Source organism: Primulina eburnea, chromosome 9, assembly GCF_022965805.1.
Source record: "Primulina eburnea isolate SZY01 chromosome 9, ASM2296580v1, whole genome shotgun sequence".
Classification (NCBI taxonomy): domain Eukaryota; kingdom Viridiplantae; phylum Streptophyta; class Magnoliopsida; order Lamiales; family Gesneriaceae; genus Primulina; species Primulina eburnea.
Window position 1 is genome coordinate 2235953 of NC_133109.1, and position 72089 is coordinate 2308041.

Here is a 72089-nt window from a genome sequence, read left to right on the forward strand (position 1 = left end):
TGTCTTCAGGTGCTTTGGGATCATCAAGAAGTTTTCCCTTGAAAGCAATTAATTTGGACGAAGTTGCTTTGGCAGAAGATGGCGAGGGGTCAATAGCAATGGGGTCATCTCCGATACTTTCAATAAATTTATCAATGTCGTCATTTGATACAAAAGATGCTGACCTAATGAGCTTGGATTCTTCTGGTTTGTCAATTTGGTCATCAGCAGAAGAAGGTTTTGAGGAGATGGTTATCTCGTCTTTCTGAATGTCTGTCGAAGAAGCTGAGGGCTGCTTTTGAAATTCCATGGGAGCAACAACCGGGAGAGGATCTAGTGAAGATACAATAGAGTCCTGATATGTTTGAGCAGCATCAAAGTCAGAAAGAAATCGTTCTGCTTCATCGACTGAAAGAACTGAAGCTTTGACTGACTCAACGACGGGCTGAAAGGCAATGATGCCAGCATTGGAATGTGGTGACGAAACAACCGGGACAATTGAAATATCTGGACCGCATTGTTGTACGGGAAAGGAAGAGTCTTTGTTCAGAACTGTGTCAGATGGTGTAGGAACCGTGTCTTCATGAATTGATTGATTTGGTTCAACGATAACCTTAGGTCCTGCAGATTTATCATGTGGAGCAGATAAAACATCTTGACAAGTGGGAGAGGCTATCTGTTGATCTGACGGTTGAGTGTCCGGAATAAGTTTTAGCTCCAGCTGAGCTGTGGTCGAAATGCCTGGTGTAGTGAGTTTGGAATAAGTTTTAGCTCCAGCTGAGCTGAGCTGTGGTCGAAATGCAAGGTTGTGACGAGGAAGCCTTCTGAGAAGCATTTGTTGGAACTGGTGCTGTGCTAAAGTCATCATGAATGTCCATCAAAGAATCAAATTTATTCTGTTCGGCACTGTCTGGAAGATTGAGCGAATTTCGCATGAAAGCGACAGATGTAGCAAGAGACAGAGCATCCATTTCAAGTTGAGAGATGACTGCAGAGTCATCTTGAGCTGTAGGACTGGATGGATCAAAATTTTTCCTCTTTAACTGGATGATAAGTCGAAGAGTGCTCTCTTTCATTTGAATTTCTATGAAATCACGTCTTTGAAGAGCGGTTGGAATGTCTCTTGTTTCTGCACATTCCAAAATGGACCGTTCAAGCTTTGCAGCAGTCTTTATCTTCCCCGTTTCGATGAGTGACTCAAAAGAGACAGCAGTGCGATATTTTACCCATTTATCAAACTTCTTGATTTTGGACTCAACAGCTTCACAAACACGCTGACTTGTGAGAACGATCGCCGTATGAACTGCATGATTTTGCGGAGGATTGGTACTCATAACCTGTTTGCCTTTGTCTGATGACAGAATGATCGGAACTCCGGAATAAGATGATTGGATATCTTTTTCTGTAATCTGAATACCTTTTAACTTTGAAATCGAAGTGGATGGGATAGGTGCAGGAATGAGTGGTGCAGAGATATGCTTGATCAGCTTAATCTTCGTTACTTTGGCAGGAGCGGTTCGTTTCTTTTTGAACACCTGTGAAGCCGGAATGTCATCCTTAGTTTCTTCATCAGAACTGGATTTCAGAACCAGCTTTCTTTTAGTTTCCTTGGGAGTGGAGGCAATTGCTTTCTTTTGTTTCACAAACTCAACCCCAGTTTCCGTTTTGATTTGGACGAATTCTTCATCAGTCGGTTTGTTTTTCGAGATAAATTTGTCGACCGATACCCATGAAAACAGCTTGGTTTTACCAACTTCAATCATCTCAACTGGTTGAGCACCGGCAGAAATTAACATGTGGCAAATTTGAACTGCATGTCCTTGAGATTGGTTGTCTTTCTTTACCATGGCCACCAGAATGTTGAAGAGGATGTCAGACCAGTTGACTCCTAATTGAGAGGAGATGGTTGCCATAACAAGAAATTTTTCCAGAGTAATCTTATCATAAGCACCAGCTTTAGCAAGAATTCCTTTAGTCACAATATCAGCTAACAGTCGATATTCAATCTTTAGATCTCTCTTTTGGCAAGTCGGATGAGAGATAGGAGAGGCAGTGAGTGAGAAAGTTTGACGCCAGATATCAATATTTCCATCTGGTAGTGTGGAGAAGTCAGTGACACCCGTCGTAGGTAATTTAAACAATTCAGCAAACACCTTCTGGGTGAAAGTAAAATGTTTGCCCTGAACAGAGCAGAGAATTTCTCCATTCTTCATGTGAGCAGTTTCGAAGAATTCTTTCAGCAATATTTCAGAGTATGAGTGCCGACATCCCAGAAAAGTTCGAAGCCCCGATTCTTCAAGTGTACGAAACATGGTCTTCATTGATTTGTTGGGCATAGAGAAAATAGATGAAAAGTTGATAGCCACTGTATTTTGTGAGATGGAAGCAGCCATTTTGATAATTCTTGAGAGGATTCTGTAACTTTGTTCCTGTATTGTAAGCTGCGATGAAGTGGCAAGAAGAGCAATGAAATTGAGTAAGTGTATGTATGTCTGGTTCAAGGGTGTACTAACATGTCCACGTGGAGGACTGTGAGTAGAAATTTTTTTGTTAAAAATATTTGAAAATTTTGGACGGCGGCAAAATGAGTGTTTTTCAAATTTCAAGGGGATAACCATCACTTCAGATAGGGGCAGTCGAAAAAGGTCTAGAGTGTGGTTTACGAAAATGACGTGGATTAATTATGTCCACATAATATGAACCGGATCATTAATGTTATTAGGTGGAACCGGTTACAGATAATGACAATCATTCTTAACCATGTTCCTCCTAAACACGTGCATGAATGGGAGTAAAACCGACGGTTGCGTATGGTAGAACTCTTCACATTACCCATCAGAGTCATGATGACATAAGCCCTTAACGCTTGATCTTCATCTATAAGTATCAGCAAAGATGTGAGTATTATACTTTAAGTAAAAAAAAAAAATGAATAGAGATAGCAGTCCAGATTTGGCGGAGGAGTTTGAAAGGGATGTCTTGGCTTCAAGAAAGAAGACTATTATGGACAGAGTGCATGAAAAGTCTCTGGCCATTTGGGAAAAAGTTCAAGTACTACAGTCCATCCTTGAGAGCGGAGAGGTTCTCTCTTCCAGAAATAAGGCGGCATTGAGAAGATATCGGCGACGGCTTCGCGTTGCTGATAATGCTGGAGTCTTTTCTGATGACGGCATTTATCTTCTCATGCTGCTTAAGGAGAGGAAAGCTCTGAAGAAGGTAGCCATCTCAGAGGAGTTCTCACGTATTGCCGTAGGAGGGTTGACTGGATGGTTAGCCCTTTGGAGGTTGTACGTAAATTAAGAGATTAGGAGTGTTCTCCTCCGCCTCTGTTGATGTACTGAACTTTCCTTTCTAATGAAATACTATTTCATTTTACTTCCAGATGCTTGTCTTGTTCTTTTTATTTTCTGCAACCTTAACCTGAACATTCACAATAAATAAACATGTCATGATAAATCAGTCAAACCAAGCATATTGCGAAAATGGGAGAACTTAGCCTCGGGTAATGGTTTTGTAAAAATATCAGCCGTCTGTTGATCAGTATGAACATACTCAAGCCGTATATCCTTCTTCATTACATGCTCTCGAATGAAATGGTGTCGAATATCGATATGTTTTGTTCAAGAATGCATGACAGGATTGTATGTTATAGCTATTGCACTGGTGTTGTCGCAAAATATAGGAGATTCAGCCGCTTGAATTCCATAATCCTTTAACTGTTGCTGAATCCATAACATTTGAGCGCAACAACTCCCAACTGCTAAATATTCTGCTTCAGCGGTTGATGTAGCGATAGACGTTTGCTTCTTGCTTGCCCAAGAAATAAGTCTTTCCCCTAAAAATTGGCATGAACCGCTTGTGCTTTTTCGATCAATTTTGCATCCTGCATAATCTGCATCTGAGTAACCTACAAGGTTAAAGCTTGAATCTTTGGGATACCAAAGACCCACATTTGCGGTTCCTTTCAAATATTTGAGTATACGTTTAGAGGCAATAAAATGAGATTGCATAGGATTGGCTTGAAACCGTGCACATAGGCATACAACAAACATAATGTCCGGTCGACTTGCGGTTAGATATAGTAGAGACCCAATTAGTCCTCTATACATTTTTGTATCCACCGAAATTCCCCCTTCGTCTTTATCCAATTTAATTGATGAACTCATTGGAGTGCTGGCCGGAGAACAATTTTCCATCCCGAATTTCTTTAACATATCTCGAGTATATTTGGCTTGATTAATGAAGATACCATTTTCAGACTGCTTGACTTGCAGTCCTAAAAAATAGTTTAATTCGCCCATCATACTCATTTCAAATTGTTCCTGCATCATCTTTGAAAATCTTTCACACAGCTTAGTATTAGTTGATCCGAAAATAATATCATCTACATATATTTGAACAAACAGTAAATGATCATTTTTGGAGAATGTGAATAAGGTTTTATCGATTGTACCAATAGAAAATCCATGATCGAGCAGAAATTTGGTTAGTGTATCATACCATGCTCTTGGAGCTTGTTTCAGTCCATATAAAGCTTTATCTAATTTGTAAACATAATCAGGAAATATGTGATTAACAAAACCGGGTGGTTGTTCTACATAAACTTCCTCATTTAACATACCATTCAGAAAGGCAGATTTAACATCCATTTGATATGCTTTGAAGTTTTTAAAAGCTGCAAACGCTAGAAATATTCTAATGGCTTCTAATCTGGCAACAGGGGCAAAAGATTCATCAAAGTCTATTCCTTCCTCCTGTCTATATCCTTGAGCTACAAGACGAGCCTTATTTCTTATGATTAAACCACTTTCATTCATTTTGTTTCGATAAACCCATCTAGTTCCAATTATATTGACATCATTAGGTCGAGATACTAAGTGCCATACTTTGTTTCTTTCAAACTGATTAAGTTCTTCTTGCATGGCCTCTATCCAGTTTGTATCTAGAAGAGCATCATCAATTTTCTTGGGTTCAATTTGAGAAACGAAAGCAGCCTGCAAACATTCACTTATCATTTGATTTCTATTTCTAAGAGGAGCAGTAGGGTTACCAATAACCAGTTCGAGTGGGTGATCCTTTTTCCACCGGAGACATGGTCCATATTGATCTTCCTCGGTTGGTTGAATGATGTCATTTTCTTGATCTTTTCCCTCTTCTGCCAGTGGTGTATTCTGTGGTTGATAGTTGTTCTCTGGATCATTCGTTTGTTGACAGTTTTCTTGACCAGTTGAATTCTCTTTAGAAATTGTTTCACCTGTTCTTCGTATGTCTATTTCATCATCATCATTGCTAGCTTCAAGGTTAGCAGCTTCAAAATTATTTGACAGATCATGCTTGTTGCTATTGCTATTGTCATGACATATAGATGATTCATCAAAAACAATATGTATGGATTCTTCGACAGTGAGAGATTTTTGATTATATACTCTATATGCTTTACTTACTGCTGAGTATCCCAGAAAGATGCCGTTTTCAGCCTTTACATCAAATGCAGTGAGATGTATTTTGCCATTAATGTGAATAAAACACTTACAGCCAAAGATGCGAAAATACCCCACTTCTGGCACATTGCCGGTCCATATTTCATATGGAGTCTTTTCATGATTTTTATTAATCATAGATCGATTCTGAGTAAAACAAGCTGTGTTAATGGCTTCAGCCCAAAATCTTTGCGAGATACCGGATTCAGCCAGCATGGTCTAGCTGCTTCTTTCAGTGTGCAGTTTCTTCTTTCTGCTACTCCATTTTGTTGAGGCGATCTTGCAGCTGATAGCTCGTGTTTAATCCCATTATCTTCAAGATAGGATGCTAGATATTTGTTCAGAAATTCAGTTCCTCTATCACTTCTGATTCTGTTGATGTTTTCCCTTTTCTCATTGTGAAGTCTCTTGAGCAGCTTGATTAAATGATCAGCAGTTTGATCTTTGGAGCAAAGAAATAGTACCCAGGTAAATCTAGAATAGTCATCAATGACGACCAGAGTGTATTTCTTTCCGCCTAAGCTCATTACCGGGATTGGTCCAAATAGATCCATGTGAAGAAGGTCTAGACATCTAGTTGAAGATTTTCTTCCTTTACTTTTGAAAGTTGATCGAACCTGTTTTCCAAGCTGACAAGCATTGCATACTTTATCTTTGGCAAAATCAACATTAGGTAATCCGGATACTAGCTTAAGCTTACTAATGGTTGCAATGGATTTGAAATTTAGATGATTTATCCTTTTATGCCATAGCCAATTTTTATTTCCATTTAAAGCGACGAAACAGGTAGATGCATTTAAATTTTGATCATTCCATTCTACTCTATAGGTATTTTGACTACGATAACCAGTCAACACTGTAAAACCTGCATTAGTTTTAACCATGCATTTTTCTTTATGAAATTCAACCGTGTACCCATTGTCACAAAGTTGACTTATACTGATCAGATTGTAGCATAAGTTTTCTACTAAAAGAACATCTTTGATGATGATTTTGCCATGAGTAATCTTACCATTACCCATAGCTTTACCTTTGGAGTTGTCACCGAAAGTGATTGTTGGTCCTTTGAGATCTACAATTTCTGACAAAAGATCTTTATTTCCTGTCATATGTCTTGAGCATCCACTGCCTAGGAACCATGATGACTTTTCTATGTTTTTCTTCTTTAGTTCCTGACAATGAAAGATTGGTACCCCTTTTATTTGGGTCCAGGGTTAATTAGACCCTTAGGAACCCACACTTGAATTATCCTTGCGGATTTTTCGTGATGTGTTCCAGGGTAATCATGATCGAAAGCATACTCTGGTGAATGCAGTATATGTTGTTTGGGCCTTTGATTATCATCATTCAATCTATACCTCTTTTGAACTGGTCGGCAATTGTAGTAATTGTTAGGTCTGATTCTTGAGTGATATCTGGTTGACCCTTCGTAACGGGTTGGATTTGGCCTGGGTTTGCGCCAATATTGTTTGGATTTATCACTCTGAACATAACCCAAACTACATCGCCTCCCATTATTCTCAAGATTTATATTTTGAATGCCTTGAACTTTAGGCTCATCATGTTCATATACCGAGCTAGATCTGACAAATTTAATTGATCTTAAACTGTCTTTTTCTAGCAACGGTTGAGTTGAAGCTTCTGAAGTATTACAATCATTTATGCCGTAACCTAGCCCAGTTCTGTCTCCGGCTGGTTTTTGCATTTCATGATCTTATCAAGAGAAGCAGAGGACTTGTTCCACATGTTGATAGTACTTAATAACCGTTTGTTTTCTTTTAATGTAGCATGGAACAATCTTCGTAAATCATCATTCTCAGCTGCTATCAGACTTAGCTTGACTTTCAAACTTTCAACCTCTTTGTGCTGCGAACAGTTGGAGAGGGTTAATTTGTTTTTCAAGTCTTTCTTTTCTGCATCAGCTTCATTGAATTTCATATATAGTCCTTTGAACTCATTTACCATGTCGTTAAGTGCTGTAACAAGATCTTCTCGTGTAAATTCTTCAGAATTAAAATCAAATACCATTTCATCAGTAGCTTCTTGATCTTCCTTGGCCATAAGACATTCAACTCTTTCGTCTTCACTTTCACTCGAAGATTTTTCAGAGGAAGACTTTTCTGACTCTGTGTCAGCCCATTTGCCTTTGTCTTCTTCTGCAACCAAAACTTTCTGATTCTTTTTCTTGATGAATTTCTTGTCGTTTTTGAACCGTCTTCTATTCTCCTGTTTCTTTTCATCCTTCTTTGGCTTATTGCATTCTGCAATAAAATGTCCCTTCTTTCCACAGTTAAAACAACCTTGACCATCCTCAGTATGGTCCTTTTTAAAATAAGGTTTATTCATTTGAGACTGATTTTTGCGCATAAATTTACCAAATTTTTTAACAAATAGAGACATGGCTTCATTGCTTAGTTGCTCAGCCGATTTCTTACTTGTGGACTCTTCGACCGGAAGAGTCACTGTAGCCGCTGCCAGGGCCTTTGTTTGTTGGGTTGTAGACGGCTCTTCTTCGGTTCGTATCCCTAGCTCAAATTCATATGCTTTGAGATCAGCAAATAGATCATGTAGTTCCAGTTTGTTTAGATCTTTGGATTCTCGCATGGCTATAGTTTTCACATCCCATTCTCTGGGAAGAGCTCTCATGACTTTTAAAGCAATTTCTCTGTTGGAGTACTCTTTTCCAAGTGAGGTGAGTTCGATGATAATGCTGCTGAATCGCTCATCAAATTCTGCAAGAGTTTCTCCTGGCTTCATCTTTGCATTGTCGAATTTTTGAATAGCCACTGTCAGTTTGTTCTCTTTGGTCTGATCATTTCCTTCGCACAGTTGAGTGAGTTTTTCCCATATTTCTTTTGCAGTGGTGCAAGTCTTGATTTTGGCGAACATGTTCTTATCCAGAGTTTTATAGAGAATATCTTTTGCAACGTTGTCTAAGTTTGCTTTCTTCTTATCTTCAGCAGTCTATTCAGATCTGTGCTTTTCTATCATTTGAGGAGCACCTTCAGTTATACCAACATCTGTGTTTGCTTTCATTATCTTCATTGGTCCATCAGTAATTACAAACCACATATCGTCATCCTGAGCTGCCAGATGTGCCTGCATACGAATTTTCCAATCATCATAATCTTCTTTGGAAAACATAGGGATTTTGTTGAAAGATGCCATATTATTCAAGAGATATCAATGTTTGAGAAGAACCCGCTCTGATATCAATTGTTAGGATCGAGAAAGAGTTAAGAGGGGGGGGGGGGGGGTGAATGAACTCTTTCGCAATTTCTTCTTTAAAATGTATTTTGAACCGTTTTTAGGCAGTCTGAAAAATTCCTTTCTCAAACGGTCGAAAGAGGTGAACCACTAAGGTGTGCGGAAGACGGTTCACTTTTTTTTGACAGATATTCCTTAAAGATTTGACAGTCTAAACAACAAGGATATGAATAACAGATAGCATTTTGCACAAGACAAGAGACACAGTATTTTTATGGATGTTCGGAGATTGAATACTCCTACGTCACCCCTTCTTCCTTTGGTAGGAAGGATTCCACTAAAAGACTTTGACTTTACAATTCGTTTGTAACAGCCCAATCCAATCAGGACTTATCCCATTGCCTGAATTGGAACTCCTAGTGATCACTTTACAATTCTGGATTTAAGAACTCTCAGTTCACCAAATTTCCAAACTTTTAATCAAATAACCGTAGGTTATTGATAGAACAGTAGTTTGTTTTGGTAGCACGAAAGATCCTTAATGATCAAATATGTGACTGTGGAGCTGCGTGCAGAAGAGCGATAAAGAAAATGTAAACTGTGAAGGCGCTCAAAAATCTCTGTGAAGGCAAGCTGAAAGACTTCTTTCAATCAGTGTTAGAGTTGTGTGGCTTGCTTGTCGATAGCTTGCATTCCTCCTAGATGATATATCCGAACGATGTAACGGTCAAAAAGTACAGTTATCGTAAACCTGAGCTTCTGAATCAGATGAGTCACTTTCTCATTTATGAGCAATAAATGCTCGCATTTAAACTTCCTTTTGCTTATCATAATTTTGAAGCTCTTTACTTGAGGTTTACTCCTTTGGGCGACTGTGCATACATCAATAGGTTATGAAGACTGTCTCTGAACGTCCTTTCTGGGAAAGAGATATAAATGCACATCCTCCTTGGAATTGATGTGAGATCGTTGACTTCGAGAATTTTGAATGCATTCAACCGGTCAGAGAATGTCGTTTAGCAATAAGTAAGTCTCTTAAATGAAGCGGCTGAAATCTAAAGAATAAGCGGTTGAAAATTAGCGGTTGAGAATTTCCAGCCGCGGTTGATTTCTAATTTGTCATACACCAAAATTCCTGAAATATCATTCTTTAACAGTCGAATACATGTAATACATGCAAAGATAGCTTGATCTAGTCCATTTGTTATCATCAAAACTAAGAGATGTAAAAATTTCTTCTTTTTTGGTGATGAACACATCTAAGCCCCATAAATATCATATAATTTAAAGAAAAATGAATTTAATCGAGATAATGAATTTCATTGTTACAATGTAAAAAGAAGGCAGAAAAGCCTAATACACCACGTGCATGAAAGTAAAACCTATATTGCCTCCTAGACTAGGAGCTTCTACCACCTCCTGATCTACTATATCTCTCATGTTGATATTTCTTTTTCTTTTCCTCTTCAACCACACTTCTTATAGCTTTATATTGTCTATGTCTGACTTCTTCACGCCTTCGCCGTTCTTCCTTTTTTTTGCACATCTCTTTTGAAAATGATCAAACATTTCTTGTAGTTGGGTGCCAAGAGTATCCTAAAGACCGTCAATACAAACGTCAAGTCTTTGTTCAGTTTGTGTTAACTATTTAGACAATGCGACTATTGTATCGTTGGTGTGCTTCTTTGAAGATTTGAATTCATCCATGCATATTTGATGTCTATTTGAATTCAGACATATTCCTCATCACAGCTTAGCGAAGATAAGAAACACCAACGCCGGAGGCTATCAGACGAGCATCATAGTCAATCATGAGGCTGTTGACCTTCTCAAGATCGGTATTTTCCTATGCAAAGCGTGCATCAACCTCAATTTGAGCATTGGTACGCGAGGTCCAGCTTCATTATCATTTGGTTCCAACCGACCGTCTTCAATATCAATATCCATCTCCACATTTCCCATAAGAAGAGTCTTTTTGTTCAGCGGTTGACCGAGGAGGTGAGGACTTTGGACCTGCTTCTTCAAAAATTGTTTTAGGAGATGCACTTTTGGGACTGATGTCTTGATTAGTATCCATATGAGTGGACATGTCACCAAAGAGGTTGAAGTCCATGATAGACTGTGCCATATCATCCATTGAGGTCAGAGGAACCTCAGATAGTGGTGTATCCAGATCAACAACAGAAAAAGACATGTTTCGGGGCTATTTGGGATAGGAAAAGAAAAAAATACATCTGGCTAGGGCTGCACACCGGTTGGATTGATGTCGGCGATTTGCTCGAGTTCAGCGGTAGAAAAAGGCTCTTTGACTGTCGGTTGCTCAGTATCAGTTGACGATCCACCATCGTCATACGACATGTTAAAGCCAGTAATATTTTGGGCAACTGTTTCAACCCCTTTTGCTATCTCTTCTTCTCCTTCATCCTCTTCATCCACATCCATCTCGAACTCCCTTCTCTTGGCCTAAATCTTGGATGTGATTGTGAGAGCCTCAAGATCCAATTGAGAGATGACCACATAATCATTGGGAGCGGTGCAACTGTGTTCATCAAAGTTCTCCTTTCTCTGAGCGATGATAGTTGTAGAAGGCTTTCCCTAATTTGGAATTCAATAAAGGACTATTGGCCCTAAGCTACCTCGATGTCATTAATTTCAGCCCAGGATAGCATGTGACCTTCAAGAGTGGCCACTTTTCAAGGGAATACTCTTCAAGAATGGTACTGAAGTAGACAGAAGTGCGATATACATACCATCTATTGTACCGCTTCATTCTTCGGGCCACATCCTTCATCACCAGGGACAGTGTCAGAATGACATTCGTCTGGCCGGCTACTGCTGCCAACCCCTACCCCACTAATGCATACCCACGAAGGCACAAACAGACGAGTTGAGCTGTGGGTGGCAATCATCCACCCCACCCATGCCATGTCCTTGTGTTTTCATATTATTGAACAATATAATTTCAGTTGGAGTTCGATTACAAAAATTGATACTGTTTGAGTTCGATTCAAATTCATTCAAAAATAAATTAATTATTTTTCGTGTCAGTTCGATTAGTATAAACCTCTAACATGCTAGAAAGTTACATAACAAATGTTTAAAATTCTTGTTTTTCGATAGTTTGATAATTTCTTTTTTAAATTTATCTATATTACATTTAATTATAAAACTCACACTTTTCAAATAAAATTTCATTTTCACCTGAAGTACGACGTCGCATGGGATGGAGCAGGCCATTAAATCTTCAGATCTTCTCACAGCATCCGAGCTTCCTTTCTCCACCAGAATCTCTCAAGTGATATTTTTAATCCCTAATCCCATTTACCTTCTCATTGATGGAAATCCATTCCCAAACTATTTTACCATGGCGCTTATCTTTCCCTCTCGTGCCATTTCCGTTCCAGGTTCCCAAAATCACGCATTTTCCTGCCCAAGAAGTGGGTTGCGATTCTGTACCTCAGCCGCGAGAATGAGAGTGGAATCCGGGGCGGTGGAGAGGAATGGTGCAGCCATTGTGTGGTATAAGCACGACCTTAGAGTTGAAGATCACATCGGCCTGGTGGCTGCCGCCAAGCATCACTGTGTCGTACCTCTTTACATCTTTGATCGCCGCATTCTCTCCCGTAATATTCTTCTTGGTCTTGTTTTCCCCTCTTCTCTGGATAGTGATAAGCTCCTTGCAAAATGAATGCACTTGATATTTTGGCAGGGTTGATGCCAAACAAAAATTGTCTTTTGTTTACTTCATGTTAACCTTGATTAATAGAAGCTGAACATATTGTAGCGGCATATTCTAAGTGGAATGATACAAACCCCTAATTATGATTATGTGATACGCTTGGTTGTGATATGAAAATAGTGATGTTTGGCAAAAGTAAGAAATTGTTGAAAGTAATGCGCGTCAACCAAGATGAATAATATGGTCAACTGCATGAAAATTGAAAATGGAAATTTAAACAACAAATTGGTCCAAGGAAACTGCATAAATTGTCATAGACTTCTAATGGAGAGTTTTATCTTTCTTGACCGGGTGAAACATGCTTGTCATCATTTCTAATAAAAGCATATTATAGATCATGAAGCTGCATTTTCTATCTGAGTGTGTACACGGTTTATCAGAAAGTGCTAATAATTGCATTTACAAGTAGTCTTGGTTCTTGAAGCAGATACAATTGGCTGGTTGTTTACCTTACTCTAAACTTCAGGGTTACTTTTAATTCTGTCACAGTAAGATGTAGCACAACAGCAGCAATTTACAAAACTTTACTTGCTGTTTCTCTGAAAGCTGTTTTTTGTCTATATGATTATTCAGTATTTCAGTTACACATTTGATTAGATACGATGAAGCTGTGAGGTGTCAGTGACTCAGTAGTGTTTCTTCAATTAAATTCCGGACTTTTCAAAATGCAGGATTTTCAGATGAAATGCTAGAAATTCTACTCTTTGCTTTGGAGGATTTGAGGAAATTGCTGAAGGAGCAGGGGTCCAATCTGATGATTAGGACTGGAAATGCAGAGAATGTCATAAGACATCTTGTTGAAGAGGTGGTTAATGCATTTAGTTCACTCATTATGATATCTAGCTCTCCACTCTCCAGCAGCAAGCAATTATTTCAGGGGTTCATGTACTTATTTTTTGGCATTTATTGCAAAGAATATAACAGGTCAAGGCTTCAACCATTTTTGTGGAAGAGGAGTTGGAGTATGGATTGTGCACAATGGTGGATAATGTTAAAGAAACATTGTCTTCTGTATCTTTTGCTGAATGGAACCCTGAAATTATGACGTGGAACACTCCATTTTATGATATAAAGGTTTTTGGATCGTCTAGCTTGATCATGTGAAACTTTTCTGCATGTATAAGATAAGTTTGTAGTCATAATTATGTTGATTAATTTGTTAATCCCAGAGCTTGAAAGATTTTCCGGCTTCATATGATGACTTCAGAAGGTTAAAATTAATTGTTGCTTCTGCGCTTTTGCCCCCAAAATTGTCTTTGCCTGAGATGAATTTGTCCTGGGGTAGGTTGCATCACATCTTGCCTTGTCGAATTTTCCACTTCTAGGATTTAAATTATTTTTTGGCGTATGTATGAGATCTATAAATATCCAAATTTTTCTTCTCCTTCAGGTGCTCTGCCAACACTAGATGAGGTGAAAAAGTTTGGGGATGATGACACTGGTGGTGGGAGGTTGAGAAAAGAATGGACTGCAGTTAAGAAGTTATCGGCTGAAGACATGTTACAAAGAGGAAAATTTTTTGGGCTAGAGCAAGCAGAGCTGCTAGAAAACAAACAGCAGGTGTTGAGTGACCAGAGTATCCAAAGAAGACCAGAAAAATCGGCATTCGTAACACAGCAAGGCAACTTAGTGGGAGGTGGGGTGAGTCTTGTGTTGAATGCTTTGGCTGCATATTTGCGATATCTGGAGGGAACTTCCCGGGATGACTTTCAGGAGTACGTCTTTTTCTTGATGGACTTGGTTTGTTTTATCCCTATCTTGAACAGATAGTGGGTACATATTACCACAAAATTGAGAAATTACCTATCTCATGCCAAAATCCTATGTTGTAGAGTACATGTAAAGCTACGCCAAGCTGAAAAACGCGAAGGAGCTTCATTTCAAGTGCTATTTGGTTCCGCCCTTCTTCTTGGTATAATTTCCAGAAGGAGAGTGTACCATGAAGCTGTCAAATATGAGAATGAACGAAACGGTGGATTCTCATCTCCGTTTGGATATTCAGCAGCTGTTACTGCTGCAATTGCTACTGTTTCCTCAATGGAGGTATCTATCATTGTAGATATTGATGGAGAAGATTGATATACTTCTGCATTGACCAATGAGCTCTAGTACATTAGTGATTGTTTGGCAAATCACTAATCAACATATTCTGACTTGACCCTGGTTCTTTTGATAGTGGTATTGGCTTTTGAATTTGCATGGCCAAAGATGTGGAGCAGGCAATTATGGCATTAGGATATGGCGGTGGAATAATCATCTAATCCAAGTTTGTATTTACAATTTTATTGCGCGTGTTCATCCATTTTAGCCAACAAGCTTACTTCTCGGGCTGTTAGAGAAAGTTTAACTAGTCACTATTGATTTTATGTTCTCAGTATACTGTTGCTGGTTGCGAAGGTCCAGCTATTCTTCTTGTCCATGGGTTTGGTGCATTTTTGGAGCATTATAGAGATAATATAAATCCCATTGCTGAAGCTGGAAATAGAGTATGGGCAATCACGCTCATTGGCTTTGGGAAATCCGAAAAACCTAATATTGTGTACACTGAGCTTGCATGGGCTGAACTTCTTCGAGATTTCATAATTGACGTTGTTGGGGAGCCTGTGCATCTCATTGGGAACTCAATCGGTGGTAGGTGACATGGACCGTTTACCAACACATACTTAGGCTGGAGAGGGGGGGAGAAAGAAAGGATGAAGAATTAATTGTTAAACAATCAACCGACTTTCCCTCAAGGATGGGCTCCATGATATGTCAGGTTAACTTGCTGGCGGTATTTTACTTGCAGGATATTTTGCTGCGATTGTTGCTGGTCTTTGGTCTCCTTTAGCCAAGTCTGTTGGACTTATGAACAGTGCTGGCAACATTGTTCCTCAATATACCACTCCGTATTACTCAGTAGTAAGAACTATTGAAAAACTTATCTCAATTGTATATCCGTGGATTACATGTTGTTTTGGCTTGTTTTGCTTTACGGTTCCATGATTGTTCAGGCTGCTAGAATGTGTATTGAGACTGCATGGTTGATTCACTAGATGTTTATTGTGACTCATGTTTATCTTACTGATATTTGGGCTCTTAAATTCATGCTAAATCACATTTCAGTTTTATGTTTTAGGGTGCTTTTCCACCCTACCTTATCTTGCTGCAAGAATTTAATTTCACCCTTGAATCATTCAGGATAGGCGAACTTCTGGAGCCGGGCGATTGGGTGCTAAACTCCTTTTACCGTACTTGAGGTTCAATATTAGGAATATCCTGAAAAGGTTTTATCCAAAAGTAAGACACGCTCCACTTTTATGACTTCCTTTCGTCATATTTTACTAATAAATCATGTTATGCAGAAAACAGATAGAGCTGATGCTTGGCTCATCAATGAGATGGTTAGAGCTGTATCCTGTGTGTTTTTTTACCTGGAAAAAGATTACTCCCGAAGTTGTTTTCATTTTGCTAATTATGGTTATAAACAAGGCTGAACATACGCTATGGAAAGATAGACCTTAACCGATTTTGCAGTCATATGACCCCGGAGTGACTTACGTTTTGCAAAGCATCTTCAGTTTCGATCTTTCACTACCCTTGAATTTTCTTTTGGAGGGATTTGACAACAGGATACTTGTAATACAGGTGATATCTTGCATTCAAACACTTTTGCCGCCTTTGCCGGCACTGCTTCCTTTTTTCTTAACACAAATGATTGATTGTTCTATCAGGGAATGAATGATCCACTGAACGACTCTAAGTCAAAGTTAGCTATGTTTAAAAAGCATTGCAGAGGGGTGGTAACAAAAGAAATATGTGCTGGTAATTTTTCTACTTGCTATCCTCGAATACAACTTACAGTAAATCGATCTTCAGTTCCTAAGTAATGTCTTCGCTATGTTCTATGCATATAGTGGATGATTAAATTGGTTTATATCTGTTCATTGTTTCACGTCATTCATTTCAGTTGCATGTGTTCAATACAAAGCGAAATAAGAACAGAAAACGGGGTACGCAAATACGTTACCTTTAGTTGACATATATCTCTGTTTGGTGATATTGTATTAGGGCATTGTCCGCATGATGAGGAGCCAAATGAAGTCAATCGTATCATTAAAGAATGGGTGGCGACTCTTGAAAGTAAAGTACCCTCCGTGCCTTGAAACAATTTTTCTTTTGTGGTTTCAGGCTTTAACTACATATATTCTTTATTCATCTTTATTCGTGTTCTTTGCACTTGCCGCATACTAATATTTAAAGTAGTAATTTTATTTTCTCAAGCAAAAACCAAAAATGCCACAACATTTAACCAAAACTCTTGCAACAAAAGAATAGTTTTTATAATAAACATTGGAATTTATATTAAATCAGATTAGACGAAATCACATCAGAAATTAGATTTTGGGAGGGAGGAGTTGTGACTTGTGATCCATCCCATAGACGAAACTACAACCCCATACAAATGAGACTTTATAATCCAAATTTTTTTAGGGTCTCATCGTTACCATTAGAACATGAAACATTTCATTTATTTGTATGCCATCGATTTTAAGACTTGATGGAAGCTCGGGGAGGGTTTAAATGTGATCGAGCTCAAACATATAATTTTTTATTTATTTTTTACTTATAACCATTTATTATTTTTAGTTTACACATAGTTTAAAAGAAGTAATATAATTTAAGTTATTTTCAGGCCTTATTTTTCTGTTTATTACCTCAATAATCAAACTCATCATGCTCGAAGAAGAAAGCGATTGAATTATCCATGCTTGCAAATCTTGCAACTTGACTTGTATAGATTCCGATTAAGAGCAACCCCAAGATAAAAAGGATATTGTCTTATTCCGATGAAAATATTTCAAATTCGATCCATGATTTCTTTAAAAAAAAATCGAAACTTTTTTCACAAAACTTGGATCGATGGTTCCTCAAATCCAAATCTTGGATGCTAGATTATATTTCAATCTAGTAAGAAGATATTTATTTTTTTCAAAAAGGAAAGAAAACATACTCCCAAAAAAAAAGATTCAGTATTTTTATAATATAAAATATAAAGTTTAATACGCGTGTAATATGGGGGGTGTTGATTATATTGTAATAAAATTGCCTAATGCTAACGTAAGCTGGAGCTTTGAAATCTGAAAGAGTAAGCAACTCTTCTTGCTGCGGACACATGGCCACCTACATGTGAGTCTTCTCCCTTTGGAACTTGAAAACCCATTTCTTGCTCGCTGCAAATTTGTGCATTGCCGAAGAATCCGGTGGATATGTGGAGGCGCGTGATTTCTCTGTCGCCGCTGTTTTCTTCATCAAGATCACGCCTACTCAATCAGGCACCTATCGTTTACCGTTTTGCGTGATATTGCTGTTACCGATTTGAAAATCTTGTTTTGATGGTTTTTTTTTCTCCATCGTTTAGAGTCAGGTGGCCCGTGGATTTAATGTCTGGCAGGCGTTCGGTAGGCAAATTCTGTATACGGTATCTTGACTCTTTCTTTCTTCTTGTTGTTGCTTCAATTAACCGGAGTGTTTATGATTTCGACTGCTCTCGCTTTTGGGATGGTTTAGGTGAAATTGAGATTCTGTGATTTCAAATGGCTTTTGGAATTTTATTTTGTCGAGTTACATACAGCTTTTAAAAAATTTCGAATTTTTAGCGAAATGGGGACAATAAAATGTTCACTTTATGTTCTTATTCGTTGTGCTTGTATGATTTTTTTTTTTGTTGTTCCATTCTTTTGTAAAGTCAGAGAGTTTGACTCCGAGCTGTGCACCAATGTTTGTTGGGTGATAATTTTGATTTACCTTAAAGTTGTTACCTGCAAGGATTATTTTGTTGGCTTTTATGGCTCATCTCTTGAAGTAGTGTTTGCCATGCCTCAATGGGAGTAGTTGACAATCCCTTTTGTATGTAGCAAAACAATGGACCTCATGAAACATGAATTGTTTGGGTTCATCTAGGTTTTGTATTATCTCACAAGGTTTTTAATGTCGAACATATTAACATGCCAGCACCTGTTACATTTATGTTTCCATATGGAGGGTTAAGTCTGCTGGCAGTTTTTCTTTTCAGCAAGATGCTGATTGAGATATTGTTGTGCGTTTTCTTTGATGGACACAGGCAGAAGGTGGAACTTCTGATAGAGGAGGAAACCCATTTATAACATTTGTCTTGGGTAATTAATTTTAAATTAAGCTGTTTGTTTTAGTATTTATTTGCTGGCTGAGGACTCGTTTTACTGCTCCTAATAGTTGTCATTTTGTCTAGATTTAATTTCTGGACTTTTTGTTGCAAGATATGAATTATGTTGACCTTTTTTTTTTTAATGAAAACTTATACTGTGTGTGATTGACTTTTTTAGCCGATGATGTCAATGCAAAATAAGTTAATGTTCAGGGATGTTATATACTTCATTAAGCTAGACACTGTCACGCGGTTTATAATTGTTCAAGGTTGGTAGTTGACTTTGCAAAATTCTTGCTGGGCATAGTTGTTGCTCTTCCCTTCGTTCTTGCATGAGCGACACATTTAAGTTTGAAATGCTTTACCAATGGAATTCGCAGCTAACACAACTGCACAACTTTTAATGTTACGTTTATTTAGGTTTTTAGGTAATAATAATATCTATAGAATGGGTTATTCAGGATAGTGAACACATTCGAGAGAAGTATCCAACACCAATAGATTTTACAAAGAAATGAGTCTGATTGGGTAGTTGGGCTTTCAGGAGGTCCTGGGAGCGGAAAAGGGACTCAATGTATGAAAATCGTCGAAACGTTTGGGTTTACCCACTTGAGTGCTGGAGATCTATTAAGAAAGGAAATTTCATCCAACAGTGAAAACGGGTAAGGCCGTCAGATATCTTCCGACTGGGATATATCCTTTATAAGATTGTTACTTTGAAAATCTTGATATTCTACTGCAGTTCCATGATTCTTAATACGATCAAGGAGGGAAAAATTGTTCCCTCGGAAATGACTGTAAAGCTGCTACAAAAAGCCATTGAAGAAAGCAAAAATGATAGATTTCTTATCGATGGATTTCCCAGAAGTGAAGAGAACCGCATCTCGTATGAACGTGTTGTGAGTTTATTTTCTTCTAATAGCATTGTTTCCCTGCTAGCTGGAGTTCTGTTAGCGATATACCCTATCTCGTACTTACGCTGGTTTTCAAGGATTTACATGTGACAACTGGTGTATGTATCTGATCGAAAATGTTAGTCATGTAGTCATCTTTCTCACGCATGAGCAGTTATTGATGCATTATATTCTTGAAATTATATTAAATTCAGTTTATATAAATTTTGTAACATTCATGATATTTTTTATAATCGTCTGTTATGAATGAAAGGATGATCTTTGCGTGAAATAATGAGTGTCCAACAATGAATGCAGATTGGCACGGAGCCAGATATTGTGCTTTTCTTTCATTGTCCGGAAGAAGAAATGATAAAACGAGTGCTGAACCGTAACCAAGTACCATCCGTGTACTCACATTTTTTTCTCCTCCAGTAATTGCTTTTTGTGCCACAAAATGGAAGCTAAATGTTCTGTTTTTCTGTAGGGACGCATTGATGATAACATAGATACCGTCAAGGAACGGCTGAAGGTCTTTACTGCTCTAAGCCTTCCTGTTATAAACTACTACTCTGATAAAGGAAAACTTTACAAGGTATCAAATATTACATTTGTAGCTAGTTAATATATTATAAAGTCATTATGAAAGATCATTTTGCTTGTTACGGAAACTGACCACTTACCTGAAGTGATTTTCTCGTTATAATAAAGTGAAGAAATTCTACATAGCTTATAAAGTAGAAATGATCGACATATTTCTTTTTTACTGTCATATGACATGCATTATTTTTTCTTGCTATGTATTTGATATCTGTTCTACTTACTCTACAAATTTTGAATCAAATTATACAACGTAACAATTAACATATTCTTGCAGATTGATGCCATTGAATCAGAAGATGAAATATTTGGAAGAGTTCGCCCCATTTTTGATGCCTTGAGGTTTTTGTTTCATGATACACTGTTTTATCATCGTAGTTCAATAGATTGTACCTGTGCTTTTGATAATAAGTAAATTTGTGGTATATCGGTCAGTACTTTTCTTAGACATGGATAAACCATTTTGAGGATTTTTCGTTCTCTGGTCTGATCTAAAATGTTAAGGGACCAACTACATAGGCAGAAGAAATCCAGTTGATTTAAAGGCATCAATCTACCTGCCTTTAAGTCCATGGCAAATATGTCAATTCAAACATCTATTTTCATGCTTGATTCACGTTTATCTTAAAATTTTGCTGACCCGAGAACCGTGCTTGCAGGTGACCCTGATGGTGCACAATGTTCCCAAACATTCTATGGTTCTGCTGATCGAGTGGACCGGAAATGGACTTTCGTCGGAACTCGAAATAAGCATTCGTGGGTATGTTGTTCAACCTTGATGTTTTACTTTTTTTCCTCATTTCCTGATATGGGTTTTGAGTGGTACTTGTACATAATACACGGCAAATCTTGCACCATTTTGGCGCTGCTGGAAACGGTGTATGAGCATATCTAAACGTTCTCTGAAGTTATGTAAACTGTTCGATTGCATTACCACACAATAAGAAAGGTGTCTACTTTAGACTCCCATCTCTCAGACCCTGCAACTTGATGCTTATCCTGGAATACTTGCATTTTTTTGAGTTAATTTTTTTTCCCTTTAATTGAACTCCTAGAAATGAGACAAATACAAATGTATGCGATTTTGAAAAACATGGGGATTGTTGAAAATAAAGAGTTGTGTTTAAAATAAAGAGTTGAAATTATTAAATGTTGAAAATAATAGTTGTAAATGTTGAAAATTAGTGTGATGGTTATTGTAATGATGTATTTATTTTTGGATTATTTCCAAAAGAAATTCTATAAATAGGTCTCTCAATTTGTGAAGAATAACTCAATTCGGTGGAGAAAATTTTGTAAAAGTGTGTGGTTTAATATATTTTGTGAGTTTGAAATTTTTATTTTTTACCATAAATTTTTCCTTTAACACGTTATCAGTACGATATTCGAAGGTTCGGTTCTCCATATTTTTTCAAGCTTCAAATCACAAGAAAAAAATAACAATATTCAAAAGTTAGAATATTTATTTTATTATTTATTTATTTTTATTGTGTATATATTTAATATATAATATCATGTTATTATATAAAAAGAGTCTATGACACCTCATTATAATAACGTGATGTGATTATATTATTACACTGCATATATAATTTTATTGTCTTACTGTTTATATATATATATATATATATATATATATATATATATATATATATATATATATATTTGAATAATATCATGTTATTATATAAAAGGAGTCTATGACACCTCATTATAATAACATGATGTGATTATATTATTACACTGCTTATATAATTTTATTGTGTCACTGTTTATTTATTATAATATATATTTGAATAATATCATGTTATTATATAAAAGGAGTCTATGACACCTCATTATAATAACGTGATGTGATTATATTATTACACTGCTTATATAATTTTATTGTGTTACTGTTTATTTATTATAATATATATATATATATATATATGTAATATTTGAATAATATCATGTTATTCTATAAAAAAAAGTCTATGACACCTCATTATAATAACATGATGTGATTATTTCACTGTTTATATATTTTTATTGTGTAAATTTATTGGTAAGATTTAGCTCATATCCAACAAAATACACTGGAACGTAATTAAACATATATTCCGTTATCTACGAGGATTAACAGACTTGAGATTTTTGTATTCAAAAGTACTAATAAAAGTATAATTGGTTATGCTGATGCTGAGTATTTATCTGATCCATACAAGGCACGTTCCCAAACCGGATATGTATTTACTCTTGGAGGCACTGCAATTTCTTGACGTTTACATAAACAAACACTTGTAACTACTTTATCAAATCATGACGAGATCATTGCACTACATGAAACAAGTCGTGAATATGTGTGACTAAAATCAATGACCTAACATATCTAAATCTCATGTGGATTATCATTCGACAAGAAGCATTTGACACTATATCAAGATAATGTTGCATGTGTTATTCAAATGAAAGAGTGATACATAAAAAGCGATCGAACTAAACATACTCCCCCTAAGTTTTTCGCATTCACCCAAGAGATTGAGATGAATAAAGATTTTAATATTTGTTACATTCAATCAAGTAAAAAATCATTAGCTTTTCACAAAGTCGCTTCCTACGACAATATTCAGAAAGTATATACATAACTTTGGGATGCGCAATCTACGAAATTTGTGAAGAATCCGTGTTAACATGAGTGAGAGTTTACGTGACTGCACTCTTTTTTCCTTACTATGATTTTTATCCCAAAAGGTTTTTTCTAGTAATGTTTTTAACGAGGCATTATAAAAATACTAATGAAGACAACCATTATATCATGATCATCATCACAAGGGGGAGTGTTGAAAATAAAGAGTTAGAACTTATTGAATGTAGAAAATAAGAGTTGTAAATATTGAAAACTAGTATGTGATGATGTATGTAATGATGTATTTATTTTTGGATTATTTCAATGAAATTCTATAAATAAGTTTCTCAATTTGTGAAGAAGAACACAATTGACCGAAGAAAATGTTATAAAAATATATAGTTTAATATATTTTGTGAGTTTGAAATTTTAATTTTTACCGTAAATTTTTACTTTTTAACATATATACTAATTTATTTGATAATTGTTCGATTGGGATGTGTCACTTTCAAATACTATTCCAAATTAGGATCCATTCCTCAGTGGGCCCTAATCACATGGGCTTCATACGTGTGTGGTCCATTTCTGTACGATCCAGCTGTGATAGGCCAGTATGGTGGGCCTGGGCCGACTCGCTAACATGTTGTTGTCCGATATCAATTTGCTCAACTAGTATCCGCATTTTGAAATTATTCGTTCCTTACATCATCATAATCAATTATAGACACCGCGTCGACAAACAATAAATTAGTTTATTAGGTGTTTTGGAACTCAGCAAACCCGTAACGAGACGCTATCATTAGGGTAGTTAAGGGTGTTCATCGGGCCGGTTCGATTAATTTTGTCATTGTTCAGTTTGGTTTTTCGGTTTCTGATTCATGAAATTTGTAATCCGAAATCCAAACCATTTTAGTTCGGTATAATGAAACGATTTATAATATAAATACAATTAGAAAATATTAAATTTCATCAAAACGGGCCACTTATGCTACTAACTAAGTTGAAAAATATTTCTATTTAACAATACATTAAATGTGGCAATTCAATGAATTGAATTTCAACTATATAATGATATAATTCAAGAAAATAAATGACAAAATGACATGTAAGAATAAATGGAAAACGTTCAATAAGTAAAACGAATTTTTTTTTTATGTTGTTTAAACTTCAAAGGATTCTGCTATTCAAACTTGGGCAAAAACTTGTGTGAGACGGTCTCACGAGTCGTATTTTGTGAGACAGATCTTTTATTTGGGTCATCCATGAAAAAATATTATTTTTTGTGTTAAGAGTATTACTTTTTGTTGTGAATATCAGTAAGGTTGACTCGTTTCACAGATAAAGATTCGTGAGACCATCTCATAAAAGACTTACTCTCAAACTTGAAGGCGTCGAAGGCTACTGGTTTAAATCAAAATCTAACTAAATCGAGAATTTACGCAACAAACCGATGGTTGTGCTGCAGATTTATTGGTAAAATCTATTACAACTGTAAACCTATGGACTAAACTATAATTTAACTTAAATTTCGAACGGTTCGGTTTTTTGTCACAAAAACCAAATCGAACCGAAAAAAACTTAAAATTCGAAAAAAATATATCCAAAAAAAAAACCGAAAAACCGATCAAAAAAAAATGAAACTTTTATTTAAGGTGGTTTTTCAGTCATATCCGAATAATGAACACCCATTCAAAAGCTAATAATTGGTCGTCAACGTTTTAAGACATTTCAAGTTATATACTATAATTGTAAAATTAATTACGGATCATACTGTAATTTAAAATAATTATATTCAAATACAAGTCAGGCCAAAATTATAAAAATAACGAGGAATAATATTCAAATTATAAAATAAAAGGAAAAAAATATCCATGAAATAATTTTTTGTCTCGTTATAATATATGATAAAAACTTGTGTGAGACGATCTCGACGTATATCTTATTTAGGTCATATATGAAAAAAAATCACTTTTATGCTAAGAGTATTACTTTTTATTGTGAATATCGACAGGGTTGACTCGTCTCACAGATAAAAATTCGTGAGACCGTATCACAAGAGACCTACTTATATTATAGAGAGAAGAAAGAAGCATCCTTTGAACAACATACAATTAGTGGAACTCCAACACTGAAAAAATGTGCTTGGATTATTTGATATTAATATCTCAGTTCAGATCTAATTGTAACAAATATCTCTCAATCGCGGAAAAACCGCGCTTCCGCTGCCATACACTTCGTTTCCGTTTCAAAAGGCAACTTTGGAAAAAAGCAAAAATGGGCAATTTAAGCATCGTTGCTTTCACATTGTGTTCACATGTGTGAGTCACTAAGAGAAATCAAAACCTATGTGAACTCAAATTCATGAAATGTGTGCGTGAGAAATTAATGAAAGGTACTAAATAATTGAGTACATAAATCGAAATTAAAATCGAAATCGAGTTTGAAATTGAAATTGAAATTGAGATTTTTTAATAATTGAGATTCCAAAATTATTAATAAATATAATAATAAAAATAAAACACTTTACTGTTTTATATTTTTTCGAAAAAGATAACTATAAGACCTTATATTACTGAAAAGAAATATTTTATTCTTTAATTAATTTTTTCTTTGTTGATAATATTTATATATTTAAATATAGAGTTTTAATTTTCTAGACTAATTAAATTTTCTATTGATATTTTCTTTATTCAATAATATTGTGATATTATAGATATTCATGGTAAGATATCTATATATCATAATATTATTCAAAAGAGTTTATTTTTTAATAAAAATTTTGTTTTTCTTTTCGGTAAAACTCTATATAAAGGATAAATTTTAGGGAAAAAAAAGAATATAAATAAGAGAGATAATGACACTAACAATGTGGTTTTTTCGTGGGTTGGTGATTGTCGAGAATTGCATGAAGAGAAAAGAATTGCATAGGTGAAAATTTCGCGTGATCAACTCACTCTATTTGTTGTGTTGCCGTGAGGTGTTGAAGATACTTGAAAACAAAACTCGTGTCAAATGCTGGTCGAAGAGTTATTTGTGACTCCGGAATCTTGGCGATGTAATCGTTGCATCCATGATTTTCCTTGCACACAATATTTGAAATCTAATACAACAATCTAAATATCTTTTGTAATTTTATGTAAAACAAATCAAATTTCACCTAAGTGATGTGCTACCCGACATACACATTTGTGCGTGGATGGCCAATTTATCAATTATTACGTCTCACATTGTTAAAGGAATCTAAAATGGCTGTATAAGTCAACGTCGGTGTCAGAAAACGCCATATATTGTCGCATTGAATAGAACAAAAATCTTTTAAATATTAAATAATTGTACCATATTTTTATATATATATAAATATACGTCCCTATCCTAAATATATGATATTTGATCCTATCTAAATATTAAAATAAAAATATCTTTAGGTTGATCTTTTTATGGAGTGGTCTATGTTCCACACTGCACTGTAAATGTTAGGAAAATTAATTTTCTAACTATGTTTGAGATGTAAATATCAACTTTTTTATTGTACTAAGTTTGTTATATAAGATTTGTCTAATATATTTTACTTGATTAACATGATTTGTAAACTATATATATAAACACAAATATATAAATTATTAAAAAAATTAAAAGTTTATGATATGATCAATTGGTGATTATCATTGAGCTGTAATAATTCGGTTGTTAAAACATTGAACACATGAAATATAATAGAGTTCGGTTTTATAACCAAACAGAAAAAATTCAAAATAATACATCTAAAAAACATTAAACATTTTGAAAAATATTCAAAAGATATGTAAGTTGAATGTGTAAAAACGTTTTGGTTGAAATATTTTATCAAAGACTTGATATGCAAGATTATTTTATTTGAAGAACACATAAAAACATCTTGAAAACAGTATCAATAAGTAAATGTAATAAAATAAAGAAGAAAAAAAAATTTGTTTATGGATATTCGGATGATAACAACTCATATGTCACCATTTGTCCACCTAGGAAGGTATGATTAGAATACTATGATTTATACAACTCTTATACAAACTCATTTCAAATTAGGAGTTATCTCTTGTTTAATTGAAAATTCTAGCACTTTCTATTGTAGGCCGTAACCTCACACTTTACATAATGTTTAAAGTTTTTTATGCCTCGACTACAGACAAAATCTTTAATATCTTTGTGTGAAGACTCACTCATCTAAACTTTGATGCTCAACTCTCATATATATATGTGTGAATGATTGTGTGTTATGATTTTTTTTTTTAAAGTTTTGTATATCTAAAATATATCTTCACACTTGGACTTGCTCTCATTCTAGCTAATTTGTTCATGCGAGATGTCCATGATTCGTATCTCATTCCAAAGCTTGTATTTTATCATCAAGTTATTGTATTTATAGCCTCCAACAATAGTATGGTCGTTTGAAACAATAATATGACTATTGGAAAATTTTGTATTATTTCTGATATTGAAACGTTCATATTCGTGTTGCTGGCTATTTGTTGAATTTAACCACTACTGAATTTTACGGTTTTGAATTCATTCTGTTGATTTTGAGCTCTACTGGATACAACAACTACTAGTTTTTAGTAGCCATATCTACTAGTTTGAGCTAAACTACATTTTGAAGTAAAACTTTTGTTGCATTCTCAATAGTTTATGTATTAAAATTACTCCATCCGGAACAAATATACATATTTGTTTACCTTTTTATATAGATTAAAAATAGCATTGTAAAAATAAAATTAACAAAAAAAAATTCCTTTTTCGATATATGTTCATCAAAACTTACAAAAAGAAAATACAACTCATATATTTGAGGCAAATTAAGTTGATTTTTGGTATTATGAGTAATTAATAACAGTAAAACATATAAATTCATGCGTTAATTAAAGAGAGAAAAATAAAAATAATGAAACTTATTTGTTTAAACAAGACAAAAGTTGATAATTTTGAGTGTGAATATTCAAATTAAATTGGCCGACTTTTTTTTTTTTTTTTTTGTGAAACTAAATTGGCCGACTTATTACACGCCATTCACGGAAACAGCGACATATCCAAAATGGCCAAAGAAAAAGAGGCCATGAATTATTTATGGGCCCTTTTCCACGTGATTGATTATCAATTCAAATTCCTATAAATATGACAACCTTAAAATTTATTCACAAAATATCACATTACAAGAAATCAAGCAAAAGAAAACATGGCCGCAGCTAAACTGATAATCCCACTCGCAATTCTCTCCCTCCTCTACGTTTCTACCCAACACAAGGCGGCCGCCGCCGCCGTCCGCCCGGTCATCGGCAACAGTTTCATCAGAACTTCATGCGGTACCACAACATACCCTAATCTTTGCATCACATCTCTCTCTGCGTACGCATCGACTATTCGAAGAAGCCCGCGACAATTAGTCACCACCGCATTGTCCGTGAGCATCGACCAGGCCAAATATTCGAAGCAGCACATCCAAAAGCTCATTAAGTTTCACGGGCTCAAGCGTGGAGAGTACGCAGCCCTGAAAGATTGCCTGGAAGTCATCACCGAAGGCGTGGATCGTCTCACTAAGTCTGCTCAAGAGCTCAAAAATATGGGCCCGGCTGGAGGTCCCCAATACTTCTGGCACATGAGCAACCTCCAGACGTGGGTCAGCGCGGCCCTCACCGACGAAACCACGTGCCTGGATGGGTTTTCCGGCAAGGCTATGGATGGGCGGATCAAGACCTCGATCAAGGCCCGATTGACAAATGTGGCACAAGTAACTAGTAATGCTTTGGCTTTGTGCACTCAATTTGCTGGGAAATTTTAAAGTAATCAGTGTGGCTTTTCCATATTAAATGTGTAATATATATGAAATATAGAATTATGAGTTTTGTGCACTTTACTTTTAAAAATGATGACCTCTTCTTGTCTCTCTTCACTTCCTATAGTATTATTTCTATTTAGTTTTTTAAACATTTAAATTATCTAAATAAATAAAAAAAACTTTATTTTTCCCTTAATGACTTTCAATCTCTTTAATTGAAGTGTAAATTAGTTCTACTAATTAAGTTAAAAGTTGTAAAGTTAAATCAACAAGTTCGATATAATTAATGGAAAGACATATCGAATCGATGTTTTTTTGGTCGCAGAAGAAGATTATTACAATTGAATTTAAACCCGATTCTTTTCTATTATCATACATCGTATAGAGAAGAAATGTGAGATTCAATAAAAAAAAATTAATTTTTTTAAAAAGTAGATATAAATTTATGATTTCTCGAGAGAGTAGTCGGTGGAAAAGGACCTAGTGTGGAGTTGGCAATAATTAATGGAAGCAGTTGGTAAAGTTAGGCAGTAAGAAAGAAGAGGGAGTCTCAAGTGAGATCGTCTCACGGATCTTAATCTGTGAGACGGGTCAATCCTACCCATATTCACAATAAAATGTAACTCTTAGCATAAAAAGTAATACTTATTCATGGATGGACAAAATAAAAGATCCGTCTCACAAATACGACTCGTGAGACCGTTTCACACAAAATTTTGAATGTGAATCGGTGACATTGTAGGAAGACATGAAATGACCAGTAACAAAGACTTTTGATGCATAACCATGTGGAATGCTAGCTAACATATTTTCAATACATCACACTCATCTATATTTTATATATATCTCGTACTATACATATACATACATATATATATATATATATATGTATTATTTATTCAGTTTGAATAGAGAGAAAAGACCAAGTGTCATGATTTTTTTTAATTAATTATTCGACTAGTTTTTTAATTAATATTTCAAATTTCAATATGATATATTATTTTTAATTGAATATAAATTAAATTAATTAGTAAAAAAAAATATACCTATGTATGATTGCACACACGGTAAAAATCTTACTGTTTTGTGTTTTAAGTTTGATTAAATACAGTTTGATCTTTGTTGTTTTGTGTTTTAAGTAATACAATTTGATTTACTGAGAACAAAATATATCTATGCGTGATTGATTGCACACACGGAAAAAATCTTATTTTCCTATGAGAACAAAATATACAATTTTTGTGTTCTGTGCATTGCTCAAGTTCATGTGATTTGAAGATTTAGTCATTGTTTGCTGTAAATGACGAGATTCAATATCTTTGTATTGTTGAGTGTTTGACTCAAGTTTTATAATAATTGAAGTTAAAAATAGTTATATTTATCTTTCAATATTTTGTCTTATCCCGTATCATCTCATCTTACAAATCAAGCGGTGATTTAAGTTGAATACACAAGTTTTATTGGGGTTATTTTGATTTTGTAGGAATAAAAAATATAGTGAAAGAAAAAGTTCTCGGCATGCAAGACATAATTAATTCCTTGATATATATTTTTATAATATTGTCCATAAAATATAGAGTTTTAATTTGTCTTTCTAGACTAAAAATATTTATGATTAGATTTATATTATCTCTAGATTTAAAAGAGTTTATTTACTATTGAAATCTTAGTTTCTATGTTTTGTATCTATCTATTCAAGAAATAATCTCTATATTAAAGAGGATATATATATTGAAGAATAGAGGCTGCAAAAGAAAACTTTTGACGACGAGAGAAAGAGAGAGCAAAGAAGAACGGAGAACTTGTGTATTAGTTGTCACTGTCTGTGTTGTGTTGTAATTAATGGAATGTTAAGAAGCTTAACCACATCAGCTAGTTGTTGTGTAAACTGAAATTATTTCCTAGCGAATCTTTTGCCCTGAGGTATCGCACAAAATTATTCACTCGTGCATAATTCTTTGTGTCTTGATTATTTACGTAAATTATTGCGTGTTAAATTATTTCGTTGTGTGTTGTATCAGGTGTTACAATACCGCAAACAACACTTACTCTGAAACACGCGGTCCCTCTTTTACACTGTACTTTTATGTTAAACAACAACCCTTTAATTGGTACCAAGAGCGACACTTGACGTTTACTAAGTGAGATTCTGGTTATTTTTGTTTGAATATGAAAAAGTACTATGGACGTGTCAACTGTCAACACCGTACTACGACCATCAGTTCTGGATAGATCCAACTATGTTATTTGGAAAATTAAGATAAGGCTTTACATCAAATCTATTGAAGAAAGAGCATGACAACATGTTATAAATGGTTGGATTCCACCAAATAATGTTAATAAAGACAGTGACAATTTGATTAAAACATAAAGTGTGTGGAAGATTGATTAAGTATAGATTTCGAACTTCAACTCAAAGACATTAAATTTCATTTTCACTTCTGTTGACATAAACATGTTCGGTTTAATCACCAACTGTGTTTCTGTCAAAGGCACGAGAATTCCTTCAAAGACTCTGTGAATGATCTGAAAACGTGCAAAAAGACCTAAGGATGCTAAGCAAATCCCAAGAGATTGTTTGTGGCAAACTTGACCTCCCTTTATTCCGGATTCACAAAACTATCATTCGGAATTGAACTCCCTCAACAAACAAAACAGTGGTTATTAGAACACATAAATTTGTTCTGTTTGCAATCGGTCTTCCAATTTTGGAAAGTTGGTATTCAAGAAAGTTCTGTAATTTGTATATGGTTGATTGAAATCCACGAAGTTGTTCATTTCATGTCACGCCCCGAGCCCGAGCCCGCGCCTGCGTGACTGCACAATGGGCCCCTATAGCAACTACTTCGTATTCGTCCTCGCTTTACGAAAAAGATTAACCCAAGTTGCTATAGAAGTCCATTGTAGCCCTTTATAAACTCATTTTAAATCTTGATTTTTTTCGATGTGGGACAAGGGTATCACAATCACCCCTCCTTCAGAACGCGACGTCCCCGTCGCGGCCTGACCACTCGATCCACCAGCACCGAGAATCTAGAGGTGGCTCCTACAGGTTCAAGAGGTGGCTCCCGTCATGTAGCACTTTGCCCCGCAGGTTCAAGAGGTGGCTCCCATGCACGTAGCACTTTGCCCCGCATAGCACTTATTTCTCGGTGTTCCATGCCGGTGACCGGCTCTGATACCATTCTGTCACGCCCCAAAACTCGTGATTATGAACCTGACGGCTCTGATACCCCTTAAATGTCACGCCCCGAAACTCGGGATTGACACCGGCGTCGTTTAACAATCACGAAATTGAAAACAACAAGCCTTTGTAGCACAGTTTAAACCGAAACCAGTCTGTAACTCATAACTCAAACAAAAAAATATTGTCTTTACAATAATGAAATCACTAAAACGACAAAGTTGATAATGCGGAAGCGTAAAAATAACTTGAACTAAATTCCTTTAGCGTTCACCATCCCCAAAACTGTTCGGACTCCTCATCCTCAATTTCTTCTTCTGACTTATCTGGGAAGGTTGTAAGGGGTGAGTATTTGGGGAATACTCAGCAAGTGGGGGAATATCGAGCACAATAACAACATGCATAATTTTCAGAAAAACACATACTTGCATAATAATGTTCACATGCATAACCTTTACCAAGCACTGTGATTTATCTACCTTCTATGGTTTACTGACGTCAGTCCCTAATTTTTACTCCTCGAGGCCGTATAGCGGTTATGTCCCCCACCGCGTAAGGGTACGTCATAGTCGGGATTCCCACCCATATACGGTTGACTCCTCACAGTGCTAAAAACGTATGACAATACAAGAACGGAGTAGAAGAAAGATTGTACTCGACTATATTTTCTTTCAAAAGTTTTCGAAAATTAGTACCACATGCATACCCAAAGTTTTAAACATTAAAAATAGCCCACTTACCTTGAACTTCTTGAAGAAAAACGCGAAAAACTGCGGTGGCTGGACTGCGGCAGCGCTTCGCTGTGCTCGAAAAATCCTAAGAACTAGAGGGGAGGGGATTCTCGAAAACTTGAGGAAGAAGTGTTGTGATTTTTCGAGACCTATGCTCTCCTATTTATAGGAGTTGGTTGATATCCTGATCGTGTACCAAATCGCGTTTGATTCTGAATCAAATCTTTATCTAAAATCGTGATCAAATCTACCTTTATTCTTTATCCTAATTTCGAAATATATATGTATATCCCAAGGTAATTTTCGAAATTATGCCTTGCTCAGTTTGTAAAATTTCGACTTTTGTGTCTAATTCCCAATATTCGGTAGATTTTTGACTTCCTAAAATAATAAAAATTATATTTCTTAAATCCCACAAATTTGCTTACTTAAATCCGAAATTTAGTGGTATTTTTCCACAAATAATATTTGGATTATTTTTCCTAAAATCTTGGTAGTTGAACTTTTAAATTTTTCCCAGTCTGTACTTTATATCGCGTAGACTGCTCTATATCTGATGATTTTCGAAAAATCCCCTAATAATCCTTCAAAATTTTGAAAATCACAAGATAAAATCCTCAAGATTTGATTGGGTTATCTTCTTGCTTGCATCTTTATCCAGGTGTATCAAATCTTATGTCTATATCTGGAAAAATTCTGCATATCTCAAATTTCTGAAAAATAATATACACGATATTATTTAAATTTTTGAGTAAAGTTATTGTACACGGTAGAATTATCCAATCTAAAAATTACAACTACTATCACGATAAAATCGAGATTTCGGATTTTACATTTCATCTTTGACTTATGGGCTCCTTGAATCCAAGAATTTATATGCAATATAGATGAAGAACTCTCGAATATGAGTGAATTCTTGAAGATCACACCAGTATACTCTAAGGGAAACATGAAATTGGATATCCCTTGATCTGAATTTGGTGTTTCCACTTTGGTTAGAAACACAACCTCAACATCTACTGTGCACACTTCTAGGTATTTCATGTTGTTTCACTCGTTTCAACGACGCATATTGACATTGGCCTAAAGCAAATTGCCAAAGCTTAAGAGCTTATGGTACACTATGAAGCTCAGATAGCTAAATATCGCTTACTTCTGGATGTGGCGATGCATTCTGAACAAAAAAAAAAGATGAATAAGCTGCAGGAGTAGAAGAGGAAAATGCAACACGAGAAAATAAGAGAAAATGAAGATGGTGTAGAAGTAGGAGTTACGTAAGAGATCAGTGATGGCGATGCAACTGCTTAGTTTATTTTGTTTCTCTATGTGGTTTCTTTGTTTTTTTGTTGTTTATCTATCTGGTTGTCAGCTTCTGTGTCAGTGTTCTGTTCAGATGTTAGTGTTTTGCTCTTATTGAATATATTGATAAGTCTTCCAGTCCCGTGTTCCAACACCGCTAACAACATCTAGTATAACTTGGCTGAATTCAGGGGGATATATGTCTCTAACTAATGGGGAGTTGTGTGGATTAACATTTTTGTGTGTTTTTTTCCAAAAAGTTAAAAATGGGGATATTGAAAGGAAAAATGTTTTATATGCAACACATAAATTATAGTTTCCTTTTTAATAATATTGTGCATAAAATATATAGTTTTGTTTTTCTAGACTAATGTTATTTATGATAAGATTTATATAATCTCTATATATGATCTTTTTATTTAAAAGAGTTTATTCACTAACAAAACTCTAGTTTCCATTATTCACTTGTATTGTTTTTATGTAAATTGAAAGTATTTTCTAGTGAATCTTTTGCCTTGAGGCACTAGACATGTGTGTTCACTTATACATAATTCTTTGTCTTGATTTATTTACTTAGACTATATTTGGTTTGAATGATAGGATTACAGAATGATTAACGCATAAATGATAAAAAAAATGATTGAAGTAGATAATGATAAAATAATATTATGTTTAACATGGTTATTAAGAATGAGATAAATAATAATCTTTTGAAGAATTGACGAAATTACCCTTCCACTTTTGCGGCGGTGGTGGTCGGTCAGCTGTCTAATTTCCGATCGGCGAAGGCGAAGGCGGCAGCGGCAGGAGGAGGCCGTCGGAGGCGGCGGTCGGCCGGAAGGTGGAGGGGGTGGTCAGCAGCGGCGGCGTCGGGGGACGGCCGACAGTGGTTGGCGACGGTCAGAGTGGGTGATCGGCGTCGGTCGGCGACGGCCGGGGGTGGTCGGCGGCGGGTGGCCGGTTGGCGGTCGGTGGATGGAAGTGGTGATGAGTTTGGATTTAGGAGAAGGGTAAAATTGGTAAAATTTGATGGATTAAGAGTATGATAAATAATACTAGGGGGTGAGGAGTGATTATTTTTTCTCAATTAATATAACCTAATCATTCATAGGAGGAATTGACTTGGTTAAATAATCATTCGTACCAAACAAAGGGTGTGTTAAAAAAAAATAAACTCACCTTATCACCCATACCAAACACTCCCTTAAAGTTTTGTGTGTTGAATTATTCCACTGTATGTTGTGTAGATGTCACAACACCGCACATAAAAATTGCTCTAAAACACATAGTCCCTCTATTACATTGTATTTTTATGTTAAACAACAACCCTTTCATATAAAAATTTGTACGAACTGATATTGAGTTCGGTTTGATCTAAACTGATATCATTTCAATTTTTTCGGTTCAAACCATAAAAATATGTATGATCCTGTCCCTAACTAACATCTTCTATTTTTTTTTTCAAGAACTCTATGAGAAGTATCCCAGTTTTTAGCCAAATACAAATTTAAATATAATAATTAAATTAGTGGCCCAATGCTCAAGCCCCCATACTAAAATATATAATCAACATTTTCAGAATTCAAATTTTATAAAAACTAAATCATTAAGTGTAAATATAAGATTCGATTTTTTTTTTAACGATTCGACTAATATATGCATAAGCAACGTTTGGTCGATGGGATAATAAGTTAATAACCATATATATATTGTCGTGTACCCTTCTGTATGATAATATTGAAACAAATTAAAATTAAAAAACATATTAACTATTTAATTTCTGTGAAAAATCAAATCATTAGTTCGAGTCATACTGAAAATGTAGCTTGAGAAAATAACTTTGTCATAAGACTAAAAACAACTCTAATTACTAATCTACCTACATGTAAGGACATGCTTGATTTAAAACTTCAACACGAATTGGATATATTTAAGCTCAAACTTAATTCAAATTAAGCTCGAACATTTAATGTTTTTGGCTCTGATTCGATTTTAATTAGAGCTCGAGTTCGAGTTTAACTAAAAACATTCAAAGATGTTTATGAGTTTTTTGAACTATCGTTTGGAAATAAATAATCGAAAAGTTGGAAAGATATTTATATAATATATATATAATTGTATTATATTGATAAACTATTAAAATCCATGTACTGTCAAACAAAGTAATTTGGTCCCGGTTTCGCCTCAAGATCCACTACAACGGTGTGATTCTTCTTGGTGGCTCTGAGTTGATTCGTTTGCACTCAAAATGAAAATGATTACACCCGAAGTTGAATTAAACCCAAGTTCATCCTAAAACAGAAAAAAGAAAGTCTTTCACTACACTCGGTTTCTCTATCAAGATTTCGAACCATGGAAATAATATCCTCTTTATCCTTTGAATATTTGTAATAAAATTTATCTTCTCCCAAAAAAAATAGATCATACACAAAGGTAAAAATTATTTAGCACCATCGAAAAACAAGGCTTAATTCCCTCCTCGAATCATATATTACACGTAATGGACACGATTCCTTTTTACTATAAATTTGCATGGCAAAAACCCAAGTTTTTCCATCCAAAAAAAGATTTAAAAAAAAAGAAAAAAAAGTTTCCTTTTTAAGTTAAATAATTATTATTACAATATTTCTATGTAAGCTTATCCATTTTCTGCCATTTAACATCATGCCGAAAATTGCCCTTTCTTTGCTCCTCCTCCTGCATATTCTTTCCGCCGCGTACGCCGCCACCTGCAATGGGGGAACTCCGACATCCAGCGGTGGGCTCAATGCAGCGTGCAAGAAGCTTTCCAACTCCAAATTCTGCATCAAGCTGCTCCGCCCCTACGCCTCCCAATTCCAGGACAACGACCCCCACAAAATGGGCCATGCAGCCATCTCTGCCACCCTTTCCCGAGCCCAAGCCGCCAGAGCGTTCATGATCCGTCAGATCACCGAGCCCGAAATTAACTCCGCCGAACGTGCCGCCATCCAGGGCTGCCTTAACAAGGTCGGCAGCAGCGTCGACAGCCTCAAACAGGCGGCTCGTGATTTCAACAACATGGAGAAGGCGGAAGGGGATCAACGCGCGGCCCACAAGAAGACCGTTGTGAGAAAGATATTTTCCTCCAGAATGGCTCAGAATGCATGTTACGACATGTTGAACGGCGCAGAGGTGGACGGAGAAGTCGTGAAGGAAGTCCGGCAGGAGGCGGAGGAGGCTGCCAAGGCTAGTGTCATTGCTCAATTCTTTGTCAAATAAAAATTAATCTTCTCGTTATAGCAAAGGATGTATATTGCATGACGATTATCAAAGTTTAAGCAGTAAACGATTATCCAATATTTACATGAATGAATGGAGAATGGGTTTGATTTCGAGGTGTTGACAACGTCAGCGCTTCAAGAGGCAACGTCATCAATTTCCTTTGTTCAGTTAGCGTTTTCCGATGCAAGATCGTTATTTTCCGATGTCACTCTCCCTAAATATGACTAAAAAAAATCTAAATCAAAATTTCAAAACGAAACTTCGAAAATTAAGTGAACTATGTGAAAGTTATTATATTAAAGAAGTATTATTTTTACCAAATTTTATGGGTTTTCGGTTCAAATCCTATGTTGAAGTTACATTTAGTTACGTTATTATTGGTAAATAATGCACAAATACACACACAAATATTGTGTATGTAAAAATTATAATAATAATTTGAATAGGTCTCTTGTGAGATGGTCTCACGAATCTTTATTTGTGAGACGTGTCAACTGTAAAACCCGAGATTTTGTACAATCGTGATCGTATCAGATTAATAATTTGATTATATTATGATGATAATCTTGGATATTGATATTATTATTATTCAGAATATAAGTTTTCTTTTTAAAAATTATCTTAATCGCGTAAAAAATTTTATCGTCTGCAGAATTTTGAAGCTCGAAATTAAGATGGTATTATTTATCGTGCAACTTGAAATTTTGGGAGGAATAAATCTATCTCCATCCAAGGAATTATATAAGGAATTTCGAATACAAACAGATAAAGATCTAAGATTTGAGTTGAGATTGATATACCAGGATAAAAGATCGAGCATGAGATAATAAAATCCCTAGAATTCGAATTAAAAGTGTATATATGTTATGAGAATTTCGAAATTTGATAGAGATGAAAGATTTAGGTTTCGGTTATCACCCAAGATCACAAATAGATCATGATTCTCGATGAAGATTTGATTCAAGTTTAAACGCGCGGATAATACACGACCGAGATAGCAGCCAACCCCTATAAATAGGAGGGCCTAGTATATCGAAAATTACACCTAAAAGTTCACTCCATATTTTCGAAATTCTTCCCCTAGTCTCCTTAGGATTTTCGAGAGCCGCGAAGCGCTGCCTCAGTCCAGCCGCCGAAGATGAAATTCGAAATTTCTAGTACGAGAACCCTAGCATTTTCACTTTTTCTCTAAGATTTAAGGTAAGTGGACAATTTTAAATGTTTAAATTTTCGGTTATGTGTATTTCCTGTCTTTTAAAATTCGGTCGAGCATCGTCGTTGTGTCTCTACGTTTTTTTAAAATCTTGGTTAGTTTATGTGTTGGCACTATGAGGATTCCCTGAAAATGGGTGGAATTCCAACATATGGCCCTTGGTGGTGGGATATAACCGTTTTATGGCATCGTCCCCTTAGAGGATTAAAACTTAGGGACTGATATCAGTAAACTATAGAAGGTGGAAAAATCGCAGTGCTGTTATGTTACGATATGAATATGTATATGGTATGAAAAACATGATATGTCTATGTTTATGTGTCAAATTATTTTCGAAAATTGTGTCATATTTTTATGTTGTGCTCGAACGGCCCTCACTTGCTGAGTATTTTCCAAAATACTCACCTCTTACAACCTTCCCTAGATAAATCCGAAGAACAGGTTGAGGAAGAAGAATCGGATCAATTTTGGGGCTGGTGATTATTTTAATTTTCGAGATTGTCTAGTAAAGGAATTTTCGAATTTTAGTACTTTAAATTTTATGTAAGACATTTCCACATATTTTATTAAAATATGTGGAAATGTACTCATATAATATTTTTTATTTTATTAAATGCTTAATTATATGTTTAATTTAATAATAATGGATAAAAATTAGTGACATGTCTAATAAAATTTGAGAGATGTAATATTGAAAATAATTTATCATGGTAATTTTTAGAAAAATATTGTTTGTGTAAAGTCAATGTGAGAAATAAAAGATGATGTTCTCTAAGAGATTTTTTATATAATAGTATGTGTGTCTATATATATATATATATATATATTATAGATATATATATTATAGTTATTATAAAATTTATTATAATAAAAGTTACAAATTACTACATTTCCTTTCTGAAAGGGGAGCTGTTTGTCCTTTCCATCATGAGATATTTGGCTTCTACCCCTTCAAGCATTGAGAAATTTTAGTCCAGCCCATTATCTTCCCACTATCGAGTAAACTTATATCCTCCTTTTTCATGATTTTGTCCAAGGGTGCAACTGAGTGAAGTTATTTATAGCCAATAAAAACTCGAGCCGAGTTCGAACTTTAATTGTTCTATTCAATTAGTTCACAAGTTACTTGAGTAATTATAGTTATATATATAATGTTATTTTTGTCACGTAAATATAGAAACTAAACCCTAACAATAATTACGCTACAAACATTTACGAGCTTCTAGAACACTAGCTCGTATAATTCGATATTTTCACGAGTCGATCTCGAGCTTGAAATTGAATACTTGATTGAGTTCGAGTGAAAAAAATTTAAACCGAGTCGAGCTTGATTATCATGACACTTGAGCTCGACTAGACTCGTGTGCACCTCTGATTTTGTCTATTCCTGATTCCGTCGGTTGTGGAGTAAATGACCATAATGCCCCTTGATTCCTATTGCTATTATCTACAATGAAATAGAAGCATCCTTGATCTCTAATTATGGGAAGTCCTGAATCTAGTTCCATATTGGACTAAATTTTGATTCTCATAATTAAGAATTTGTCATTTTGTTTCCAAATTAAGATTATAAAGTTGTGTAAAAAACATGATGTTACTCCAAATTTTTTTCCACATTATTCTAACAATTAGAAATTAAACATATATATATATATATATATATATATATATATAAATATATATATATATATAATTATATTACAAAAATGATTGACCCAAGTTGCTATAAAAGTCCATTGTAAGCCTATTATAAACTCATTTTAAATTTTTAAATTTTAAGACGTGGGACAATAGGTAATACATTAATAATTATATTACAAACTCACACGTCCCTCACATTCACAATACATTGTGTTTTTAAGTAATTAATAATATATAGTAATTACTTAAGCTCTCTCTCTTTTTTTTTTTTTTTTTTATTTATGTAATTGTTATATTTTATTTAAAATTTAACCATGAATTTCAGCATAGTAGTTGATCAGCGCCAATGCATTACTAGTCATGTGCGCCACCCTCGAAATCCTCCTCCTCACGGCGGTCTTCACTTCGCAGGTGGTCGGCCTGTCGGCGAATCCGTCCATGCATGTGTCTTCATCCGTCAAGGCGGCGCTGACCCAAGTCTGAATGTCCTCCATTATCAGCCAGAAATCGGAGTGTCTTTTGTTGATCAGGTTCAACTCCGCCGCGGATCGCCGGAGCCGGTCCACCGAGTCAGCCAGCTGATCCACGCAGTCGCGCATGGCTCTCACCTCCCTCGGGCGTATGCTGCTCCATTTCAAGAGCTCTGCCATGTCTGCGGCGGTGGAGCGGGCGCTGTTGAGGCTGAGGGAGAGGGCTGCATCCGCAAGGAGCTTCGGGCTTTGCTGTATCGCAGTTGCTTGGGTTGAGAGGGAAGCGTAGCAGAGTCTAGGATAGGCTGTGACGGAGCAGGATGCTTTTATGAACTCGACACCGGTTGTTCCGGCGGCGGTTCGGGTGGCGGAGCCGAAATCAGCGGAGGAAGCTACTAGTAATGTGATGAATAATAGAGCTAGTGGAGTAGATTTGGCCATTGGAGAACTTTTATTTATTTACTTATATTTGATAATATGTGTGTTTTTGGTGATGTATTTAACATAAGTTGGCTGTGGGAAAATAAGGGAGGGAAAGGATTGGTATTTATAGAAATATTAGAGCCGCTGTATTTTCCTAAAAATTAAAATTTACTTGGTTTTTAAGTCGACATTAATTGAGAGTCGAGTTGATTCGAATTTGATATAATTTATTATTAAGAAGAAATTATATTTTTGATCTTTCAACTTGCATATATTTTTTATTTTTGATGGATCATGCTGTTTGTTAATTTAGTGTCTTGATCCAATAATTTTCATTTTTTTTCTATTTTGGTCTTTTTAATCATAGTGCTCATGTGAAACTGAAAATAATGACGTATTATCGAAAAATGGTAACATAACGAAGAACATTACATGTTTATAGCTCTGATGTCACAGCAGCAATTCAATAAAAAAAATACGGGTCAGAAGTGAATTGCAGACCGGCAATGCCGCATCCACGCCTCAAGAGGAAAGAAAGAACATAGCATAGGTCAACAGAAGTCAGTTGATTAAAACTGTGAGTTGACTGATATCCAAAAAATCCATGGATTTTCAAGGATTCTTATTTTATTATTCATGTACAAACCTTGAAGCTTATGTACAATTGCAGAAAATCTAAAATATTCTTCCACCTATACCAAAGATTTGATGGACTTTCTTTTTTGAAAAAGATGATATCTCTCTTCTATCTCAAGCCATCTCTAGAGTTCTTCTCTCTCTCAAAAAATTTCTTCTATTTAAAGGTATGATTGGTCAATCTTGAATTTATTATATTGCCAATATTTATGTGTAAAAATAGATGAATTGTGTTTTTTTCTTGAACCATTATGATTATTGTATTTCATAAATTGTTCATTTTAATAAAATTTTATTATGAACTTATAAAAAATAGTGTTCATTAATATGTTGAATTGACATAAAGAATTGAAATTTTGATTTCAATAAATTGGATAGTTCATTGTCGTTTTTCACAATTTAATTTATTTAACCTTTAAATAAGTAAAATTTATTTACATTTCATAAATAAAAAAAATTTAGAATTTAATAGGTTATACATGTCCAATAATTATTTAAAAGAAATTAATAAAAAATAAATCACAATTATAAAAGTTTACAAAAGTCTACAAAAATCTTGAAAAAAAGTCTGTAAAAGTCTATGAAATATGTTTTACAATTCCATGAGATTCTATAAAAGTCCATCAAAATCCATCAACTCCACAAAAGTCCACCTTTAAAAAAAGTCTTTAAAGTCATTAAAGTTATTGATACACCCTCCTAATAAATTGACAAAATTGACTGATAAAATGACAAAAAATAAAAGACAGTGGAATTAAATGACGAAAAATGTGTTTTCCCGTGATAAAACCTACGAAGTATAAACATATAGATGAGACAACTAGCTAGGGCTATGCATGTATTTGAATCGTGCATGAAAGGTACTTAGGTTAATGTCCCTATGATTAATGTATTAAAAAAAATTAGAGTTTAAAAATTGTGTTAAAATTAGTGTTATTTTCATTTCACTATAGTATGATGTTTATCGACTGTCTGATACATTGAATGAATATAACATCTTATATTTAGCGACGACAATAAATAAATAAATATTAGGAAAAAAAATACTCGATATAAAAAAATTCCAAGGGAGAAAATGGAATGCTTGGGCTACGTTGGTTGGAAGGATATGATAAACTAATGATTAGTATGTAAATGATAAAGAAAATGATTGTGGTAGGATGAATTAATATGGGGTAAAATAATATTATGTTTGGTAAGATTTTTAAGTGTAGGATAATTTTGAATTTTTGATGAAAAGACGAAATTGCCCTTCCTCTTCGCGGCGGCGGCGGCCGGCCGGAAATGGTCCGCCGGAAACGGCCGGCGGGGGGCTGCGGCAGGAAACGGCCGGCCGGAAATTTCGGTCGGCGCCGGCGGTCGGCCGTCGGCGGTCGGCGGCGGGAAGTGGTGGTGAGTTTGAATTTAGGAGAAGGGTAAAATTGGAAAAATAGGATGGATTAAGAGTAGGATAAATAATCTTAGGGAGTGAGAAGGTATTATTTTAACCTACCTAATATAACCTAATCATTCATAGGAGAGATAAGATGGGTTAAATAATCACGCGTACCAAACAAGGGATAAAGTAGGTTAAATAATATAAACCTACTTTATCCTTCAACCAAACGGGGCCTTGATGTACATGCATGGATTGGATAAAAAAAAACCCATTAAATTAATTTAATTTTGAGCGGTAGGAAGTCAATTTCATACTTAATAGTTGGTGATATTCATTATAAGGGAAAATACCATATTCCCAATTTTAACGTACATGTCTACAATAATACGTTAAAATAGGAACTTGAACTTAACTCAATCCCAAAAGCTAGCTCAAAGAGAGAGGATTGTCCAAGACCATATATACAACTCTCGGGTATTTTATCCAACCGATATAGAACAACTTACACACCCTCCTCACGTCCAAGAATGAACATTTGGAGCGTGAAGTTTACAAATGACCCAATTATGGACTGAACGGGTAATACAATTATGAGTAGTCCAACACATAACGGTTGAACCTGAGCTCTGATAGTATGTTAAGATTGGAACCTGAACCTTACTCAACCCCAAATACTAGCTCAAGGGGTGCGGATTGTCCAAAACCATATATACAACTTCCAGATATTTTATCGAACTGATGTGAGATAATTAACATAAACAGCGATATATTAATAATATTCAACGTCATGTAGTGTTATTGAGCGCAGTATCATTGCTTTCTCGAAAATAAGACTGGATGTAAAAAAAAAAAAGATCAAATTATTACATCAAAATTTGATTTCATATCTAATCTAATTTAAATCAGAAAAAGACCAATACAATTGTTGTTAACAATTTGTCTAATCTAAAATCAAACCCGTAGTCGATATATTTTAGGTGCCAATTATTTTATTACAAAAGGCCAAAAAATACTTAGTTGTAATAAATTCGAGTCACTAATGTTTGTGGCTCAACCGATTCTGGTACGTGCTATAATGATATTCGTTAATGTTTGTTAGCATTTCTATTTCCCACGAGTGAGACCACCCCACGTGCTGTGTCCAGTCTGTCGACCACATATTTACAATTATCTTATTTTATTCAAATATTCAAATTAAAAGAAAATCTTGAATTTAGTTCCGTGAATTGGGGGAGGTGTCGTTGAATTTCGACAATTTTAATAATTTTTGTGAGATTGTTGATATTATACTCTATAAATCATGCAAGAAATAAAAAAAAATGAAAACTAAGTAGATTGAAATTAAACAATTTTTTCAAAATTAGAAACGACTCACCAAAATCGGGTTGATTCGGGTTCGAGTTCGGGTTGAGAGTTTTCTGGTTGACTCGGGTTCGGGTTGAATAATTTTTGAATAGTACTATTACTCAATATGACCCAACCCACCCAAATTGACACCCTTAAATTAAACACTTATATGCATTAACTGAACCGTGGATTGAGTTCTTGCTAGCACAAGGATTAAAGATGGCAATTGGCGGGGGCGGGAGCGAGTTTGCCATCCCCATCACCGTTGCCGAATTTCATCCCTACTTCCATACTCGTCTTGATCCCCGTTTTTTCGGGTTAGGAGAATCCCCAAACACGAACTTTGGGGATCAATTTTTCATTCCCGCCCCCATCCTCATTTTAAAAATATTAATATAACAAGGCGATGACAGATTCGGAGATTTTTTCAAACCAAAACTTATTATTATCTATTATTATTAGTGATAATAATAATTATTATTAATATGAATATTAACAATATTATTATTAATAATATTTTAAAAAATAATGATATTATTATATTATTGATACTAATGATACTATTATTTTACTATTGATATTATTTTCGGGACATGTTCGAGGATAAGATATTAATCTCATACCCGTTCCGAACTACATCGGGAATTTTAAAAAATCCCAGAATCCGAACTCGAAAAAATCGGGGATCCTCATCTCTGTTTTGGGTTTTACCCGTGGGGAGAGTTGTCATCCCTAACAAGGATAATACACTAATGCTAGATCGATTGATGACAAATTAATTTGACCGTGGGATTTAAGAAATTAGTAGACGTCACGTAACCAAACTAAAATTATAGTTTGGATATTGGAGAACTATAATAAAATGAATATTTAGAGGCCTATTTAACGTAGTAATTATAAATGACTCCGATATTATTGTAAAGCTAGTAATTAAAAAATCAAAAATTTGAAAATATTTAAATGAATATTATATTTTAAAAGTGATACAACTGTTAATTACGAATCTGAACAATTTTATTGGGAAAAAAACTTTATATAAAATTAATTTGATGCTAATTATAATTTCAATTTTAAAATTAATTCACATTATTGAAAAAAAGATTAAATTTGTACTAAGATCCATATGTCGAAATTTTAATTGTAGGAGTATGGGCTAAGTCCATGTACATTGATTTGAGCTGGCCCTTATTCATTTCCTTTTAGGTTAAATTACTTAATAACTTTATTTTTATATACATGTAAATTTATTCTTAAATATTATTTTTTTTTAATTTTAAAAATAAGTTATTTTGTGTCCATTACCAAAACAAAAATTTGATTAACTAGTGAAAAATACTGATGGTTATTTCCCATTGTCGTTTTGTGACAAAACCAATAACTTAAATTTAAGCACACGACAATTCGTCCGTCGTTTCTCATGATAATGCGACTCAAATGATAATAATATTTTTGAAGGAAACTTTTGAACCTATTAGTAATCATAATCCACAATTGTTATACATAATCATGTGTCATTAGGTTAGGGTTTCTTTTCATGAAATGGTGACAACTATAATAGACCTAAAACTTTAGCAATAATGGTGCAAATGGATGTGGTTTGTTGATAGCAATTTTGTGCACACAAAGAAGAGATTTTTTTATACCTATTAACACATTTGTGCTAGCAATTACATTATATTCTATGTATATAAATTTAAAGGACAGAAATGGTTTGAAAGAAAGGTCTAGCTAGAGACAATTCTCTTTTGAGTAGGTCTTTTTTGAGACGGTCTTAGAGATCTTTATTCGTGAGACGAGTCAACATTGCTCATATTTACAATAAAAAGTAATTCTTTTGGCATAAAATGTAATATTTTTTCATGAGTGACCCGATCATAGTATATGTTTCACAAAATTGACACGTGAGACTGTCTCAAAAGAATTTTTTTATGTCATTTTCATGACAATCGTGAAACGCTCGCTACATTTTCTATAAGATGATTTAAAATATAAATATATATTTCACGAAAATCTAAGTCAAATTCTTAATTATTTTAATTTTCTTATTATTGTTTTCAACCAAAAAAATATGTCATCAACTTTTGTGAAATTTTAAATATAAGATTGTTAAAGAACATTTGGGGTGAGTGGTAAACAATCTTCTCATGGATTGTATTCTACAAAATGATTATGCGTTTGAATATTAGAATTATGAGTGAGTCTCATGTGATACCGTCTCACGGATCATAATCTGTGAGACGAGTCAACCCTATCCATATTCACAATAAAAAGTAATACTCTTAGTATAAAAAATAATACTTTTTCATGGTTGATCCAAATAAGAGATCCGTCTCACAAATACGACCAATGAGACCGTCTCACACAAGTTTTTGTCTAGAATTATTTATATATGGTTGACCTACATACGTATTCATACTCTATACTTGAGTATAATGTACTCATTGCATGTGTACAATCCTCCTTATCAATTTATTAAATTTCTTTTTTAAATTTATTCGTTATACTTAATCTTGAACTCGAGACTTCTTCTCAAACTTGGGATCTTATGATACATTAATCAAAGAAATGCATGCATTTGAAATCTGTCAATACAAAAATATTCTTAATTAACTAAATATAATCTAATAAAATATATAACCTAAATAAAAAATATAAATAAAATTATTAATTTAATTACATTTCAGTTTTTTCGGTCGGTCAGTTTTAAAAAATAAAATCCGAAACCGAACCATATAAAAGTCATCTTTAGAATTTTGTAGAGTTTTTATATTCAATTTCTTTTTTTGACAAAATTCAAGTATAAAAAATATATATTATATTTAACTCATCTCATATTTAACTCATCTCTATATATATATGTTTGCGCCTTGGAGAGCTAATATTTGAATTTTATAATAAATTATACATGGAATTTAAAACTCTTTTACTTGAATACTTTCCCGAGATGGCCCAAAACATACACAAAGAATGGTAACGAATAATATATACACAAAGAATGGTAACGAATAATATATATATATATAATAATAATTTTTAAAATAATTTGTAACTCATTTAATATCAAAATACCGAGTTCAAAAATTTAGCAACAATTATAGAAAACCTCCCTACAATTTAATAATAATCCCAATAATAATAATAATATTTTTTATTTTTGAATAATAATAATAATAATAATAATAATAATAATATTATTATTATTATCATTATTATTATTATTATTATTATTATTATTATATTGATGGCAGCAAACTCAATGATGTCAGCTAGGCCACGCCAGACCAGCGAGCCGCAAAACATCCGTTACGGGACCCACTATTACATTAACGTTGTTTTAGTATTTTTAATAATCCTTATTTGCTTGTTCTTAAGACAACAATTTCAAAATTAACTCGATTGGGTTAGCATCACTAAGTTGAATTTCTCCTGAATTAGATATTCATAAACCAAGAGTTATGTAGTACTACACGAAAATAAGTTCATTGTAACAGTAGTTTTACATTGAAAATGACTAATAAAATGAACAGTTTAGCTATCAAATTGATATTAAACAGAAAGTAAAATATTTTCTGGTTTTCGGATATATGAAAAACTACTACGTCATCCTTTCTTCCACTCAGGAAATACACTAGAACACTTGGGGGATTACGAAAAATTTACAAAAACCATATTCAATAGACTCCTAGAATACTTCACAAACTTAAACTAATGATCAATAATACTCTTACCGTCAATTACAACTATTTTCAAAACAAAATACTAAGCACAAATTGATCTTCAATGATCAGATAAAAAACTATTAGATGCGTGCTGAAGATTTTGCTTGATCCATTTGGCTCTCAATAACATGATAATGCTTGATGATTCAGAAAGACGTGGATAGACTTGATTGTCCATTCAACTGATCTATTTATAGGCTTCGATTTCAACGATCATCTTTTTGAATATGAAGGTCATTTTCAAATAGATACGTCGTTGTTTTAATGTCATTGTCCTTCTGACAAATTACAAAGTTTCATTAGTGCTTGTGGACTTTTACATTTTAGCACATCAATAAAGTTGTTAGAAAGATTTTATCCGACATCAAATTGGCTCTACTTTTCAAGGAATGTTCTGGAAATCTATCGAGAATGTACTTCAAAACATTCTGACGGATTTAGTAACGCAAACTGATCAGCGATCTTCTATCTATAGCCCTTTCGATCAATTAGCTTCCATCAGTTATGCTTAGACATCGGTTGAGCTCTGAAATATTAGTTTTGTTTTGGGAAATCATTTGCGCATGAATGATCAGTTTTCCTCATGAATTCAGTTTGGCTAAGTTTTATAAATTTTATTTTGATCAATAGCCTTGTTAATTCATCAAAACTTAATTGATCTAACAAGCGTAATTACTATTATACATTATATTCCAGATGCATCGTAGTACATAGAACCATAACTTACGGATAAAGACCGCAATACATTTAATTTAATTCGGCATTTTCACTCGTTCATGCCAATTATTTAGGCTTCTTTTCATTATTGATAATCCAAATTAACATTATATACCACTAAATCTTGATATACGCCTAGCACTAACAACATCATATCACAATAACCAGACTATGAAAATTTTCGAAATCGACCCGAACTCGATATTTAAAATGTTGAAATATGTTGGTTGTATCATCGTCTTCATCGATTACTTTCGACAATTTGATGATTATACTCATTTAGCGAGCTGATGACGTGATCATCATCCATCGACATATATACATACCAACGTCCTTAATCCGTGCCGATGAAATGTACATAACGATGCCATATCACGAATATTAGTTTCGAGTGAGATAAGTGGACAAATATAGTCTTCTCAAATCTCAAAATCTGTATCTACAATCATGCGTGAGCTTTGACATTCAGTTTGTCCCATCAAAATTCCGTTTGCAATCTTTAAAATAATTATTAAAAAAAAAAATTCATAATCACTTTTTTTAAATATCGAAAACATTGACGATACCATGCTTTTAAAATTTATATTCCCTTCCCCTAAATTTGAAACAAAAAAGTTATACATACAATTGTAAACATAATAAATTACATGAGTATAATGATGACAGTCGGTGGTGGTGAAGAAGCGTATTGGCGACGAGGAATAAAATGACTGGTTTATATTCATCTTTTAGACAAATGTTTCTGTATTGAGTAGTTTTTTTTCTAGATCGTCTCACATGTTTATATTCATGATATGAGTTGATCTGACTTACATATACTATGAAAAGTAATATTTTTTAGCATAAAAAGTAATATATTTCATAAGTTAGGTTGGATTGGAGATTCGTCTCACAAAATTCACATAATTTTTTTTGGTTCTGTATTATCGAACTATAGTGTTTGAGCTGCTCTGTGGTTTAAAAGATTTGAGTTGTACTATTACCATTAGCTATAACTTTTGACTTTTGGTAAAGCGGCAAGCGCTCGGTCCTACATTATGTAACAAATCAAACTTTCGAAATTGGACAACTAGTGGATAAAAAAAATGAATTTTCCAATAATTTATTTAAAATGTATTTGGATAATTCTTAATGGGTGTTAACTATTCAAAATGGATTGAATCATGATGGTAATAATTGAAATACTTAACAACCCAACCACTTGATGAAATAAATGAGATAGGACAAGAATTAATTACATTCATTAAAATAACAAACACCCAAACATTATTTTTTCACCATACAAAAGTTTAATTTCTTGAAATAATTACCATTCATTCTAGAAATCGAAATATACATGAACCAAAGAATCAAGTGTTCCCCGTGCGCATTCGGGCCCCAATTGGTCATTAATGATGAACAAGAAATGGTAGGGACTAAGGAAATTGTTCGCACAAATGGGGTTTTCAGACAATTTCATTTTATTAATATTGGCTCCTTATAACCTAGAACAATCAATATACATGTACCATATCAAAATTATATATATATATATATATATATATATATGTATAATTGGAGTAATTTGTTTTTTTTTTGGTTGGCGATTTTTAAGTATTTCAAATATATCCCAATCCGTTTAGAAGGATTTCACGATATAATTAAAATCAGAAGGATATTTATATGTCTGTTTTTTTTTTGTTGCTCTGGGGGATTTTTGTTGGATTATCAAAAGAACAAAGGGCCCAGAGGCACTTGATCTTTTCACCTTTTGGATGGAAGGCTTCAATTGAGTCACACTCACTGTAACTTGTGAAAACTAGCGACTACAAGATTTTTATGATAATATTTTGGGAATAATAACTTTTTTTAGTCCATAACTTTTTCAATTTTGAAAAAAAAATCGAATTTATTGTATCAAACTAAATTTTGAATACTAAGGAGATCAGAACCTAAAATATGACAATTAGTAACCAAAAAAGTTGTTGTTTTTTTTCAATTTTTTGGGGCATGTGGCATGTAACCCCATTTGTAAAATCCAGAGGACATAACCCCATTATATGAAATTAATGATATTTTCCCTTAAAAAAATTAATGATGAAATGTGATTGTCTAGCATAAAAGTACTGTGTAATAGAGGGACTGTGTGTGTGTTTCAGAAATAAATGTTGTGCCCGATGTTATAATACTTAACAAAACATGCAACAGACTAATTCAACATATAAAACTTTACGTAAATAAATCAAGATGCAAATAAATATGCACAAGTGAACACAGTTATGCGGTGCCTCAGACAAAAGATTCACCAGAAAATATTTTAAGTTTACGCAAAAACGATACTAGAACGTTTATCAATATATTCAATAATGGCAAAAGGCAAAACTAAGGAGTTGCATTGCCATCCTCTCTATTTAATCACATTATTCTAAATTGAATTGGCCAAGTTGTAACAGTTTAATAAAAGAGGATTAAAGGTCATTTGATCCATTGTTTAGCAGCACCACAATAGAAAAAAAATACAAGCATACAGCCTTAAAATTAAAAAATTTAAATGGGCGGACACATGCAGCTGGTTTGCAGGAGTTGTAACAGATGATTTAAGGTACATTAATAACCATTATTGAATGGTAATAGTTGTCTATTCAGCTAATCGTCATTTTCACCTATAAATAATGGTCAAAGGTTGCGGGAAACACAACTAAAGCCTCATCAAATTCCTGCAATTTCCAAGTATCAAAGTGGGTTATATTTAAAACGAAAAATGCTGAGGGAATTATGATATTTCAGTGGTATCTTGAAGAAAAGTTTCGGCCATGATCTCGAAACTTTGCAAACATACAAGTTCGAGGCAATCCAACAGATTTCGTGTTCGACTTTTTAGTTTGTTCTTCCCTCGTTTTTGAAGATAATAATCAGGTTAGTGAGCTTATATATGTGTTTTGAAGATAATAATAAGGTAAGTGATCTTATATATATGTGTTTTAAAATAATGATGGTCATGTTTTTGAAAAATCAATCATACACTACTCGTTTAACGTCATTTGATTTGTATATGTTTCGTTCCACATGATTCCTCTGTTACGCTATGAATTCTTGAAAATGTATTGTTATGATTTGAGTTAAAAGTGGTAAGGAAATTTTTAGAACATGATCAAATAAGACCCTAATGTGGTGGGTTATAATAACTGATACATAGACTCGTCCCCTTAGAGGAGTAATAAATAGAGACTGATTAGTATACTATGGATAAATAGATGAATATTAGTGCCTTGTTTTGGTATGTTTTGATATCTTTTTTCGAATTTTGTTTGTCTCATTTCTTACTTATATTAAGATATGTTCTGCGACATTTCCCCCTTTTTCCCTCCCCAGATAAACATTTCCATTTGTTTTATTTCAGGAAATGACTCAACGTACTAGTGATGAAATACCCCAATGTATGTGTAAACTCGCCCTCGGTAAACACGAGATTGCGATGACGGACCTTAGAGCTCAGCTCTACGAAGAGCAATTACAAGAACATCAAGAGCGATTATTGGCCAAATACTTGGCATATGAAGACTTGAAGAAGGAAAAACAAGAGTTAGAAGAGCTCAATGACCACCTCCAAACTTTTCAAAAGACATTAAAAATGAAACCTAACTTTACCTACATCTTTCCCTCTATCTAAAATTTATCATAGAGTTAAAACCGCCCTAAAATATAATTATTGATTAATGATGTCAAAGATGTAACTATAACAACAAAATATTTTCTAAATACATGTGTGTGTGTGTACAAGTGCATAAATTTTATAGATGTTTAAAATGAAAAAACCTTGATATATATTGTATGTAACGAAACCTTTAAAATATTATAAAGAGGTCTCCATCAATGGCGGTTGGCGGAGGACCCCACACGCGCGCTCACTCTCTCTCTCTTTGCCAGTTTTGCGCCACCTTTTCTCTCTCACCCTTCAAGCTTTCCCCACAATTCTGCTCGCTGCTGATAGTGAGTTTTTAATAATAATCGAAAAAACAAGAAATATATTAGGTAAAGTAATCATCATTTAGGGTTTCCCATTTTTCTTTCTTCCTTTGCAGAATTTGTTGCTGCTTTTTTCCCTTATATATACGAATCCCATTTGTTCTTCCGTTCTTCCCTGGCTCACCCACTTGGGATATTTGTTTCCTTCCTTTCTTCATTCATTCGCACGAGAACTGCACCCGTTCCCTCGGATCGATCCGTCCAGGCCGGGACAGCAAGAAAACAACTATACCTGCAGTTCTTCGATGCGCGAGGAAAGCATCTGTTGTCTTTTCTTGTCTTCTTGTTGTCTTGCCTTTCTATTTCATAAATATTCCTATAGCTTCGGTACACTTTTCTTTGGAATTGGGAAAAAGGTTGCTTAGTTTAGTAGTTTATAAGGGTTTTGTATGAGACTTTCTGCTTTGGGTGGATCGGATCGAGTGGTGAGTTGTTCAGTTCTCTACCACTGGATTTGAAAACTTTAAGGTTTGAGTTTTCTTGATTCATTCCAGTTCTTCATGTAGGAGAATGTTTTCTTTTTGCTCATCATAGACTTTAAATAGTGTACTTAGTATAATTTCTTTTGCTAAAGTTGTAAATTTATGTAGGATCGATCCATAATTCTAAAGCTGATCGATGTTAATCGATATGCGTCTGATCAAGATTTTTACGATCCATCGAAGATAATTAATTTCTAGAGTATACTCCTCGTGATATGATCAACACCTTGTTTTTTACAATTACCTTTTTCTTAATTAAGAATTTATACCAAAACTGATCGATCTATATATTTACTTCAAACTCAAGCTTCATTTTCGCTTTTCTCCCTGCTTTGAATTTTCTTCTCTTCATTCTTGCAATTCTTTTGATGGATATGATTTGGTAGCCGAGGATGTAAAAAGTGACCTAAAGAAGTGATGATAAGTTAAGTTTCATGCAAAAAAAGTTATTATCACATGTCAAATTTCTATTTCTACGCATAATAATAACATCAGCACTATATTCCACATGCATGATTTCCATCAATCGAGTGAATTCATTATTTTTTTAAAAAAAAAATCCACATATGTTGCATGGATAATTTCTTTTTTGAAGGGATAATTTAAGGGATAACGAAAAACGTATGGCGTGGATTTCTTGTTTTAGTAGGCTATGACATGCTTAAGTACTGCTAGTGAATGGATGGATATTATCAAAGTTTGGAAGAATATTTTTAGATCCAACCATAAAAAAACATGTGATTGTGTTTACCATGATTACTTGCATGCTCGGCACCTTCACTTATTATGTTTTGAGGTATTTTTTTTATATTGGAATTAATTGAATATGTGCATGCTAGAAAATGTCATGTGAGGGGAGATTAAATCTAGATGTGATACAGTCAATATGTATTTTTTTTATCTTGGATTAATTTTCTTTTACACTCGCTCATTTTTTTAGAAAAAAATATATTAAAGATTGAAGACATTTTTCAGTTTTGATAAAACTACCATGTCAAATCTATATATACATATATATATACATATATATATTACATATATATACATATATATATATACGCGCACACTTATGTGATATTGTGTTCCGATTCTCTATTTTTTGAAGATTAAAAAACTGGTGTCTGTTATGTTCAAATTTCGTAACACCGCTTAATGAAAAGTTACATAAGATAAGAAACGGGAATTAGACTATGTGAATGTCGATGTTTTAGTTAAACATCTAGGCATGGGCTAAGATCAGCTAAAACTAGCTATAAATTTGAATACCAGGTTTCAGAAAAATCCAAGAAATAATGAATACTTTTTCACATGTTCCTCCTGGTTTCCGGTTCCATCCTACCGACGAAGAACTTGTTGATTATTATCTAAGGAGAAAGGTTAATTCAAGACGAATCGATTTGGATGTAGTCAAAGATGTCGATCTTTACAAAATCGAACCTTGGGATCTTCAAGGTAATACAGTATAAATTTGAGATAGTTCATATGTTATTTAATTTCAAAATGATTATAAAGAGCATGTATATGAAATGATATAATATCAGTAAGTACAGTAGTGGAACAAAGAAAATAAACCTAACACCATTAGTTGATTTTTCGTTAGAGCTATGCAGAATAGGAACAGAAGAGCAAAATGAATGGTACTTTTTCAGCCACAAAGATAAGAAATATCCAACCGGAACACGCACAAATAGAGCCACTGCAGCTGGGTTTTGGAAGGCAACTGGAAGAGACAAGGCGATTTATTCGAAGCAGGACTTAATTGGTATGAGAAAAACCTTGGTCTTTTACCAAGGAAGAGCCCCAATGGTCATAAATCGGATTGGATCATGCACGAATATCGTCTGGAGACCGACGAAAATGGAACCCCTCAGGCAAGTAAACTAATATTTATGCAAATACATGGATAAAAGAAATTATTTCCCTCTCGAAATACCACAGGAAATTAGGGTTTTCATGATCATACTTTAGCAAAAAATCAGCATAATCATTGATATAAAATACAGAATTTTACACAGTTTATGTGAAAAATATACATATATGGTGACATAATCTAATACAGTTGTATCATTATACAGGAAGAAGGATGGGTTGTTTGTAGGGTTTTCAAGAAACGATTAGCAACAGTTCGAAAACTCATGGGGGAGCACGATTCACCTATCTGGTACGATGATCAAGTTGCATTCATGCAGGATATGGACTCCCCAAACCAGCATTCTCATTCAAATCTCCAATATCCGTACCCTAATTACAATTCTTGTAAGAAAGAGATCGATTTGCAGTATGGAATCACACCAGATCATTCCCTCCAGCTTCCTCTTTTAGAAAGTCCGAAAGGGGCTTCTTTTCCAGGCTTGAACATGAACATTGGCAGCAATTTTTTGCACTCTTCGGGGCTTAATCAAGAACAAATACATCTTATTGATCAAAATTTTCACTCAATGTTTAAAAATAATGGTGAACATTCGAGTGATCAGGTTACAGACTGGAGGGTTCTTGACAAATTTGTGGCATACCAACTTAGCCAAGAAGAAATTCTAAAGATAACGAAACGTTCCCGCTCATTGAAGATTCAAACATGACTGCTAGGAACATGGAGAAGCAAGAAATGGCATTGGATAATGCTTCGAACTCTACATCGTCAAGCTGCCAGATTGATCTGTGGAAGTGAATAGATCTGCTTAAGAGATGCAAGATTACTATATGTGGATATGCAAATGGATGAAGAATTATCATGATCACCACCATCATCATCATCATCATCATTATTATAAGTTTCTTGTAAATAATAAAAACTGAATTTATTATTAATATTATATCTACAACCTAACTAATATTGAATCTTGGAATACACCATATTTAAGACACGATCTTACTAATTGTAAGATAGATGTTGTCTATGTACTGATCTGATGATAACCACAGTGATGTCTATGTTGTTAAACCGTGGTTACTTCTAGATCTACGATATGCATTTGTATTGAAGAATTAAGTATTGCTATAATGAAAGTATTTGTAATTTCCCTCAAGTTTTTGTCATATTATATTCAAGTAAAAGGCAAAACTTTGGTTAGATAGAAGAAAACAAGTGATCTTCATTAAACTATATAGCTAATGAAGTTAAAATTTCAGTTATATCGATTATTTAATTCAGAAATTTGTGCGTGTGCGTGCGTGCGTGTGCTCATTGGTCTCTCAATACAGATTTCTCACATTTGTTGATTTTTAGTTAATTGTTCCATTCGTATGATTCCATATATTTAATATACAGCGAATATTTCATCGATACAGGGAAAGATACAATAAAGTTTTGAAACATTGTTGTTGTCTCTCCTATTATCGACATATAATAATTATCCTGTAAAAAGGTGATTTCGGGGTGGCATGCTACACTGAGATTTAAGCGATCTCAAGTGAAGGAATATATATAATTTCCCTTTTCGTTTGCGGTCCATTTAATAACTTTACTTCGAAGACTAGCCTCATGCAATTATTTATTTCAATTCTTGGAAGTAAGCACAAACAATAGGTAACAAACACCTTTACGCAAACAGGGTTTCTTCTACTTTACATGCAAGTAAACTTGTAGTAGCGAAAGCCACGAAATTTGAAATAAAGAAGGATAAAAATGGTCCAACGGCTACGGTATAATAGCTGAAATTAGACTTATAAAGAGCACGAAGAAATTTGCTAGTAAATAAACGGACTGATATCTTAGTATAAATTAAAAATTGGTGGATGCATATGATGAAACATACATTTTTATACACTAATTACGTATGAAACTTAGAAGAATATCAATCTAAAGGTAACGATCTGAATTCTGATCACCTTATACTCTTACTAGCCATGCTTCGTACACAATCAGTTAATATTCTCAAAATCTGCTGGTTAGGTTTTAACCTTTGAGAGAGTTGGAAATTCCATATTGCAAAAGAATATGGAAAGTTAAAAACCTTAAACAAGAAAACATTTCCGAAGGCAAAGCGCAGTTTCTTGCTCATATACAATGTAATCATCGAAATTTTAGTGGATATTTATATATATAAAAAATGATTCAAAATGCATATATGCATAAAATCGGTTGATTCATTGTATCCTTCAGCACACATTTTGACATAGTGATGCAGTCAGATGGGAGTTGATACACAATCCAGGCTCTGATGAACAATGTTTCGAAACGTGAAGTTCAAAAACTAGGGAGAATATCTATACCTTTGATGAAGTACTAAACAGCAATACCAAGAAACTATTGCAAGAGTCTTGTTCTCGAAACGGCGCCCCCGAGTTTCTATGATATATACAAGGGATTAAGCTCAGCAGTCCCTTTCAAGAAACTGTAAAACTCATGCAATGTATAATGGATATATATACTCATTATTGAATGAGTGATATAATTACACTTCAACTCGTCGACCTTGATCTTTGGGAAAAGATGCATGAATTTGGTATCCTAGGAAATAAAGGGAATTAGCTTTTTCAAGTCAATCCGAGTTTCGAGTCATGTAGGCTTGAGGTCAAAAGTATATGTATAACTGCTTATGTATATACAGAGAGGAGGGGAGACATGATCGTAATTTGAATGCTAATGATGATTTAATCTATAGTTTTAAGATAATCAAAACTTTTATTTTTGATGGAACGAAACGACTATACATATATGCTCGTTCGATCGTGCTCGAGTATGTGTGGAGTACTGGCTGAAATATATAGAATCATGAACTGCTGCGCATGCAAGATATACATATGATCTGAGGAGATGGGAACGGTGGCCTTGCAAAAATTTAATGTTTGTTTGCAAAGGAAGTTAGTTAACATCACTAACAGCGTGAAAAATTTCATGTGACTTAGCTATAATTAATGTTCCAGCATCAGTTTTATATATATATATTTGAACATGGTCTTTGGACAGGCCTGCAGCAGGCTTATCTTTTAAATCATCATTGAGTTTCTTCTTGCAGAGGTCAATATATATATATTACGCATGATGCATAATTGGAGCTTAATAATTTCGTGGGAAAGTGAAAATTTCAATGGTTTTAAGTAGGGAGTACAAGGGTTTTGTTCATGCAACCCACATGGATAGTGTCCTTATCGACTCAGCATATGATACGTGTGTTGATTGGATAAATCATGACCACTCATTCATCATGACGTATGGATAAATGACCATGATTCATCACCCAGCACAAGTGTCATGTGCTGACTAGATGATAACATTACTCATATGAGTAGCATCTACCAAGCCGAGTATAACGATACAAGAAATGATCTTATGCGGAAAAAAATAAGGCTATAATTTAGGGTCCCTTTGAATTACACTTTTTCTGCCGATGCGAGGCTTGAAAAAAGAAATAAATTTAGGGTTTGATTAAATTTAGAAAAAGAAAATTGATTTAGGGTTAGATTTTGAGAGTTTTAGTTGTCCATATGACTTTTTCAATCTCTAAATTACCTTTGTAATAATAATATTCCTTAACTTAGTAGTTTTTCTATTTTCTAAATATGATTTGAACATGGTCTGTTTTTTGCAAGTGTGAAATAAACTTAGAAACCTATATTTCTTTTTAAGACAGGCTGATAACAATTCATATGTCGGGTAGTAATTAGGAAAATATGTACATTTCATTAAATATGACTAGAGCTCAAAAATAATAATAATTCAAATAGCTATAGTGTCAAATTATAAAATCACAATCAAGAGTGATGTACCTCAAAATTTTCATTGGGTATTTGGGTTTGCATTATTTTTTTAAATTTTAAGTATTTTTTGGGTATAGTGTGTAATATAATAATACAAGTAGTCCTAATGTTCAATAAAAAAACTAATTAAATTACAACTATATAAGAGAATGTGAAATAGACTAAATATAAATTTGTAAAGAATAAAAAACAAAGCAAAGTAATTATTCTTTTTATTTTCAAATGGTGTGAAAATATTTTTCAAATTTACGCAAACCATGCTTCAATAATATATGAACTTTTCATAAAAGCAGCGCTGCCAGCCAACATGGAGACAGCACATTCTTCAGTCACTGATTGATCGTCTCTTGTCGATATATATATATATATATATATATATATATATATATATATATATATATATATATATATATATATATATATATATATATATATCCCGTCACGACAAAGAAATATATTCATTCAAATTATGAGATAGAGATAAATTTCCAAAAAAAAGTGTAATTTATGGGCGCGACAAAGAAATATATTCATTCAAATTATGAGAAAGAGATAAATTTCCAAAAAAAAGTGTAATTTATATATATATATATATATATATATATATATATATATATATATATACAAAGAAATATATTCATTCAAATTATGAGATAGAGATAAATTTCCAAAAAAAAGTGTAATTTATGGGCGCGACAAAGAAATATATTCATTCAAATTATGAGAAAGAGATAAATTTCCAAAAAAAAGTGTAATTATATATATATATATATATATATATATATATATATATATATATAACGAGCAATGATACCCTGCACACTCTTTTCCTGCACACCAGTGAGCGCCTGCCTACGTGGCACACCCACAACCACACAAATTTTTTGTTTTTTTTTTTTTAAAAAAGGCTGACCAATCATGTGGCGGTGCTCATGATACCCTGCACACCTGGTGTGCATATATATATATATATATATATATATATATATATATATATATATATATATATATATATATATATATATATATATATATATATATATATATGATATCAAAGACTACCCAGTGATACTTAGGGGGATAATTGAACACCAATAGAAATATTCATAAACAATAATAATAAAAAGCAATTAATAAAAAGAAAATGCAATAACAATAAATAAAGTAGGCGGTTTAACCAGCCATATAATATGTATAATAATATATATATATATATATATATATATATATATATATATATATATATGCGGAATTTAAAGACGGGAATTTAAATACAAGAATTTAAATGCAGGAATTTAAAGATCTTTAAAGATTTGAGGTTTCTCCAGTTTCTGATTGCATATAATCTTTAAAGGATTATATGTAGAGCATACTTTTGCAAAGAACACAACAAAATCTTCAAAGATATATATATATATATTTATATATATATATATATATATATATATATATATATTATATATATAGGTATTTATATATATATGTAGGCGGTTTAACCGGCCATATAATATATAATATATATATACAAGTATTTAACACATAAATAAAACACACCTTGGAATCAAAATAAGAACTTCAATATATCTTCAAAGGATTTACAAATTCTTCAAGAACATAAAGCTTGAAAGGTAAGAACACCTTGAATGTGAGTGGAGAAAGTAGGAAAAGTAAGAAAGAGAAGAGAGAAGAAAGGAAGTGAAAGTGGGAATCAAGACTTGGTATCAAAAAACTTGCATTTCCTTGGTGGCCTTGTCTTCTTTTTATAGACATCTTCAAGGGTATTCTTGGAATCTTGAGTAGTATTTGTCTTTGTCATGCTTGCATCATTTTGATGTCATTTTTCATATATATATATATATATATATATATATATATTTAGTACAAATTTTACAATTAAAATACAAAATTTACAATTCAATAATATCATGTGTCTAAATTGTGCATTCCTTCTTCATCGAGTAAATCTTCAAGGATAATATCTTCTTCTGAGGAGTAGAAGATTTCTTCTATCTTTTGGTCTTCTAATTCTTCCAAGAATCTGTCGTACATTCTAATATAAAAATAAAAAGTTTTTGGAGCATCTGTATGAAAATCTGGAAAATGATCAACGCATGGTGATGAGCTCAATATGTAGATTTTGTAAATCTGATTCATAAAATACAATCTGTAGTCTTCGTTTCTCTTTTCGATGAATTTATGCTTGAAGGCTAATGTCTGTAATCTCTGATGTTTTATTTGTTTTTGGATTGTAGCACTGCAAATGGTTGGATGATGGACTTTGGGTTCCGCTTCTTGTTTTTGCCATTTAAAAAAGGGCCTGACCCAAATTCTGTGAACTGCTGGTTCTAAATCTGTTCTAATCCATTCTGGACATGTTGATCTTATTTCTAATTTTACTTCATTATTGCCGATATCAAAGATATATTGGATTGCACTTTTAAGGGCAACACTGTTGAGACTGTCTATGTTATCTTTATCTGTAATGATGATTTCGGAAACTAATCCCAAATCTAATAAGGAATTTATACTTATTCTTTCTTCCTTATTATTAAACTGAAAGAAAAAATCTCTTAATGATGAAAAATGTATTTGGGTAGAAAGGATGTAGAATTGAAGTTGACAAGAACAATTGTCTATGTCTAAAGTTTCTTTTTCACAATCAATTTTATGTTTGGCATATTCATTTATTCCTTTTAAAGGAATAATTTTTATGCCATTAGGTTTTAAGAAAAGAATTTCTTGGATCATTTGGAATTTTTTGTAGAAATTTTCTTTGGCTTTTGAGAAAATAATGTCATTTATTTGGGTAGGTAATATGCTTAATTCTGTAAGTGGTCTAAAGAAAAATCTTGTTGGGCTCAGTTGTTTGCTAGAATTAAATAGACTAGGTCTGTCTAATAGACTCGGTTTGTCTATTTCAAAATCTTGAATCTTTTTAAGAAGGTCCAAGTTTATAAGCTTTGTCTTAAGGGCTGCTTCTGTTTTTTGTAATTTTTCCGTCAATTCCTTTATTTTATCAGACATTAATGATTTCGAATCATTTAGTCTTTTAAAATTTTTTACCATCGTCTCGCAATGATTACAAAATTGAAAATCAGTTTTTAAAATTTTTTTAGGAATTTCATAAAAACTCTTTTTTGGAAAATTATTTTCATTGGCTATTTGTTTACCATAACTCTTTTGGGTATTTATATCTTTTCGGATTGGATAATCAATAAAGTAATTTGGACCAATAAAACGGTTGGCTGATTCTAGAGCTTCAGGAAGGGTTTTAAAACTTTTATAAAAAGAATTTTGATTATTTTTAATAACTTCAACCACTCGGGTCCAATGGTTGTAGACTCCTGTCACCTTCCCTTGGTAAACAACATAATATAATATGGTTTCTGAATCAGCTTCATGTGATGATTGGGAAGAAAGATTTATTTGATTGAAATAATAGGCCAAGGCATTTTAGACTATGACTTTTTGATTGGAATCGTTTGGTTGGACGTTCCATATTGAATTTAATAAAGTTTTTTGGGATTTTTCTAGATGAAAAGGTTTTGAAGTCCTAAAACATTTTTGTGAGTTTTGAGGATAAACAGAGAGATTGATATCTCCAAAAGAAATTAATTCTGTGGGGGATTTCTGTTGGGAATAATTAACTTTGCTTGATGACGCCATTTTCCTGCATGGATCAAATAAATTTGTTAGAATTCTTTCATAATTCCCATAAGTTTTTATTCTTTTTAGAGAAATATTATTTTGAAAATTTTTTCCTTGAATTAGTGCATTAATATTATTTTCATATATAGAATATGTTTTTATTAAATTGAGGTTTTTTGTACGAGGTTTTTCTAAGAATTCAAAATCTAATTTTTTATAATTAAATTTAAAAGAGATGGAATTATTATTTACTTTATATGGAGTAATTAATTCTATAAAGGGTGTTCCTAGAATTATAGTATGATGTATGTCATTAACTAAAATAAATGTAGTTTTAATAAAAACTCCATTTTTTAATATTGATGCTTCTGTTTTTGAACTAACATTTAATTTAGAATTGTTAGCAGCCGAAAGCTTTTCATTAGTTTTTTCTTGAAATTTTTTAGGTACTATCCATGATTTTATACAATTTAAATCAGCACCAGTATCAAAAAGTGGTATTGTACTAATTTTAAAATTTTCTGAAAATACCAGATTTATTTTTAGTATGTATTTTCTAGAGGTTATTTCTCTTAATACAAAAAGAAAGTCTTCTGGAATTTTTTCAAGGTTTTTGAATGTTCTTAATTTCATTATCTTCAGATTCTTCGGAATTTTCAATATTAATATTATCTAATATTCCTTTGATTATTTCATAATCTTGTTTTTGTTTTTCTTTTATTTCTTTTAGTTCTATTTTTATTTCTTTTATATCTTTTTGTAAATCTTGGATTGTTATCTCTTTATTTTTGTTTTCTTTCTTTTTTCTAAAATATTGGTTAGGTCGTAAGTATTTTTAGAAGTATTTGGTAAAGTAGTATATTTTATTTCTGTTTTTTCTTCTTTATTTTCTTTGAGAGATTTTAAAATTTTATCAAGATATTCTTTTTGAATATTAGGATCATTTATGTCTTTTAGAATATCAAAAAGGAATTGTTGATCTTTTGAAAGCATGTTAATTTGTTTTTCAGATTCATTACTAGATGTAATTAATTCATCTATTTGTAAAGATTCATTTTCATCTTTAGAAGAAAAATTTTATAATTCTGACTCAGAAGAATCAATTAAAAGATTAGAAGTTTTATTTAATATTTCTTCATTTAATTCTAATTCATTTAACTGTTTATTCAATCTACAATAATTAGCAGTATGTCCTTTTTTATGACATTTATAACATTCAATATCTTTAAATGATTTTTTAGGATATTGTTTGAAATTTTTAAATTTCTTATAAAGTTTCTTATAAAAATCTTCTTTTGGTTTAAAATTTCTCTTATTGTATTTAAAATTTTTTCTATATGGCTTTTCATTAGATTCACTACAGTTTCCTAAGCATTTAGAAGGAGAAGGTTTATTAGGATTTATATCAAATTGTTGACAGAAAGTTCCTAATTCTTGTTTCGTTCTTTTCATTTCCCATTTTAAATGTTTTTGTAATTTTAGATCTTGACATATTTTTAAACCTTCTTGTTGAGTTAGACTAATTAATTGACCATAAGTAAATTCATTATAAGGAATTATTTGTTTTCCACATGATTCCCTAATTTTATTTCTAACCTTTTCTCCTAAAAGAGTTGGTAATCTTGCTAAGAATTTTTCTTTCCAAAATGGTTGATTAGAGTCTTCCCTAAGCATGACTCTGGTTAGAAAAGTATTTTTATACCCTTGAAAATCACTTAATTTTTTACATTTAAGATTTGATAATAATTCAGCATTTTTATCTTTTAAATGTGAAGGATCACCTATAAAATGTAAAGAGATTGTTAGGATTAAAGTAGCTACAGCATCTTGTTGGGGATTTTCATCTTGATCTAAAATTGGTATCCCGTCTTCATCAGTTTTTATAGAATTTAAAATATCTTCTTGTTGTTGATTTGTAAGATAATAGTCCCACCAACCCTTAATTTGGCCAGAAAAACCAGCTATAAGGAGTTCGGCTATGGTTCTATCTTGTGTATTTGTTTGAGTTTTATAAGCATTTGCTGCCATAGTCATTTGTTGTAAAATACTAAGAATATTATATTCAGTCATTCCATTTATGTTCCAATCATAAACGGAAGAAGCATTAAAACGAGATTGTGTTATGGGTTTTATTATTCCTAAATCTGGAGCAGGAATAATTTGTAACTTTTGTGAAGATTGATTCCAATCTATTTTATTGATTTTATTTGTAGGATTTTGGAATTGTTCTAAAGCTTCACTAATATCTGAATCATGATTTAAGGTATTTATTCTAAGATTAGAGTTTGGTGTTTCAGGAACAGTTTGATCTATGGGTTGATTTGAGCTACTGGCTGTTGTATCCATTTTACTTAATTTATCTTGTATTAATTTTATAAATTCAAAATTATTTTCTTTGATATTTTTAACACTATTTTCAGTTATTTGGTATGGTTTAAAAATTGGGTTTTTGAGTTTACTATCTATAACCGCGGTTTCTATATTATTTTTAGTAGGATTAACAGAATTTGAAAATGGATAATATAAAGAATTTTGAAAGGAATATATTTCAAAAAAACCATAATCTTTTCGCTTTATTATGTATATCATAAAATTTTCAAAAACCCATAATCTTTTCGCTTTATTATGTATATCATAAAAATCTTTATGTAAAATGTTTTTATCTATTTGGAATTCTTTTTCTATAACATTTAGTTCATTAATTATATTTTCTGTTATTGAGGAAAAAGTTGGACTTGTTGGATCTTGTTCTGATTCAAATTGTTGTTCTGGAATATTCAATTGTCTTCCTATCTTATTTTTGGTATATATAGGTCTATGTATTTCTGAGGTATAATCTACATTTCTTATTACAGAATTGGGTATATCTGAAGTAGAATATCTAGGTTGTGTTTTATAAGGAGAGTTTATTTGTGATATTCTTCCTAAATCTATAGTATCTGAAGTTGAAGAATCATCAGATCTACTGTTATGACTACTTGTTCTATCAAAAGAAAGTTTAACTCTTCCATCTAAATATTGAGTTATTTCTTTTAATTGGGTGTTGGGTTCTTCTTGTTCTATAAATTCTGTTTTGGCAATACCTTCTAAAATCCATTCTTCTGGAAGTGTTATATCTTTCCATTGAATCGGTTTAGGAATTACTGTATTAGATTTTCTTAAATCTGTTTGTAATAAAAGAGTTTCTCCTTTTTACTATGAAATTTTACTTTTGTCGCAAAAGCAGAAATCATGGATTTATAATGTACTTTAAAAATTAAGGCTATGGGAATTGAACCTTGAAGCATATTATAATTATGAGTTTTAATTTGTAGAACTAAAGATTTTAAAATATTTTTATCATTTAAGGAGATTGAAAAATTTGGATAGCAATCAAAAGAAATTGGTCCCGTACACAGACTAGATTCAACGGAACTTAACAAGGCGTTATATATATAACGCCCATAAATTACACTTTTTTTTGGAAATTTATCTCTATCTCATAATTTGAATGAATATATTTCTTTGTCGTGACGGGTGAGTGTTTGAAGTGACGAGAGAAAAAAAATGAGTCAAAGTGAATTTTTATGGAGTGATCGTGAGAATTTGGATGAGAATTTTTTTTTTTTGTTTTACTAACGTTTTTTACGAATGATTTAATTAGTGAACACCCAAATGGGAAAAAAATTTAAAATTGTAAACTTTCACGGCTTAAATAGCAAGGAGATTTTACTATCGTTGTGAACTCCTCAAAGGGATCTAAATTGTACTATTTGAAGCAAATTAGCTCTGATCGAGAAACTATAATTTAACAAACAGTAACCAATTTTTGACATATTCATTGATGGAGAGTAACTTCCGAGGAAAAGCCGAGTACAGAACATAATATCACGGAACATAAACGACTGACTCGATCCCCATGACACGAGCTAGAAACATTTATCTGAATTTTCTCGCTTTCTTGTTCTGGCCAACACTTTGTGGGGTTCGATTACCAAACTTGCGCTTAGCTCCCACCTCTAGTTTTGAACCACTATCACTGCCATTGGATTCCATCTTCCTAGCAGCTTTCTGGGCTTCTTTTTTCCTAGCAGCCACAGCTGGCCGTTTAATGTTTCTCGACTTTTGCTCCTTGGCAGGTTCAGGTTTTGATTTTACCAGGGCAAAAGCTCTAGCACGAGGAGCAGCCTTCTTCTGTGTGCCAGATTTGCTCGCACGTACACCTTGGTATGGTAAGATCTCTTTGGATTTAACCTTAATACCACCACTTTCTGGAGTTCTGGAATTAACAGCAAATTTCTTAGCTGGATGATTTTCTGTCTCTGGTATGGTAGAGTTCTTCCTCTTCAAGGGAGTGTCGCTTGATCTGGAGAGTCTGAGCTTACGATCCCGAAGCTTCAAGTTGCGTAACATAAGAATCGAGTTGGCAGCATCCTTGTGGTCACCATTAATGAATTTAAGTTAATTGTTTGGCAAATATGATTGTAATTGAAGAGGAGACTCTTAAAATCAAAGAAAAAATTTGGTGCAAGTACCGAAAGCCTCGCAGAAAAGATAAATTTACAAAAGAAACCAGACTAAAAGATCACCCTGGATTTATCATTCCAAGAGCTCATTATTCAACAAGTGCCATACAGCACAAGTAAAAAAATATATGTGTTCTGCATGTAAATTAAAGACATAAAATCAATCATCTAAATACTACGTACATTTCTAGGATGATCAGCTACGGAAAACAAAAATTGATATAGCACTCAGAAGCTCATCCTCGGAATGATAGATAACATAAAATAACATGCCAACAATGGAACCAATTACCATTCTAAAGATTCTAAATAATTCATAGAGAGTAATGTCGAAGGTTGAATATTGAGAAGGAAAAACTACATCATCTTTGAGCTCGAACATCCACACAGAAAATGATGAACGTGCTTCAAGAGAAATCAGTAAAGAAATTGGAAAAAAAGAACCACAATTTGTACTTTAAACAAGCAAATTGTCTACATGTAATTTACACATTACTAATTCAAATATACCACCACTCATACCTTAGTATTAAACAAGACATATGCAATGCCTTTCCCCAAACTTGTACCAGGATCTCGGATGACCCGGACAGCTTCAACGCTGCTTTCTAGGTTTTTCATGCCAGAAAATAACTGATAAATCTCTTCGTCCTGGTGCAAAAAGGCAGGTAGACCGTTATAGTTACATAAGAGAAAAGTAGCAACCATGTTTTCAAAGGCACATCTTACCTTAACGTCGAACGGAAGATTACCCACAAAAACAGTCCTTTTGTTGTCGTATAAGTAAGAATTATCTCCTTTCAATTTCTTGCGTGGCGGGCATGCCCGATCGACACGGATATGATTTCCACCAATCTGCATTCATGGTAGCAACTCATACTTCTCATTGTCATGTGCAACTCAGTATACACACAAATATATATACACACTGACACAAATACACATACATATATAAAAAAGTAAAAGAAATATTCAATAACAGTAAACATACCACAGACATATTAAAGGTCAATGATGCTTGAGCAGAGTCCTCTGTCGTGAAGACAATATAAGCATGAACGCTGCAAAAGTCAGATTATTTCACCAACAGGATTTGGTTGGACAAATGATAAGTTGAGAACTACTAGTAGCCCTCATATATAAACAACAAGTGTAGTTGATCCGGGAAAATGTTAACTTTTCGACTACTAAAAAAACTGTGCCCCGAAAAATCTAGGAGAAAAAGAAATAAACTGCATAATAGCCATGACACAATATCATTCAACATACAATGTCAGTGTGTGACAAAAATGTATATTTATTTACTCTTTTTAATGGCAAAATAAATCTACATAAGCAAGTTCCTTCAGTAAAGAAAATCGACCGAAAAGATTAAAAAGATGACAAAAAGAATAGCTATTGCATTTAGCATATAACCTGTCCCCATTATCATTAAATTGCTTCTGAATCACCGCACCTTTTCTCGGAATTTTTCCCTGGAAAAGAAATCAACGCCATTCACATTTCTTTAGAAGACTGATCAAAACATTCATACACAACAATAAAATACCACAAGTCATACAAAGAATCACAACAGGCTGGGGCAAACTCACATCCACAATCGGGACAGATCGAATCCTCACAGATTCGACCTCACCAAACTTCCCAAACTCCTTCACCAAATCTTTTTTCTTGATTTTCAGCGGCAAATTCCCCACAAATACAGTCCTCAGAAGCTTACTTTCATCATCGAAACCTTCCTTCGACACCATGGTATCCTCTGGATTATCTATTTTCTTCCTTTTTCCTCCCACCACATCACTTCCTCCCACATTTTCATTCCCCTTCCCCACGCCATATCTCTTAGCTTCGTAGTCCGTCTCCACCTCATCTCTTTTCCTCTTCTTCTTCTTCTTCTTTCTATTTTCAACACCAAAATCACCAGTTCTACCATTGATGTTTTCCAATATTTTCAATTCATCCGTCTTTGACTTTGTCTTATCCGCTCCCTCGACTGATTTGGCGTCAAGATTGGAACATTCTTTCTCCACTTTCTCTTTCTTTCTCTTCTCTTTCAACTCAGAGGAGGCAGAATCACCACCATCTTTTGGTCCCAAAACATAATCTTGCCCCGGGTTCTCTTGGAGTTTTCTCCTAAACGGATTGTTGTCAGAGAAGTGAGACATAGAAAACGAGTGCTGCTCAGGGATTTCGCCAAACAGAGTTTCGAAACATGAGGCCCTGTTTGAATCGGAAGGAGTTGTTGCTTTCTTCGCCATGAATCTGGTGCAATGTTGTTGTTAGGGCCACGAATTATGATAAATGATAATTCTGTTGACAAAACGTAGAGAAAGGTATATTGACAAAACGTTGAAAAAGGTATATAACGTCTTGGGAGACTCAAACACCATATTGCAATTATGGGATATAAATTTTACAACTTTCACTAGGAATGTCAATTTCACCCGCAGGTGCCACCCCGAGTGGACGGGTTCTACAACTTCAAAACTGATGTTTTCAACCCATGCTTGGAACTCAATTAAGCTAATCCAAGTACCAAGAAGACAAATTATCGATTAATCAACTCCGCTTCTACAACTTCTAAAATGATGATGAAAAATCAGTTATCTTACTTTAATGGTATGAAATCCACTTGTGATATCAAAAAGAAAGGAGAAATCCAATTTGTGGAAGGCTGAGTTATAAAGTCTAAGCTTAGGAAATGTCAATTATAGAATTCATCCAAGCTTAGGAGCAATCAACTACTGGACATCGACTTAATATATATTATAGTCACTTGACCTGGCTTTTAAAATTTTCTATCATCTAAGCTTAGGAAATGTCAATTACAGAATTAATGTTCCTATTAATAACAGAAATCGATCAAAAAACTAAATTACAAGTGATTCCAAAAAAATATCTGCTATTGTCAACTGTAAGAAGAAAATAATATATAAACTAATAGAAGAGATTACATGAGTCTAGAATAAAAAATCAATTCTGAAAATACACTACCTGGACTGAACTGCTCCCCTTTGTGGATTTACAATTCAACGCACAAAGAATATTTTTTTATTTATTCATCAACACTGAAAAAGAATCTGTTTTGTTTATTTGTCAACGCTGAAAAAGAATCTGTTCTCTCACCTTACTTCTGCTTCTATCAATTGAACAAGTTAACGCAGAAAAAAAATCTGTTTTGTTTATTAATCAAGAGCACCTGGGTTCGCTTCCCGTTTGAGTAATTTCAATCCATAAAAATATATAATCGGAACTGGATGATTTTGATTCGAACAGGCAAAGCAACTCAGTTTCTTATATAATTGGCATTCTGCGTTTTTAAAAAAAAGCCGTAATCCATTCACAAACTCAGATCTAAATATGGAATTATGCACTTCAATACAAGTCTATCTGTTCTTAAAACATGAGACATCACATGCTTCATTCATTAGATGGAACTCACCTTACCGGTTGCGGCTTCAAGCGAGCAAACGTAACCGAGAAAGCAAACTCACTGTCAATAGACAGGCTTCGGGGTTCAAAGTTCAAACCTTTGTGCGACGCTAGTAAACAATTGTGGAATCCCGTTTCGCGGCTTGGTCGCCGTTAGCGGTTGGAGCAGATTTTCAGTTTTCGATTTAGGGGATTAGGGTTGGTCGTACCGACGAAAGAAAAATGGAATATAATTAGTACGTAAATAATTAAAATATAAATTTAAAATTACATCCATTATTTTATCGATTATAATAAAATTATAATCAGAATTCATGAATCTCAAATAATTTTTCCAAATACTCCTTTATATATAAATTTCTAAAATATAACTCAGTCATATATAATTATGACTCTTTTAGATATTTTAATTTGAATTGTTATTTTATTTTAATTAAAAAATTTATAGATTTAATCATCATTTATTAGACATATTAAAAAATATATAATAAAGTTATCATTTATTAGTTTTTTTTATCTTCGTTTTTTATTATTCGCTATAATCATCACATAAATAAACTTCATCTTACCAACACAAAAATGAATTCATAATTTTAAGCTTTAATCATGATAAGTTCGAAATAATTAACTTAAAATATTTAATAACATCGAAAAACATATCAATTTAGTATATAAAGTTTTAAATTAACTGTAATTGTACATCGTCTTAGAATTTAGATTTTACTTTTTTATCAATATATATTCATTATATTAAATTTGAAATATTATACTAAAAAATAGCTTAATTGTAGCAAATTTATGCAATTAGAGGACATCAAGAAACCACATGATGTCGATGTATCTCATTTTGATTGACAAATTTAAACGAACTTGTAACGATCATGGGTTATTAGGTTGAACTAATATGGGTATCGGTTTATACTAATACGCCACTATTGGTCATGGGTCATTAGGATGCACTTTTTTGTAACGATCATGGGCTATTATGATGAACCAACATGAGCATCGACACATACTAATGCAGTGGTCATTAGGATGTACTTTTTTTGTAACGATCATGGGCCATGAAACTGAACCAACATGGGCATCGACCCATACCCATGCACCACTACTGGTCATGGGTCGTTAGGATGGTCAAGCACGCCCAACTGGTACCAACACTTTAAGAATCTAAGTACTTAAGCCTGGAGGTCTGGGTTCAAGTGTTGAAGGAGGCGAAAGAAACCTTTTTTCAGGGGGGTATATTCTATGAGTGACGGTGCATGGGCATGGGCTAGGGCTCATGATGGATCATCCTGATGACTTATGACCAGTAGTGGTGCATAAATATGGGCCAAGACCCATGTTGGTTCAGCCTAATGACCCATAATCGTTATAAAATCATTTTCAGTTATCCTCCAAAATTGATTATGTGAATTCAATCTTACGGAGAATATTGCAATAATCAACTGACTATTGTGCTCAACTACCTAAAAGCCTCAAGTGGTTTTGAAAAAAAAAAAAAAAAAAAGTGAGCAGTAGGCAGAAGAAAACTAAATCCAGCAGTCAGACTTAAAAGAAAGAGCAATCACAACCAAGTCAATTGATCAATCTAAGCACTCTGGATCACTCAAAGAATATCATAAAAAATAGTGCTTTGGTGCATTAGTTTAATAGTTTTGCATATTTTTGCAATTTTTTAATCTATTCGAATTTTATATAAATTCAATTTTTCTCTAAGTGCATATTTTATCAATCAGCAAAAAAAAGAAATTTTTAGATCAATTAATATTAGGTGAATTAAAAAGGATATTGATTTAAAAAAAATTACAGAGCTTAGCCGAACTGAATGCATGAGG

At 33.4% G+C, this 72089-nt stretch overlaps 7 protein-coding genes across 12 annotated transcripts; 5 read left to right on the plus strand and 2 right to left on the minus strand.

Annotated features, from left to right (window-relative positions):
• Nucleotides 1-11879: 11879 nt before the first annotated feature.
• LOC140841086 (uncharacterized) lies at nt 11880-19199 on the plus strand. Of its 3 annotated transcripts, XM_073208274.1 has the most exons (16): nt 11880-12289; nt 13077-13210; nt 13330-13479; nt 13575-13686; nt 13796-14120; nt 14238-14448; nt 14582-14671; nt 14781-15036; nt 15194-15306; nt 15586-15684; nt 15750-15797; nt 15922-16032; nt 16119-16209; nt 16456-16527; nt 18509-18563; nt 19116-19199. In XM_073208274.1, the coding sequence occupies exons 1-15, from the start codon at nt 11890-11892 to the stop codon at nt 18526-18528; spliced, it is 2232 nt and encodes a 743-aa protein (XP_073064375.1). In that variant the 5' UTR covers nt 11880-11889; the 3' UTR covers nt 18529-18563; nt 19116-19199. The 3 variants fall into 3 exon arrangements, with proteins under 3 accessions (XP_073064375.1, XP_073064373.1, XP_073064374.1); XM_073208272.1 differs by lacking the exons at nt 18509-18563; nt 19116-19199 and adding an exon at nt 17511-17651; XM_073208273.1 differs by lacking the exons at nt 18509-18563; nt 19116-19199 and having other exon boundaries at nt 16456-16608.
• LOC140841087 (UMP-CMP kinase-like) lies at nt 17512-21155 on the plus strand. 2 transcript variants are annotated; one of them, XR_012120094.1, is made up of 10 exons: nt 17512-17720; nt 17807-17866; nt 18509-18563; nt 19116-19233; nt 19314-19470; nt 19783-19863; nt 19952-20059; nt 20342-20406; nt 20533-20609; nt 20724-21155. XR_012120094.1 is itself a non-coding variant. In XM_073208275.1 (9 exons), exons 1-9 carry the CDS (start codon nt 17655-17657, stop codon nt 20725-20727), a joined length of 714 nt encoding a protein of 237 aa, XP_073064376.1. In that variant the 5' UTR covers nt 17512-17654; the 3' UTR covers nt 20728-21149. The 2 variants fall into 2 exon arrangements, 1 of the variants encoding a protein (XP_073064376.1); XM_073208275.1 differs by lacking the exon at nt 20533-20609 and having other exon boundaries at nt 20724-21149.
• Nucleotides 21156-27833: 6678 nt separating this feature from the next.
• LOC140841088 (21 kDa protein-like) lies at nt 27834-28592 on the plus strand. Its single transcript, XM_073208276.1, has one exon. The coding sequence runs from the start codon at nt 27879-27881 to the stop codon at nt 28479-28481; it is 603 nt and encodes a 200-aa protein (XP_073064377.1). The 5' UTR covers nt 27834-27878; the 3' UTR covers nt 28482-28592.
• Nucleotides 28593-36356: 7764 nt separating this feature from the next.
• On the plus strand, nt 36357-36932 carry LOC140842116 (21 kDa protein-like). Its single transcript, XM_073209929.1, has one exon. It carries the CDS (start codon nt 36357-36359, stop codon nt 36930-36932), a length of 576 nt encoding a protein of 191 aa, XP_073066030.1.
• A 2936-nt stretch (nt 36933-39868) lies between these two features.
• On the minus strand, nt 39869-40770 carry LOC140842158 (pectinesterase inhibitor 7-like). Its single transcript, XM_073209968.1, has one exon. It carries the CDS (start codon nt 40698-40700, stop codon nt 40098-40100), a length of 603 nt encoding a protein of 200 aa, XP_073066069.1. The 5' UTR covers nt 40701-40770; the 3' UTR covers nt 39869-40097.
• Nucleotides 40771-52557: 11787 nt separating this feature from the next.
• On the plus strand, nt 52558-57168 carry LOC140841089 (NAC domain-containing protein 7-like). Its single transcript, XM_073208278.1, is given in 6 exon segments — nt 52558-52952; nt 54236-54418; nt 54567-54761; nt 54764-54841; nt 55046-55504; nt 55507-57168. Coding segments are annotated over 5 exon segments (1020 nt in total). The 5' UTR covers nt 52558-52952; nt 54236-54258; the 3' UTR covers nt 55635-57168.
• Nucleotides 57169-66140: 8972 nt separating this feature from the next.
• LOC140841090 (uncharacterized) lies at nt 66141-70473 on the minus strand. 3 transcript variants are annotated; one of them, XM_073208281.1, is made up of 7 exons: nt 70350-70473; nt 68412-69081; nt 68236-68294; nt 67811-67880; nt 67549-67674; nt 67342-67470; nt 66141-66727 (listed from the first exon to the last, which is right to left on the minus strand). In XM_073208281.1, the coding sequence occupies exons 2-7, from the start codon at nt 69075-69077 to the stop codon at nt 66233-66235; spliced, it is 1545 nt and encodes a 514-aa protein (XP_073064382.1). In that variant the 5' UTR covers nt 69078-69081; nt 70350-70473; the 3' UTR covers nt 66141-66232. The 3 variants fall into 3 exon arrangements, with proteins under 3 accessions (XP_073064382.1, XP_073064381.1, XP_073064380.1); XM_073208280.1 differs by having other exon boundaries at nt 70267-70469; XM_073208279.1 differs by having other exon boundaries at nt 70262-70469.
• Nucleotides 70474-72089: the final 1616 nt, after the last annotated feature.

Bases quoted from the DNA above. Each gene is read 5' to 3' on its own strand.
- LOC140841086 (XM_073208272.1), top strand. From the start codon at position 11,890: ATGGAGCAGGCCATTAAATCTTCAGATCTTCTCACAGCATCCGAGCTT. The intron at 13,480-13,574 runs GTTTTTGGATCG...TGTTAATCCCAG, and splicing joins CTCCATTTTATGATATAAAG to AGCTTGAAAGATTTTCCGGC. The intron at 15,037-15,193 runs GTAGGTGACATG...TTTTACTTGCAG, and splicing joins CATTGGGAACTCAATCGGTG to GATATTTTGCTGCGATTGTT.
- LOC140841087 (XM_073208275.1), top strand. From the start codon at position 17,655: ATGTGGAGGCGCGTGATTTCTCTGTCGCCGCTGTTTTCTTCATCAAGA. The intron at 17,867-18,508 runs GTATCTTGACTC...TGATGGACACAG, and splicing joins GTAGGCAAATTCTGTATACG to GCAGAAGGTGGAACTTCTGA. The intron at 19,471-19,782 runs GTGAGTTTATTT...CAATGAATGCAG, and splicing joins GCATCTCGTATGAACGTGTT to ATTGGCACGGAGCCAGATAT.
- LOC140841088 (XM_073208276.1), top strand. From the start codon at position 27,879: ATGGCCGCAGCTAAACTGATAATCCCACTCGCAATTCTCTCCCTCCTC.
- LOC140842116 (XM_073209929.1), top strand. From the start codon at position 36,357: ATGCCGAAAATTGCCCTTTCTTTGCTCCTCCTCCTGCATATTCTTTCC.
- LOC140842158 (XM_073209968.1), bottom strand. From the start codon at position 40,700: ATGGCCAAATCTACTCCACTAGCTCTATTATTCATCACATTACTAGTA.
- LOC140841090 (XM_073208281.1), bottom strand. From the start codon at position 69,077: ATGGCGAAGAAAGCAACAACTCCTTCCGATTCAAACAGGGCCTCATGT. The intron at 67,675-67,810 runs GTATGTTTACTG...CCATGAATGCAG, and splicing joins TGACCTTTAATATGTCTGTG to ATTGGTGGAAATCATATCCG. The intron at 66,728-67,341 runs GTATGAGTGGTG...GGTGACCACAAG, and splicing joins ATGTCTTGTTTAATACTAAG to GATGCTGCCAACTCGATTCT.